Source organism: Salvelinus namaycush, chromosome 5, assembly GCF_016432855.1.
Source record: "Salvelinus namaycush isolate Seneca chromosome 5, SaNama_1.0, whole genome shotgun sequence".
In the NCBI taxonomy this organism is placed as follows: Eukaryota; Metazoa; Chordata; class Actinopteri; order Salmoniformes; family Salmonidae; genus Salvelinus; species Salvelinus namaycush.
In genome coordinates, this window is record NC_052311.1 from 58,500,636 (window position 1) to 58,561,583 (window position 60,948).

Consider the following 60,948-nt stretch of genomic DNA (forward strand, 5'->3'; position numbering starts at 1 on the left):
CACACATACAGTAACACAACACATGCGTGCACACAAACAATTATCCTTCAAAAAGCCCAAGTCCAGAGTCATTAGGGAGTTTAATGAAAAATGTGCAATTTTCTTTCATCTAATCTAAGGAGTTTAGGGACACTAAGAGTACCAGGTCCTGTATGCTGCCTTGAACCTTCATAGTAAAGAGCTATAGTGCACATGGCAAGATACCATTCAATGTTACCAGCCCGGACCTAAAGAGAGAAAGTTACCGCCTTAACATGCTTCATGGAACCAAATGATTGTTCATCAAAAAGGCACGTTGAACAAAAACCAAAAAGTATATCTCAGAAGTGGCACCGTGAGGAATACGGACACCATATTTCACATTCTTACCCCGTTACAAAACAGCTCGTCCTTCCCTTGCACTTCATTACAGTGGTATCACAGCATTACAACACAGTTGAGGAAACACCCCTGAAAAGATGTATAGTTCCCAATGTTCAATGGACAGCACTGCTAAGCTAAACTAGCCTAACACAACCTTGTCCTTTGTTTATCTCTCCTCTAATACAACTACACTGGGACATTTGTCTATCTGCGATGGAAAAGTATCCACAAAGACAGTGAGACATATCAACGACTGGGAAAGGATTGAACCAGTTTTGTAACCGACACAGTCATAGCGACATTATTGAAGTGATATACATGTGCACACACACAGTTCAATATAGTGGAAGTCTGTGCAAAAACCATTACAGTACAGGTAATGATCTACCAAGATGAAGTGTCTCCCCCTGATGTCCAATACCAGTATTGCAGTCCTAACGCCAGAATAGGGGAGAGACATGAATTAAGACATGGTGGTTTGTTAATGGAATGACAAACACATACAGTATGTGGTTTCTGCCTCTACTGAATCATCACATCACACCTTTAGTAATGTGTTGTATGTGTCAGGGATATGTTGCATAGGGGCAGGCAGTGAGTACAACTCCCAAAATGGAGGTAAGGACATACAGAAAAACAACCGAGGACCAGTGTGTGGTATTGTATTATCAGCACAGTACTTTGGATAAAAGCATCTGTTAGATTTTTTAACATGTACAAAAACATCCTTCAAGGATAAGTACATTAGATAAGACGCACAGTACAAACTTTCTGCCATCAGTCAGAGATACACACACACACACAGCATTCAGAATGACAGCGCAAACTAGTGTAGTACCACTAATCCTAAAACGACAAAGTACTGTCTGTAAAAACAGATTCCCTAAAACAGAAGGCAATGTTTTGTTTCAGTTTTTCATTTGATGAATTATGTGCTTTTTAGCTCACCATGAGAGACACTCGTCATTGGTTACATGGACACATTTAGACATGCGTACATACATTCACACACTCACATTCTGTCCAGGGATAAAAATTAAAACAATCAAATTCTACTTGGGTCGTTCCACAAAATAAGTGCCTTTTGCGTCCCTTTGATATTTTAAGTACAAAATTTAACAGCGTTATATTTGATGAAGTGCCCTTTAATATAGACCACACGGAGAATTCAATAAATATTTTTTTTATATGAATAAAGACTTACTAAAATGCCAAAATTCTGCATTTGATGTCTCTGACTTCCAAGAAGATGAACATTTCTCCATCATTGTAAAGCCCTAGTTATTTTGTTGCTTTGACAGTCATTTCTGAAGATTATTCATTTAAATGCAATTAGTCATTCAGTTAAAAAAAAAAAAAAAAACTTTCCCTAATTTTAAGCTCAACCCGGTCATGTGAACTCTTAATATATAGTTTTAATATAGTGAAACTTTTAAAATAATAAAAACACATTGAACATCGATTAGTCCAAATAATTGAGTAAGAGCAGGTGAGCTGGTTCTTCTGAAAACATTTCTGGTGTTTTGCAGTGGAAAACTGAGCATAACACGTCAACCCTGTTAACCATAGATGCCCAGGCTTGACATTTTATAAGAATTGTATTGTTTTGTGAAGCTTGCATTCAATTGTGGTCCCGTGTGGCTCAGTTGGTAGAGCATGGCGCTTGCAACGCCAGGGTTGTGGGTTCATTTCCCACGGGGGGACCAGGGTTCAATTCCCACGGGGGGACCAGGATGAATATGTATGAACTTTCCAATTTGTAAGTCGCTCTGGATAAGAGCGTCTGCTAAATGACTTAAATGTAATTGCCCCTCCCTGCTACACACAACAAGCTTACATATCCTCTGCCACGAGGGGATTTATGGCTGATTTAAGATAAAATCGTCAAGCCTGTTACTTTATTTGGCACTTACTATAGTATTTTTTTATTTATTCAACCTCGATGGGAAAACGTGTTTTTTAAATTAAGTTGAACATGTACTCTTTATGATAGAATGTCTAAAAAGTAGGTGAAATCAACAAACAATATACATATCAAAAGGTACCGAATTGGTGGAACGACAGACTTATTTCAAACAAATGATTTATATTACATGCATTCATCAAAACAAAATATAAAATAAATAAAACATGTAAAATCAAGCTTCTGAAAACCACTAAACCAAATCAGCAGCATTTGAGGTTCTTCTATTTAAAAATGAGAAAGACCGAGGTTAATTCCCCGTGGAGTCCTCTCTCAGTACTACAACCGTGTAAAAAACAAACAAGGCAAACCCAATCAAACCACTGTGCAGAACACCAAATAATCTGTTAAAAAGTACAGCAGCCAGGGTTTTTCTGCATAGAAAAGTCTTGGGTGGGCTGCCTAAGTCCTTTTCCGGGCCGCTTATGTAAAAAATAAAAAGGACTATATATTATGATATACACAGTACCAGTCAACAGTTTGGACACATCTACTCATTCAAGGGTTTTTCTTTATTTTTACTATTTTCTACATTGTAGAATAATAGTTAAGACATCCAAATGATGAAATAACACATGGAATCATGTAGTAACCAAAAAAAAACACTTTTTTGGTTACTACATGATTCCATATGTGTTATTTCATCATTTGGATGTCTTAACTATTATTCTACAATGTAGAAAATAGTAAAAATAAAGAAAATCAAAACATATTTTATATTTGAGATTCTTCGAAGTAGCCACCCTTTGCCTTGATGACAGCTTAGCACACTCTTGGCATTCTATCAACCAGCTTCATGAGGTAGTCACCTGGAATGTATTTCAATTAACAGGTGTGCCTTGTTAAAAGTTAATTTGTGGAATTTCTTTCCTTCTTAATGCGTTTGAGACAATCAGTTGTGTTGTGACAAAGTAGGGGTGGGATACAGAAGATAGCTCTATTTGGTAAAAGACCAAGTCCATATTATGGCAAGAACAGCTGAAATAAGCAAAGATAAACGACAGTCCATCATTACTTTAAGACATGAAGTTCAGTCAATACGGAACATTTCAAGAACTTTTAGTTTCTTCAAGTGCAGTCGCAAAAACCATCAAGCGCTATGATGAAACTGGCTCTCGTGAGGACCGCCACAGGAAAGGACGACCCAGAGTTACCTCTGCTGCAGAGGATAAGTTCATTAGAGTTAACTGCACCTCAGATTGCAGCCCAAATAAATGCCACACAGAGTTCAAGTAACAGACAAATCTCAACATCAACTGTTCAGAGGAGACTGCGTGAATCAGGCCTTCATGGTCGAATTGCTGCAAAGAAACCACTACTAAAGGACACCAATAAGAAAAAGAGACTTGCTTGGGCCAAGAAACACGAGCAATGGACATTAGATCAGTGGAAATCTGTCCTTTGGTCTGATGAGTCCAAATTTTAGATTTTTGGTTCCAACCGCCATGTCTTTGTGAGACGCAGAATAGGTGAACAGATGATCTCCGCATGTGTAGTCCCCACAGTGAAGCATGGAGGAGGAGGTGTGATGGTGCGTGACACTGTCAGTGATTTATTTAGAATTCAAGGCACACTTAACCAGCAGGGCTACCACAGCATTCTGCAGCGATACGCCATCCCATCTGGTTTGCGCTTAGACTATCCTTTGTTTTTCAACAGGACAATGACCCAACACACCTACAGGCTGTATAAGGGCTAATTGACCAAGAAGGAGAGTGATGGAGTGCTGCATCAGCTGACCTGGCCTCCACAATCACCCGACCTTAACCCAATTGAGATGGTTTGGGATGAGTTGGACCGCAGAGTGAAGGAAAAGCAGCCAACAAGTGCTCAGCATATGTTGGAACTCCTTCAAGACTGCTGGAAAGGCATTCCAGGTGAAGCTGGTTGACAAAATGCCAAGAGTGCACAAAGCTGTCATCAAGGCAAAGGGTGGCTACTTTGAAGAATCTAAAATATGTTTAACACTTTGATTCCTACATGATTCCATGTGTTATTAATATTTTTGATGTCTTCAATATTATTCCACAATGTAGAAAATAAATAAAAACCTTGAATGAGTAGCTGTGTCAAAACCTTTGACTGGTACTGTATGTATATATATTTCATTTTTAAATAATAAATAATTGTCGGGATAAGAAATGTTCAGTGTCAACTTAAATTACTAAAAAGAGATGTGAAGTATGTAGAAAGATAATGGACCTATATATTTTCATCTTTGAGAACTAACCATCACTAAAATAAAAGCTAGACACAGGGAGAATCTACAATTCATAAAATTATGCAGTCAGGAGTTTTTGTCATGGAATGGGGCCACCATAGAGTTTTTTTTGAATTGGAGAAAATGTGCTTTAAAACTGCTACATTTTGTCACTGCGGCCAACAGAAGGGCCTCTAAAATTGTTGCTCGGCCACCGCACCATTGGCCACGCACACCACCTAAGCCCATTTTGATCCAGAAAAGACCCTGGCAGCTATTTGCCTTTCTTTCTCAACACTCACAACAACAGTCTGCTCTGGAATGTTTTCAAATCTAAGCCACTTTTCGGTTCATCTCTTTGATCTCTTCTTCCTCATTGGTCCAGTGGTTGCAGGTGTGAAATGGTGATAGGCCCCAGGGAATGTTCAAACAGGAAACTGGACTTTATGTCTAGCTACCCCAGAATGCCTTGCCCTTGGTCCCATTTCTAAACATGACTGGTTGTCTCACGTTTCCAGGAAGGCTTTCTATCATCCTGTTCCCTTTCTCTGTGGACCATGAGAGTTTTACATGGTCTCTTCCTAGCTCTTTCTCTCTCTTTCACATTCAGTCTGATAGGGTACAGTGTGTAAAAGTCTACTTTGCGCTCCTCCTCAGCAGTAGCTGCGTGTCTGACCCTCAGTATGGATGGTCCAGTTGGGTGATGGTCCAGGTAAGCTGCCCTGCCGTGCCAGCCCTCTCTGGTTCCTCAGACCCTGCGGCCGCAGCACCGGCTCGTGGACCACATCTCTGCGGGGGGGAGGGTTGGGGTATTGGCCCAGCATCGGGCCAGGATGGAAGGGGTACTGGCTGTACTGGAGGCCTCCTGGCTGGCCGGGGTAAGGCCTGGGGGCTCCCAGCGTCAGGTTGGAGAAGGCTGCAGACGGGGAGTCGGAGGGCTCCAAGAGGGGCTGGCTGGGGTAGCTGGAGGAGCAGGGGTCCTGGGGGCTCTGGATGGGGTAGGGGGGCTCCTGGTAGTGCTGCCGAGGGGGGTAGGGGTTAGCGCCAGAGCTCTGGTGCTCTCCCTGGGGTCCAGGGGTAAAGTCTTGGGTCCGGTAGTATTTGAGCACCTGATCGCCTGAGGGCATGACGTCAAAGGCCTGCCTGTACTGGCCCCCGGGCGAGGACCTCCGGAGTGGGTCTAGGCGTTGGAAGCCCTCTGCCCCGGCCCTCTGAGGAGCCCTGATCAGTGAGGGGCCCGGGGTGTAGACATTATAGGCAGGCGGGGGCTGGTTGTGCTGCTGGCTGGGGTAGGGGTTGGCAGGGTGCTCCATGGCAGGGGAGGAGCTGGCAGAGGAGGAGGTGACTGTGGAGGGACCCTCAGCCCTCTCCTCCTCAGCCAGCTTCTCTATCAGCAGGGAGGCAATCTCCTTCCCCGACAGGCCCGGGATGGGCTCCATACTGCAGCTGGAGCTCTGGGGGTCTGAGCGGCTGCGGTAGTGGATCCCTGTCGATGTAGACGCTGTGCGAGCTGGGAGGAAGTTGCTCTCCTGGATGCTCCCTGGGGTCGTTGCGGCCGAGTCGTTGTGGGCGGCTGGGCTGTCTGGAGTGGAGGGGGTGAGGCTAACGCTGGTGGAGCCTCCCTGGTCAGGGGCCAGGAGGGGGGAGGACAGTCTCTGATCCTCTGGGTTTGGCGTGGCAAGAGGTTCAGAATCTTGTGTAGAGTCTCCATCCAGGTCTGTGCTGGTCCAGCTCTTTGTGTTTTGGGCCCCAGTAGAGGGGCTGGGGAAAGGGAAGTTGACGTAGATGGGCTCAGACAGGTCCTTGGAGGTTGGTCTGTGGGACTGGGGAGGGGAGGGCTGGGATGGCTGGCCCTGGAGAGACTTGCCCTGGGGAGGCTGGCTCAGACTCAGAGGAGCCTCCTCTGGCTTACGATAGCACACCTTCCCGTTTTCAAAATAGGGGTGTAGCTGGGAGGAGGTGAGGTCTGTGGAGGCTGATCTGTTGGAGCGGTGGAGGTTGCGTTGGTGCTGGTAGAGCGCCAGGGGAACCATGGAGGAGGAGGGGAGGGGGTGCATCTCACTACGGGCCTGCCGGACTGAGGAGGAGGTCTGGCGCCGGGGGTGGTGGTGAGAGGGGTGATGGTGGTGGGTGGAGCCGTCCTGGGAGTGGTGGTGAGAGTGGGAGTGTCCGTGGAAGAATGAGTGGGACTGGGAGTGGGCAGCTGCCCAAGCCCGCGTGGCTTCTTTGGACCAGAGCTGGGGCCCCCTCTCCCCTCTGGGTCCACCCTGGTTGTGGTGGAGAGGCTGGGGTTGGTGATGCCCCCGGGAGATGGGCCTTTTGTTGGCCTCTGGGTGGGGGGCCGGTCGGAAGTTATCCTCCAGGTCCAGCCTCATGTTCTGGTAGCTGTGGCGGGCGTAGCTGGGGGGGCCCTGCGGGTTCTCAGGCCCGGCGATCTCGTAGTAGAAGTTCTCCATCTTTCCCTGGTCCTCTGAGGTGGAGGAGAGGGGCACGGGCCGGATCTGGGCCTGCTGAGGGGGCTGCTGACCCGGGGATGGTTGGCTGGCTGCCCTGGCTGCGTGGTAGCGGGCGAGGTGGTCTGGAGCTCCACTCAGACGCTCTGAGAAGGCCCTGGCCAGAGGAGGGTTCCCCTGCTGACCAAAGATCCGCCTGATGCGCCCGGAGTCCAGGGAGCGACGCATCTCATTCTGGGCCAGTGGTGCTCTGTGGGGATGCTCCAGATCCAGGGGCTTAGGGGGTACTTTGGGGCGGGTGGGCTGGAAAGCACAGACCTGAGTCAGAGGGGACTCTGACTTGGAGTGCAGGAGCTGGGGGTAGGCCGAGGACGGCTTTGACTGGGTGGAGGTTGATTTCTGTTGGAGGTGAGGGGCAGAGAACTGGCGTGAGTAGGCTGGGGGCTTCCTCTGAGACTGGGACTCAGTGGGGCTAGGTCTCTCCCCAGACTGGACTGGTTTGGGTAGCTGTGACTGGGGCAGCTGCTTCTGGTTCTTGTAGATGGGGCTGGGGGTCTGGTCGTCTCCAGAGGCGCTCCCACCAGACAGCTCCGAGTTGGACGCCACAGAGTCAGACGTCTCAGAGGACAGGGTCTCCGTATCCTGCAATAAAAAATACAAATTATAACTTTTTTTACCGCCAAACAGCAAGTTAAAGTACTGGTTAGTCATGCATGCTGTAGCTACGTGCAGCCGGACATACTTTACTGTACTGTTCTCTAAGCCCGATTAACCAGCTGGGAAAATAGAACATGGACTTTGTCAGTCTTCTCATAACAACGACAGTTAAAAAAAGTAATCTAATTTTGCCCAGCCAACTGTAAACAAATCAAAATCAAATTTTATTTGTCACATACACATGGTTAGCAGATGTTAATGCGAGTGTAGCGAAATGCTTGTGCTTCTAGTTCCGACAATGCAGTAATAACCAACAAGTAATCTAACCTAACAATTCCACAACTACTACCTTATACACACAAGTGTAAAGGGATAAAGAATATGTACATAAAGATATATGAATGAGTGATGGTACAGAACGGCATAGGCAAGATGCAGTAGATGGTATAGAGTACAGTATATACATATGAGATGAGTAATGTAGGGTATGTAAACATAAAGTGGCATAGTTTAAAGTGGCTAGTGATACATGTATTACATAAAGATGGCAAGATGCAGTAGATGATATAGAGTACAGTATATACATATACATATGAGTAATGTAGGGTATGTAAACATTATATTAAGTGGCATTGTTTAAAGTGGCTAGTGGTACATTTTTACATAATTTCCATCAGTTCCCATTATTAAAGTGGCTGGAGTTGAGTCAGTATGTTGGCAGCGGCCACTAAATGTTAGTGGTGGCTGTTTAACAGTCTGATGGCCTTGAGATAGAAGCTGTTTTTCAGTCTCTCGGTCCCTGCTTTGATGCACCTGTACTGACCTCGCCTTCTGGATGATAGCGGGGTGAACAGGCAGTGGCTCGGGTGGTTGTTGTCCTTGATGATCTTTATGGCCTTCCTGTGACATCGGGTGGTGTAGGTGTCCTGGAGGGCAGGTAGTTTGCCCCCGGTGATGCGTTGTGCAGACCTCACTACCCTCTGGAGAGCCTTACGGTTGTGGGCAGAGCAGTTGCCGTACCAGGCGGTGATACAGCCCGACAGGATGCTCTCGATTGTGCATCTGTAGAAGTTTGTGAGTGCTTTTGGTGACAAGCCGAATTTCTTCAGCCTCCTGAGGTTGAAGAGGCGCTGCTGCGCCTTCTTCACAACGCTGTCTGTGTGGGTGGACCAATTCAGTTTGTCCGTGATGTGTACACCGAGGAACTTAAAACTTTCCACCTTCTCCACTACTGTCCCGTCGATGTGGATAGGGGGGTGCTCCCTCTGCTGTTTCCTGAAGTCCACAATCATCTCCTTTGTTTTGTTGACGTTGAGTGTGAGGTTATTTTCCTGACACCACACTCCGAGGGCCCTCACCTCCTCCCTGTAGGCCGTCTCGTCGTTGTTGGTAATCAAGCCTACCACTGTAGTGTCGTCCGCAAACTTGATGATTGAGTTGGAGGCGTGCATGGCCACGCAGTCGTGGGTGAACAGGGAGTACAGGAGAGGGCTCAGAACGCACTCTTGTGGGGCCCCGGTGTTGAGGATCAGCGGGGTGGATATGTTGTTGTTACCTACCCTCACCACCTGGGGGCGGCCCGTCAGGAAGTCCAGGACCCAGTTGCACAGGGCGGGGTCGAGACCCAGGGTCTCGAGCTTGATGACGAGTTTGGAGGGTACTATGGTGTTAAATGCTGAGCTGTAGTCGATGAACAGCATTCTCACATAGGTATTCCTCTTGTCCAGATGGGTTAGGGCAGTGTGCAGTGTGGTTGCGATTGCGTCGTCTGTGGACCTATTGGGTCGGTAAGCAAATTGGAGTGGGTCTAGGGTGGAGGTGATATGGTCCTTGACTAGTCTCTCAAAGCACTTCATGATGACGGAAGTGAGTGCTACGGGGCGGTAGTCGTTTAGCTCAGTTACCTTAGCTTTCTTGGGAACAGGAACAATGGTGGCCCTCTTGAAGCATGTGGGAACAGCAGACTGGGATAAGGATTGATTGAATATGTCCTTAAACACACCAGCCAGCTGGTCTGCGCATGCTCTGAAGACGCGGCTGGGAATGCCGTCTGGGCCTGCAGCCTTGCGAGGGTTAACACGTTTAAATGTTTTACTCACCTCGGCTGCAGTGAAGGAGAGCCCGCAGGTTTTGGTAGCGGGCCGTGTCAGTGGCACTATTGTCCTCAAAGCGAGCAAAAAAGTTATTTAGCCTGTCTGGGAGCAAGACATCCTGGTCCGCGACGGGGCTGGTTTTCTTTTTGTAATCCGTGATTGACTGTAGACCCTGCCACATACCTCGTGTCTGAGCTGTTGAATTGCGACTCTACTTTGTCTCTATACTGGAACTTAGCTTGTTTGATTGCCTTGCGGAGAGAATAGCTACACTGTTTGTATTCGGTCATGTTTCCGGTCACCTTGCCCTGGTTAAAAGCAGTGGTTCGCGCTTTCCGTTTCACGCGAATGCTGCCATCAATCCACGGTTTCTGGTTTGGGAATGTTTTAATCGTTGCTGTGGGTACGACATCGTCAATGCACTTTCTAATGAACTCGCTCACCGAATCAGCGTATTCGTCAATATTGTAGTTGGACGCAATGCGGAACATATCCCAATCCACGTGATCGAAGCAGTCTTGAAGCGTGGAATCAGATTGGTCGGACCAGCGTTGAACAGACCTGAGCGCAGGAGCTTGCTGTTTTAGTTTCTGTTTGTAGGCTGGAAGCAACAAAATGGAGTCGTGGTCAGCTTTTCCGAAAGGAGGGCGGGGGAGGGCCTTATATGCGTCGCGGAAGTTAGTATAACAATGATCCAAGGTTTTACCAGCCCTGGTAGCACAATCGATATGCTGATAGAATTTAGGGAGTTTTGTTTTCAGATTAGCCTTGTTAAAATCCCCAGCTACGATGAATGCAGCCTCAGGGTGTGTGGTTTCCAGTTTACAGAGAGTCAGATAAAGTTCGTTCAGGGCCATCGATGTGTCTGCTTGGGGGGGAATATATACGGCTGTGATTATAATCGAATAGAATTCCCTTGGAAGATAATGCGGTCGACATTTGATTGTGAGGAATTCTAGATCAGGTGAACAGAATGACTTGAGTTCCTGTATGTTGTTATGATCACACCACGTCTCGTTAATCATAAGGCATACACCCCCGCCCCTCTTCTTACCAGAAAGATGTTTGTTTATGTCGGCGCGATGCGTGAAGAAACCAGCTGGCTGCACCGACTCCGTTAGCGGCTCTTGAGTGAGCCATGTTTCCGTGAAGCAGAGAACGTTACAATCTCTGATGTCGCTCTGAAATGTTACCCTTGCTCGGATTTCATCAACCTTATTGTCAAGAGACTGGACATTGGCGAGTAGTATGCTAGGGAGTGGAGCGCGATGTGCCCGTCTCCGAAGCCTGACCAGGAGACCGCCTCGTTTGCCCCTTTTACGGCATCGCTTAGGGTCTCCGGATGGGATCAGATCCATTGTATTGGGTGGAAGGCAAAACACTGGATCCGCTTCGGGAAAGTCATGTTCCTGGTTGTAAAGATGGTGAGTTGACGTTGCTCTTATATTCAGTAGTTCCTCCCGACTGTATGTAATGAAACCTAAGATTACCTGGGGTACCAATGTAAGGATTAACACATAAAAAAACAAAATACTGCATATTTTCCTAGGAACGCGAAGCGAGGCGGCCATCTCGGTCGGCGCCGGAAGTTGATTATTAAACATCTTGCTTGTTATGGTTAGGAAATGAAGGCTCTGCTGAAAATAACCTGACAGCACTGTTATCGCTCTTCATATGGATCCCAAAACTAGAACATCTCCAGCACAGTCAAAACAACATATCAACCACTTAGAATTTACCACAGTACAAACGGACACAGTTTACACAAAGTTACACCCATACAGTGCCACTTACAGACATGTGCACACTCCCACACACCTGTCCTGGAGTCCTCTCTCCCTGGCCATGTCCTGTATCTGCTGCAGTCTCTGTCGCGTTTCCCTCTCCCTCGGTCATCCACACAGACAGGGGGTGCACTGTGGAGTAGAGCTGATTGGGGTCAGAGGACAGCAGCTCTCCTGCGTCAGCAGACAGGGACCTCTGGTAGCGGGTGTCGGCTACGTCCTGGGACCGGGACTGAGGGGGGCGGTAGGGGGGCGAGGCGCCCTGTCTCAGGGCCTTGTTGGCACTCTCAGCCAGGGCCAGGGCCATGAGGCGTGCTGGGTTTTTAGGAGGTGGAGGGGGAGGCTGGGAGAGCAGGGGGGCACCGGTGGGTTCCGTTATACCTGTAGAGGGGAGAGGAGGGTTAAATTACATGACTATGGTCTGCAGTAAAACCTTGAATCATTGAAAACAAACTCATTTTTGATGATGACTATAATCAATTAACTAATACATTCAATCAAACTTGTTGGCCGAGTCCATTCCTGTATACTCACCTTGTCCTCTGATCTTGGCCTCGGGGCCCAGTTTGCTGCGGATCTCCTGCTGGCAGCTCTCCGTCAGCTGGAAGTCACATGACCGAAGCAGCATGGAGATCATCTGAGGAGGCTGTGACTGGGAGGGGCCGCTGCTCGGGATGCCAGGCTGTAATTCACCAGCTCGCCCGCCAATCATGTCCAACACCTACGAGAGAGAAAGTCAAGTTTGGTGAGGTAAATTTATCATACAGAGTATATAGGAAAGTAAACTCCAATCCTGAGATACAGAAATACAGGGACAGCAGTGACAGAGAGGGAGGAATTACCTTAGCAGGGACGCTGATGGATACAGGGTCAGAGATGTCCAGTGTAGGGGACTTGGGGGCTTTTTGTGAGAAGGCGTTCACCATCTTCCGGGTGAAAGATCTTCTCTCTGGTGGGGGCTGAGCAGGGGGGGCAGAGGTCACAGGTGTAGTGGGCTGGCCCTGGCTGTTTGAGGTACTCAGGTAGGAGCCTTCCCCTGATTGGCCGGCAGATGGGCTGGTATTGGCCGGTCTGTGTTGACAGAACACCTGGGGTGGCGGGGCTGTGGCGGCGATGATCAGACTCCTCCTGACGGCCGCATCCGATTGGTTGAGCACCGAGTCGGGGTCCTCTGTGATTGAGCGCTGGCTGCTGGAGTGAGAGTGTCCTTGGTGGCTGAGGCAGCGGTAGGGAGGGGGCGTGGCAGTGGGCGGGGACTCCCTGCCACCCGCGGTGACTGCGCTGCTGCTCAAGCCGATTGGTCCGTCCTCCAGGAAGGTGGGGCTGAAGTCAATGACATCCTCGGCCATCCAGGAAGCAGCCGGGTCCTGGTTGGAGAAGTCAGGCAGCATGTAGATGCCTGCCTCGTCTTCATCCTCCTCATTGTCTCCATCCTCCCTGGGCCGGCGGTCCTCAGGCAGGAGGCTATCATACGAGCGGCTGGAAGGCAGGCGGGACGGGGGGCGCTGGGGCAGGTGCTGAGGGTCCATGGAGGCAGCCAAAGACAGACCGTCACTGCTGGAGCAGGGCCGCCGCAGACACTTCGACTGTCCTGAGAGAGAAGGAGAGGTAGGAAGAGTCAGGTTTTAAAATAAGCGTCTCTGTAGTGCTCGTCTCTTAGTGCTCCAACCAGCTCCCAAACAATCCATTCTACTCCGACTGTCCCAAAATCAACTATCATCACTGCTTCCAGACACATTACTTCTCTTCCACAGCCTCCCCTGACAGAGACATCTCATACTCTATACTTAACGGACGAGAAGAGAGAGGCTCTGCTATCGATCAGTCAGAGGACTTAACCAGCTGAGATGAGTATCAGTATTAGCGTCAGTGAGTTATGGCCTACTGTGGTGTACCTGCTCCACTGTGCTGGGACGATAAGGATTCCTCACTCTTAGCTGAACGCAGGGTCACACTGTCCACACGACAACCTGCAGGAGAAACCAAGGAGAGAGAGAGAAAAGAGGGAGAAAGAGACAGCCAGAGAGAGAGAAAGGGAGATCTGTCATACAAAGAGAGAAGGGGATCAAAAGGGGCGACAAACTGTGGAGTTGGTATTTATTTTCCTTTCCACCTCCATCGAGGCAGGTAAATTGACTGAACATACCCCTGGTGTGTGTGTGGTCCAAATCAGACATGATATCTACCTGCGTGTGAGGTGGCGGGCTGGAACAGGGAGCTAATCCTCATTGGTTTATGTCGCCCCGCCCCCGGAGGCTTCCCGATCGCAAAGAATGTCTTCCAGCTCCCTCCAGCTGCCTTCCGTACCTTCATCCCTCTCTTCCTCCTGTAGGGAAAGGAGAGAGAGCAAGACAGAGAAGGAGAGAGGGAGATTTAGGTGGGTGAGACTGCTAAATCAACTGCATGTGATAGTGAAACTACAGAAACTTTCATGGTCTGGAAAAAGCCTGGACTCCCACTCACCTGTCGACAGGGTGGTCTAGCACGGTGTGGAACTGGCCCTGGAACTGGACAGGCGCCCCCTGGAGGAGCAGAGGAGCCTGTGTCCTGGCCTGGGCCTCTTCTAGGGAGAGCAGCCTGGTGGACACAAAGGACTTGGGCCTGGTCAGAGAGTGCCGCCCTGCAGGCAGAGAGAGGACAGTTAGTAATAGGTAGAGGGTGGGAGAGTGAGGAGGCTTTGGTGACGGAGGCCAAAAGCTTAGTTTCAAATGAGATCCTATTCCCTGTATAGTAAGTGCACTACCCTTGGCCAAAGCCCCTAAGTGGCACACTATGTGAAAAAAAAAAAGAATAACATTTTTAAATTTAAAAATACATAAAAAAAAAAAAAAAAAAAAGAGTACTATACGGGAAATAGGGTGTCATTACAGATTTGCCCAACGAGAGCGAATAAGACATGGAGACGCTTGCAACACAAAGGGAGGGAAGGCTGAGGTATGCAGAGGAAGTTGGACCTTTTCATTTGAAACTCCAAATCAAAGAGCAACCAAAGTAACCTCAATGGCAAAGTTTGCTGAGGTGTGCTAAACAGGACACCCGTCAGGGGAGAGCAGAGCATGGGTCATCAGACAGGATTGACATCTAAACAAATATGTATTATTATAATGCAATTAACAGAGTACTGTAACAGTGTCTTATAGGGCAAGTACATGCCAGGAAAGCCCAAAAATATTTTTTCCACTTTAATTTACTGCAATACAATTTTTCACATTAAATGTATTCAACATAAAACTATTTATATTAATACTTTCAAAAATCCCCTTTTTGATTTAGCATATTTTTGGGACAAATTGTTGGAACAACATGTCAAACACTCAAATGCGTAAAATTGTGCTCTGCTACTTTTATACATAAAAATGTACATAAGTCATTAAGCAATCACATTCAGCAAATCACCAGCAGAGGGAGTTACATTTGAATCCATTTTCCCATTCACTGGTGGTGCTCACATAATTTATCATAACTTTAAAAGTAGCAGAACGTTGAAAAGTTGATGTACTTGTACAGTATATATAGTTTCAAACAATGTCTAAAAATGTACAAAATCTATATGGTACGAGATATTCACTAATATGTTTTATGTTGAATAAATGTGTTACAAAATCATCATCTAGACATAATCCATATTTTAGAGCACACTATCATGTACAGTTCACAGATCATAGGGTCTTAGAGGATTTTCTCACAAATGGTTTGTGATACAAATGTAAAAACCATATCAAACATTCATCCTGCCAATTAAGTTTCTGTGAGAATAGCCAGAACAATCTGGCACGCAAAATATTTTTGGGACTTTCCTGGCGTGGAGTCTGAGACGCAAAGCAAGCATCTAACTGAGCCCTGGCTGGGACGCTGACAGAAACGCTTCAGCTGGAGAAGCATACAGATACTGCTGATCTGTCAACAATACTGAGGTTAAACATTTTAGCTATAGGGCCTATTGATTATTTAGCTAGCTGACAAGACAAAACAGATCACGGAAGCTGGGAATAGTCAATTCAACATTGTTGTTTTACCTGGTGGTTCTGGCTCAATGTAATCCTCTTAAAAGAAACATCCACAGCATTTGTGACACATTGATCAAAACAACGTCTATTCTTTAATAGTTTGAGCATTACAGCGCAAAACAACCTAAAAGTTACTTTAATAACTATTTAAAATGACAAAAATAAATATTGGAGTACACACAAAATGTAACCGACCACATTTACATCAAGATGGGATGAATTTGAACCAGGATGGAAGTTTATTGCCTATTCAACTGTCAATACAATAGAAAAATCATGTGAAAGTTTACAGTTGACCAGTGACTCAAACCATGAAGAGACACTGGGTTTATACAAACATATATCAGCATGTGCACACAAAACTTAGCTATATTAAATGTTTGATTTTTTACCCCTTTTTCGTGGTATCCAATTGATTGGTAGTTACAGTCTTGTCTCATTGCTGCAACTGCCGTACGGACTCGGGAGAGGCGAAGGTCGAGAACCGTGCGTCCTCCAAAACACGACCCAACCAAGCCGCACTGCTTCTTGACACAATGCCCACTTAACCCGCAAGCCAGCCGCACCAATGTGTCGGAGGAAACACCGTACACCTGGCGACCGTGTCAGTGTGCACTGCGCCCGGCCCACCACAGGAGTCGCTAGTGCACGATGGGACAAGGACATCCCTGCCAGCCAAACCCTCCCCTAACCCGGACGACGCTGGGCCAATTGTGCGCCGCCTCATGGGTCTCCCGGTCGCGGCCGGCTGCGACAGAGCCTGGACACGAACCCAGAATCTCTAGTGGGTTTATACATGCCATAGACCACTGCGCCACTCGAGAGGCCAACTTGGCTATACTTACTATCTACTGGAAAACAACAGACAAAAGCCCAATAGGATGAGACACATTCATCATGAACTCTTTCTTGTGCACATCGTACAGAGATCTCAGGACAAATGGGCCACACAGAAGCCAAAAGTAGACCAAGCCTAAACTAAACCAATCAACGCTATAGAGCGCTTGTAAGCATCCAGCATTGAGAGAGGGAGAGGGAGAGAGAGAGAGAAGGCACGGACGGTCAGAACATGGAGTAGCGTCGCCTCTCTACGGTGACTTCCAGAAGAGGAGCAGATACTGTAGGGTGCCTGGGGGCCTTAGGGACCTCCTCACCCCTGGCCTCCGCCACCTCCTCCTCACCCCTGGCCTCCTGCAGACTCACCAGCCTGGTTCTCTGGTGCTGCCGAGAGACCTTACACTCCAGCTTGCCCGTTGCTACGGAGACACACAGCTCTCGCTCACTATCTGCTGCTTCCATCACACTGGGCATACACTGGTTGAATCAACGTTGTTTCCACATCATTTCAATGAAATTACATTGAATCAAGGTGGAATAGACGTTGAATTGAAGTCTGTGCCCAGTGGGATGGTTACAGTATCAGTGTGGCTGAGGGCTCACTTTATGGTAAGTTTTCAGTTTTATTCCATATTTAATACTGATGTTTATCGAGAGTAAAGAACAAAATGTTGCCAAATATTGTACTACTTTTTGGACAATCAATTATGAAGCAAATGGATGCAGTGGAAAAATCTTTCCATGCTTAAATCACTTATATTACTGCCATTTTAGACTATTCATACACATGTTACACTGTGCTGCGAGGCAAGACAAAGAGTGCAATGAAATAATATATCACAGACTCATTCAAGTAGAGTTGCTTTCATAGATTTACAGCATTTGCGGGGTAAAAAGCGGCGGACAGCGGGTGGTGGTGACAGTTGTAATGGTGGTAGAAGTGTCATCCATTATATACAGGGCTATAACCAAAGCTCTCTGTTTAACCAGACAACTAAAAGCATTAAGTAGAGGATAGAGGAAGCCTGGCTGGCTGAGTAGTAAAGCTAGTTACTGTAGGTACTAAAAAGAGGCTTTGAGGCTCTGAGGTAAATGCTCTGTGTGGCATTGATAACACAAAACCACAGAGCTGATACAGAGGGAGAGAAGACAGAGGGAGCATTCTGAAGGAGAGAAGACATTTTCAGTCGAATCCTAACTTGAAATCCACACGTCACTGACGATTGCCGACTGATGCAAATAATGCATTGATTTCAATGGGAAATGTGTGTATCCACACAAATGGAACTCCAGTTCGGAGGATTGTGTCCAGTGAGCGTTAGAGAAGCCAGCGTTTGGGTTATGGTGATGTGCATACCTGTGCCTGTGAAGCGTCCTACAGAGGTGAAGGAGTCACTGAAGAGCACGTCCACGTGACTGAGGAGAAACTCCACCACCACAGACTGGATCCGCACCTCCTTAAACGGGTCAGCACCACTCAGACCCACCGCCTCGATCTCCATAGATCTGCCACGGAGACAACAGACAGCCACACCAGGGTCAACTCCAGGAAGGTGTTGCAGACAGAAATGCCATGAATAGAGCTGACATGATTCCTCACTGTACATGTCAGAGGCACACCTGTTCTAAAAGATATATTTCTATAGGAACGATCCACAACAGGTAGGCACAGACACACACCTGAGCAGGTTGGGGGCCCAGACAATGGCCAGGTTCTTGATGTGCATGTTGGTCTCTCCGCTGCAGGTGGCCAGACCAGCCAGGTGTCTAACGAGGTACTCCAGGGTCCTGACAGAGAGACAACATCAATCCACAATCTGTCTCCATGGCTGTGTTGTGTATACCTGTAGTCTCTGTCTCCATGGCTGTGTTGTGTATACCTGTAATCTCTGTCTCCATGGCTGTGTTGTGTATACCTGTAGTCTCTGTCTCCATGGCTGTGTTGTGTATACCTGTAATCTCTGTCTCCATGGCTGTGTTGTGTATACCTGTAGTCTCTGTCTCCCTCCGTGGCTGTGTTGTGTATACCTGTAGTCTCTGTCTCCATGGCTGTGTTGTGTATACCTGTAGTCTCTGTCGCCATGGCTGTGTTGTGTATACCTGTAGTCTCTGTCGCCATGGCTGTGTTGTGTATACCTGTAGTCTCTGTCTCCATGGCTGTGTTGTGTATACCTGTAGTCTCTGTCTCCATGGCTGTGTTGTGTATACCTGTAGTCTCTGTCTCCATGGCTGTGTTGTGTATACCTGTAGTCTCTGTCTCCATGGCTGTGTTGTGTATACCTGTAGTCTCTGTCTCCATGGCTGTGTTGTGTATACCTGTAGTCTCTGTCTCCATGGCTGTGTTGTGTATACCTGTAGTGTGGTGGTGGGAGCTGCTGGATGACATCATGTACTTTCACCATGCGCTCGTCGTCTGTCATCTCTCCCATACAGTCCTACGGAGGAAGACCAGGGAAAAAACAGATGGCAAGTTTAGCCTTTGACAATGGACAGCACTTTCAGTTGGAGGGAGTTGTGTTGGGTTATGGCCATGTACTCACAGCAAACTTGTCGTAGAGCTGGTAGGTGAGCAGGGGGTTGGGCAGCTCTCTGAAGTAGAGCTTACACAGGGACCCCACACAGTGGATGTCCTGCATGTACATATCCTTGGTCAGGTCTGGAACGTTCTCACTGTCAAACTCATGTCTGGTGGACAGAGAGAGTGTCAAATAGGGTTGAATGCCAAAAAAGTATTGCATATTTGCCTATATGTATTTTCTGCATGCAGTCAATGATCTATGTAGTTCTTCTAAGTCTTTACAGGTTCAGGGCCTGACATGCAGGGTTAGCATGAGGAGTGGTACCGGAGTTTCTGAATGTTGGAGGAGACTCCAGAGTGCCTGTAGATGCCGTCCACCACACCATGCTTCTCTATGAACTCTGAGCAGGTCTTCAGAACCTGTGGAACTGGAGAAGCACACAAAGATCCTTGTCACACGTTACAGTAGTACACCAAACCAGACCAGGCTCTCAAGGACACACAGAGATGACTCCCTGAGACTCTAGAATTAGAACTGTAGAACTCTAACTAGGGGAATGGGCCCATTTCATCAACTCCGAAGCACTAATGTGATCCTAAAATGGCATGATTGACTTAAATATTGTTCCGAGTTCACTTGACACACCAAAACCGCTCACTCTCTGCAGCCAGCAACTTACTCTTACGTTACTATAAAAATCACAAGCCCAAAGATACTGACAACTACTTTACATCCCCAAAAGGTTACGTGAGGATAAGTGTGTGTTTTATGTACCGTCCAGTCCTGAGTTGAGGAGGTGCTCTCCCAGGTCACAGCCGAACACCCTCTCCTTAAGAATGCCTCTCTGTTTGAGCTTCTGCTTGGTGGGCCTGGACTTCATAAAGGTGCGCAGGAATCCCATCAGCTTGCCGTGCTTCTTAGAAACTGTCAGAGGGGGGCGACAGAGAGCTGCTGAGTAATGACACTACATTGGGAAAGAGAGACTATTGTGGTGGGTGAGGGGTCCATCTTTGTGAGGGGCGTGTCTTTGTTTGTGTGTACAGAGAAGTGCCTGCAAACATGTGTGTTCACGTGTGTATGTGTATCCATGAATGTCATCATCGTCATCAAATATAAAACGGGTGAAAAGACATGAGAAAATAGGAGAGTTTAGTGGGAGCTGGAGCATGGACACTAGTAGGAGGCTGGGTCGTGTTCTGGACCAATGAGCCACGACCACCAACATCATTAGAACAATAAGCAGCAGCAGATTACTTGAACGCATCGTGAAGATTAGGAGCAAGGAAATAATGATTGTCATTGGTCATAATAAACCTGTATCGTCTTCCTCTAAAACAATGACTTGCTTCTCATTTATACAACAAGCTCCATTGTGTTTTATGATTTATGGGTGACTAAAATACATGTACACTAATTCTACTCTAAAAACATCCTTACCACTCCTGCCATGCGAACAGCCCTAGGCTTGGCTAGTTGTATAAATGGCTATTGTACGTTTCCTGGTTGGCTTAAGGGGAAATGTGTGTTATACAGGCCCTGCATTAAGGGGAGAGATGAGGCGTTAGGAAAGATAAGGACGGTGGAAGGACTCTGATTAGATGACAAATAGATTAATGAGAGAAATTCCATTTCAGTTGTTGTTACCAGCAAGTCTTAGGTATCAAGGCTGAGGAACTGAGAGAGAGAAAAAGAGAGAAAGGCAATAGATACAACAGGAAGGCGGTTGAAACACCAGCTAAATACATTGTTGTTCTGTACTTCGCACTCCCAAAACAGAGATATACTGTGGTCGGAGATACAAATATGAAGATAGCAAAGATGTTGTGGTGACCACATTAGGCAAGCAAAATAACCTATGGGCTGAGTAATTTTGAAACTATGTGATCCGCTGTGTGTTTCTGGTTATAACACGAGGTCATGGATCCTTTAATAAAAAAATTGTCTAGAGAGAGATATAATTTTATAATGTTTACTTAGAAGACGAAGATACAAGGGAGGGAGGAAAAGTGGCTGTTATATACAGTTCAATTAAATATAAGCAATATATGCTGCATGCCAGAAAGAAAACATAGTAACCATGACAGCTAGTACTGCATGTTGTCAAACTCATTTCAAGCCATCCCCTGCAAAACCGTCGACACGCTCTGTGGAGACTGAATACTCATACAGTAGTGATTGATTGGTTGATTGCGTCTGTTTACCGGATGTAGGAGAGGGAGGTCCTGGTGCGCTGGCGTTGGCTGGATCTCCATCTGGAAACACAAACGTCACTCAATACATCTGACATTGATCTGGTGACACAGTGCATTCGGAAAGTATTCATACCCCTACGTTACAGCCTTATTCTAAAATATCTTAAGTTGTTTCTCCCCCCCCCCTCAAATTACACACAGTACCCCATAATGACAAAGCAAAAACAGTTCATAAATGTTTGCAAATTTACTTAAAAAAACAGAAATATTACATTTACATAAGTATTCAGACCGTTTACTCAGTACTTTGTTGAAGCATCTTTGGCAGCGATTACAGCCTCGAGTATTCTTGGGTATGACGCTACAAGCTTGGCACACCTATATTTGGGGAGTTTCTCCCATTTTTCTCTGCAGATCTTCAAGCTCTGTCAGGTTGGATGGGGAGCATCGCTGCACAGCTATTGTCAGGTCTCTCCAGAGATGTTCGATCGGGTTCAAGTTCAGGCTCTGGCTGGGCCACTCAGGGACATTGAGACTTGTCCCGAACCCACTCCTGCATTGTCTTGGCTGTGAGCTTAGGATCGTTGTCCTAATGGAAGGTGAACCTTCACCCCAGTCTGAGGTCCCGAGTGCTCTGGAGCAGGTTTTCATCAAGGATCTCTCTGTACTTTGCTCCATTCATCTTTCCCCTCAATCCTGACTAGTCTCCCAGTCCCCACCGCTGAAAAACATCCACACAGCAAGATGCTGCCACCACCATTCTTCACCGTAGGGATGGTGCCAGGTTTTCTCCAGACATGATCCTTGGCATTTAGGCCAAAATGCTCAGTCTTGGTTTTATCAGACCAGAGAATCTTGTTTCTCATGTTCTGAGAGTCTTTAGGCAAACTCCAAGCGGGCTGTTATGTGCCTTTTATTGAAGAGTGGCTTCCATCTGGCCACTTTACAATAAAGGCCTGATTGGTGGAGTGCTGCAGAGATGGTTGTCCTTCTGGAATGTTCTCCCATCTCCACAGAGGAACACTAGAGCCCAGTCAAAGTGACCATCGGGTTCTTGGTCACCTCCCTGACCAAGGCCCTTCTCCCCCTAATTGCTCAGTTTGGCTGGGCGGGCCAGCTCTAGGAAGAGTCTTGGTGGTGACAAACTTTTCCATTTAAGAATGGAGGGCACGGTGTTCTTTTGGTACCCTTCCCCAGATCTGTGCCTCGAAACAATCCTGTCTCAGAGCTCTACGGACAATTCCTTCGACCTCATGGTTTGGTTGGACCTTTATATAGACAGGTGTGTGCCTTTACAAATCATGTCCAATCAATTGAATTTACCACAGGTGGACTCCAATCAAGTTGTAGAAACATCTCAAGGATGATCAATTGAAACGGGATGCACCTGAGCTCAATTTTGAGTCTCATAGCAAAGGGTCTGAATACCTACGTAAATAAGGTATTTCTGTTTTTTATTTTATACCCGTTTTCGCTTTGTCATTATGGGGTATCGTCTGTAGATTTATGAGGGAAACATTTCTGAATAAGACTAACGCAACAAAATGTGGAAAAGGTCAAGGGGTTTGAGTACTTTCCGAAGGCATTGTATGTGATAATGTACAGTAAGTGGGATTCAGTATGGTGGTGTCATAACGTGTGTGTGTGTGTGTGTGTGTGTGTGTGTGTGTGTAAGCTACCTATTTTAGCGGTGGACTGAGGCTTCTCGCTGATGAGCTCCACACACTCACTGGGGAAGAAGCCCACCTAAAGTGGGGAAAGACCATCAAAGTAACTGAGGATAACAAGCACGGACACACAAAAACTTGGGCACACACACACAATAGCTTACACATGACATAGGTTAAAAAACAAGAGCAAATGAGTTAAAAGTAGAAGCTTGGTGAAAATAGAGAACAGTGAAAGAAAGAAATATAAAGAAAGAGGAAACAAAACAAGAAGGGAAAAGGAAGTACAGAAACATGGAGACGTGAGATATTGAATGTAGCCATCATCTGGAGAACTGTTGTTCTGCAGCGGGACTCTTTAGAGTGGGTGAGGGAGACAGGCGTGCGGGTGAGGGAGACAGGCGTGCGGGTGAGGGAGACAGCCAGTGGTGGAAGTCTCCAGTGATTGTGTCGTGTACCTGGAAGCCATGCTTCCCCCTCCACCAGTTGGAGTCCTCTTTGGGTGGCATATCAATTACAGACAGGATATCTCCCACCTGGAGAGACACACACATTAGACAAAGACATTAAACAACCTCCAACTTCAGACAAAGTCTACAGACAAACGAGCCAGATGACTTCATTTAACATCACCCCCCCACCACCACCAGAGCCAAAAGTACATCAACACACATAATACAGCCTCGGCAGTCAAAACACCAGCCCCAAAACTAAACATTATCCAGACACAACAAGCTGGATCAGGGCATAATGTAGTCCTGCCTGATTTGGCTGAACTACACTCACACTTATTTCAGATAACAGATAAGGAGAACAGATGAGATACAGTTGCCATTCCCCACTGTAAGGAGGACAGGACAGAGAGGAGATGAGACCGAGAGAGAGACACAAAGAAAGAAAGAGAGCTAAAATGTGCTCAGTGTTTGGCTCACCCCATTCCAGGGTGCTCTGGCCCAGAAACAGAAACAGTATGTAGAGCAGGAGGAGGAGAAGAGGACAGGAATAGACAGAACATGAAGATGGAGGAGGAAAAAGAGAAGGAAAAGGAAGGTGACAGCCAAACAGAGAGACCAAGGCCCAGACAGAGGACACAGAAATCTGAAAACTATGACTGCCACTAATGTAAATCTCATTTGGTTCTGTGTATCCCTGCAGCAGCTCCATACCTCAATGGAGATCTCGTTGCTGGCCTGCGCCGTGTAGCGCTTGATGACATGAGCAGCGGCAATGGCGGGAACGTTGAGCGAAGCTTCCTCTTTCAGGAGGAACCGATTCCCACGGTTGTCAATCTGGGGGGAACAGCAAACACAAACCTCTGTTGTTTAAGGAATAGACGGGCAAATAATTACACCACTTTCTCAATATCCCTTAATTATAGTAGTAGGGCTAATGCACAGGTGGTAAGACAAAGCCTGTCTCTCTAAGTCTGTCTTTCTCTCTCCCACTCTTCTTTGGTCTTCCCCAACAATTGTCTTCTTTCTCTGGCCAATTTCTTATGTTTCCATGTTTTTACAGCTTATTCTCACCTTCACTCTTTCTTTCAACGTCTTCAGGGGGAGGGGCAGCCCCACTCCTTTAAAAAAAAAAAAGCAGTCCCACCAAGTTTTTTTTATTTTTTTTTGCTTTATTGAAGAGATAGTACTACCGTGTGAAAGATGGGGGAGGGAGAATCAAAAGGCAGTGGGCCAGATTCGAACCCATGCTGACTCTGGCATATATGTGAGCCGGGGTCAGCGGCTGTAACCACTGGACCACACAGTCCACTCTCTTATGTTTTCTAAAGACACTTTAATAGTCTCACCTCCATCCAGGTGAGCACAGGCCCACAGTTGAGCTTGTTGTCCACGATCATGGAGAGGCGGCTCAGGTACTCCGACAGCAGCGGGGTGAAGATCTGACAAACAACAAAAACAACTGACGCAGGACTTCACACACAGCTACTGTAGGAGCCGACAACCATTTACATACATCTACTCCCAGATACCATAGATGAAGACAGGTGACCCAAATATCAACACCTGCTAGAATCAGAGAACAAAGGTGTACAGAGACAGACAGGTCACAGACAACGATGACTACATAACCTCGATGAAGGTAATTTCATGTCATTCTCAGAGGTCTTCATGCTAACCTACAGCGGTACCATCGACCTCCATACAGTACAGAAAAACATTCTACAGCTAATTCAGCCAGAATGCTACATAACCCCCTCAACAAATAAGCTCTCCCACAGTCCCCACTCACCTCTACCCTGTCCCCGATCTCGCTGAGGGGTGGCAGGGGCAGCAGCTGGGAGTAACGGCGGTCGTAGATACACTGGTGGAGGTGAGCGTCCAGAGTACGGAACTCCTCATAGGAGCGCCGAACCATCCACGTCTTAGCCTACATCACAGACAGACAGACAGACAGACACAGACAGACAGACAGACAGACGGGACAGAAATATTAATGTGAGGAGGAGAACAAGGAAGGGGGGAATAAGTCAGACAGGAGGAGAGAGGGAGGGGGAAATATATTCCCACTCTGTCTAAGTGTACGTGTTGGTGTGAATGTGTCTGGGTTAGATATAGCCCTGGCAAGGAGATGTGCGAGTGCGTGTGCACTCGTGTTTGGTGAGGGTATGTGGTCGTGCCCACTCACCTGGCAGGACACCTGCACCAGGAAAACCAGGTCTTTGGCAGAGCCCGAGTTCCAGCTGGCATCGCTCTGCTCGTTTGCAAACTGCAACTGAGGAACAGAAACCCACACACACAAGCATGGGTCAGAGGAACAGGTGGAGCAACTATACAAAACATATAGCCTACTGTACACCGAATAAGCAAACACACATACAAGGATACTGCAAAGCACCCTCCTATACCTACACACACGATCAGGATACATTATATCCAGGGAAATCTCAATCCTTGCCTGGTACCTTTACACAACCTCCCTCCTAGTCGCCCAGATTCTGCATTTTCTAATAAAGCAGCCAACTAAATCAGGAGATCTTTCAAAATGGCCGACAACATCTCAGCCAACAAACAGTAAAGGTTAATGGACTTAACAATGCAGAGAAAGCTGTGAAAAGACAAGCCTGCTAAACTAGTGACAACAGAGCCATGTGTCGCTAATAGAAAGCCTCGGGTGGAGCCGTAGGACACCCATGGGGTTCTGGTGGCCCGGATTTACAAACAAGTGGGCTTCTACAAACAAGCACAAAAGGAAGACATTTTTTGTTGTTGTCTTTTCTTTTTGGGGGGGAAGAGGAGGAAGAAGTGAGGGCGGTGTTGAGGCTCCAGGCAGATTAAAATAGAAAATACTTTCATCTGATATGAGACCGGCAGCGTTGTGGACTTCAGAGCGTTTGTCTGAAGGACCTTCACATCACATCCACTATGACTAACGCCGAGAGATATACAGAGAGAGCAGAAAGAGAGAGCAGAAAAAGAGAGAAAGAGAGAAAGAGAGAGAGAGAGAGAGAGACACTCAGTGGAGGGAGGTAGGAAGAGAGAGGGAGAGGTAAAGAGGAAGGAGCCAGAGAGACTTAAGAAAGCAAATGCAAGAAAGAGGAAGAAAAGGAGGCGCTTTGGCGTGTGTTTGTTTCTGACTCAGAGAGCAAGGACAGTGAGATGAGAATGGTCTCTTTCAGATCTCTTTTCTTCAGGGGCTTCAGACACTAATGAGCAGTGCTCCCTCTGCTCAACACACACACGCATGCTCCAGCACAGAGAACGAGAGCACTAACAGCTGTGCTGGGTGGGGAGAGACATGGAGGTGATGATGTCGCTCACTACATCAGGTGTATGGAGTTCATCATCATGAATATGTTTAAAATGGCATTAAGTTACCTAATCCTTGTAATAGGATGACGTTACATTATCTATATCTAGAGAGGTATGAGTGAGAACGTCAGAGAAAAAGAGAGAGTACTGCTGCTCTTCCACTACGATGCCCATGGACTGAAAATCGGAGTGAGTTTGTTTGCGCGTGAGTGAGTTTGTGTAGGTCAGGTACAAAGAAAGAGAGCCAGCCTCAGCCCTGGAGATGTTGCTGCTCTCATCTCTCCACTGTGCCCACCCCGCCCCCTTCCGGCCATAGCCCTGACGCATTCTGACAGGAACACACACACAGTACAGACATGCGGTAACACACACACACCCACAGTAACCCACAGTGAGACCTGTACTGTGAGGTTATTAGTAGTGTGTCAGTCCTGTTCACATGTGATCATTACAACAGCAACACTACAGGCATGAGGCTGGGGTTGTCGTCACGACAGTAACATTACAGCATGAGGCTGGGGTTGTCGTCACGACAGTAATATTACAGGCATGAGACTGGGGTTGTCGTCACGACAGTAACATTACAGCATGAGGCTGGGGTTATCGTCACGACAGTAACATTACAGGCATGAGGCTGGGGTTGTCGTCACGACAGTAACATTACAGCATGAGGCTGGGGTTGTCGTCACGACAGTAACATTACAGACATGAGGCTGGGGTTGTCGTCACGACAGTAACATTACAGGCATGAGGCTGGGGTTGTCGTCACGACAGTAACATTACAGGCATGAGGCTGGGGTTGTCGTCACGACAGTAACATTACAGGCATGAGGCTGGGGTTGTCGTCACGACAGTAACATTACAGGCATGAGGCTGGGGTTGTCGTCACGACAGTAACATTACAGACATGAGGCTGGGGTTATCGTCACGACAGTAACATTACAGGCATGAGGCTGGGGTTGTCGTCACGACAGTAACATTACAGCATGAGGCTGGGGTTGTCGTCACGACAGTAACATTACAGCATGAGGCTGGGGTTGTCGTCACGACAGTAACATTACAGCATGAGGCTGGGGTTATCGTCACGACAGTAACATTACAGCATGAGGCTGGGGTTATCGTCACGACAGTAACATTACAGGCATGAGGCTGGGGTTGTCGTCACGACAGTAACATTACAGACATGAGGCTGGGGTTGTCGTCACGACAGTAACATTACAGCATGAGGTTGGGGTTGTCGTCACGACAGTAACATTACAGGCATGAGGTTGGGGTTGTCGTCACGACAGTAACATTACAGGCATGAGGTTGGGGTTCTCATCACGACAGTAACATTACAGCATGAGGCTGGGGTTGTCGTCACGACAGTAACATTACAGCATGAGGCTGGGGTTATCGTCACGACAGTAACATTACAGGCATGAGGCTGGGGTTGTCGTCACGACAGTAACATTACAGGCATGAGGCTGGGGTTGTCGTCACGACAGTAACATTACAGCATGATGCTGGGGTTGTCGTCACGACAGTAACATTACAGGCATGAGGCTGGGGTTCTCATCACGACAGTAACATTACAGCATGAGGCTGGGGTTGTCGTCACGACAGTAACATTACAGGCATGAGGCTGGGGTTGTCGTCACGACAGTAACATTACAGCATGAGGCTGGGGTTCTAATGCAGGCCACTGGAACATCCATAAGGACCTACGACCTTAGTAATAGACATGGCTAAAACACTTCATTTACAGTCAGCCAAGCAGGACATCTTTGTAGTTTACATTTCTAAAATGGGCATTTTATCCCGCACGCAGTCTTGTGTCAAAACCTACCTCGATGGAGCAAAACTCCACATTGTCATAGTGGAAGTGGGCACAGTCAACAAGCTTAGGGAAGTGACCTTTCACAACAGACAGCCTGAGATAGAAACACACACAGCAGTCAGATTAGATTAAATAGCAGCATTATACAGTCACAGAGTGTGTGAGTCACAATACAGAGAATCTATTTGTCTTTTACAGCAGCAGACCAACACTGTTCTAACGTTAGTGCAGTAGTAGAAGCCCTGTATACAGTGTCTATGTTTGGGTAAATTAGTAGGCCTACACTTAGGTTAGGAGTGAAGCTCCGGGACAAACAAAGCTGTAGCTATGGGAGCTTGACAGTGACCGTGGTTCTAGTTTGAACAGAAACCACCCTGAGCAGACTGCTTTGCATGTCCCTACTCCCAAATGCACACACTGACTGCGGCAGTTCCATGGCATGGTGATTTTTGCAGCTCCACGTTTATTGTCATGAATCTTGACCTGCAGGCAGATATGAGCGATTTCTGCTAGATGGGCCAGCTGCAAAGTCAAATTTGGCTAGATTGTAAAAATGTATGAAAACAAAAATGTGTTTTTGGTCTTAAATTTAAGGTTAGACATTAGGTTTAGTGGTGTGGTTAAGGTTAGGTTTTATGCCAACCTGCGGTTATTTAGTGGCAATACGGTGACCAGGGCCAAACTTGATCAGTGACATCACTCACTCCTCTAAGCTTCACATCACATCAACCTCCCACTGTCAACTACCACATAACCTCACAGCAGCCAGGGGGAAATGAAACTGGGGACCTTCCTGTTTCACAGCACTGCGAGGGCCGTAAGGGGAGTTCTGAGGTTCCCTGTATGTGTTTGTGCTTTAACTTCTCTCCGTCCCGTGTCTCTACAGAAGTGGTTTAAGACCTGACAGGGATGTCCATACAAGGGCATTCATCACAGAGCACAGCTACAAAGTATAGCGGACCTGAAATACTACAGTATATAAAATATACACCCTTCCTCTCAGTCTATGCTTGGCATCCCTTGTCTGGCACCAAAGTTCCATCGATGCCTAATGGTTCACATTTCACACCACTTCTGCGTCCTGTAACTACACTGCAGCCACATTTCCCTCGTGCAGGTCAGCAGTGTACTTGTTCCACCCTCTTTAAATTGTCTTTAACTGTTGCAATCCACCCTCAGTGAAATGATTAAGACCCAGAGGGCAGTGTGCCAGTCTTAGTGGCAGTCTCACCTCTTGCTCATCTTCCCCTTCAAGTTGGCAGTGGTGCCCACGGAGCGGGTAGTGGGCTCCCCGGAAGTGTCCAGATTATCGGTGCTCCAAGCCTTAGGGAGGGAGATGAGCAAAGAGGAAAAAGACACAGTTAGTAAAACACAACAGTCAACGTTACATGGTGTCTGTCTGTCTCCAGGGGTGGTGGTCAAGACTGTACCTCAAAGGGAGATAGGGAGGACACGAATCTCAAGAAGACATCAGATATATCTAGATTGACTGTAGTAAAAGTATGGTTTATAGGCTACACCATCTACAAAATCTTTATACAGCATGGCTCTTCCTTCTTGACGGTGATTTGACTCTGTCAAAGCAACTTCCTCAGCCCCATGATGTCACTCCTGACTACAGTACATAACATGCAGAAGATACTTACACAAACACAGCACAACTAACACCACTGCAGAGGACAGAGCAAACTGTAGTAGTGGTAGCTGTGTCTGATTCTACTTCACATTGTGTAGCATATATAAACTGTTAGTTAGTAAATCCCTGTCCCCCTGCGCGTATCCAGTCCTTCCTGTCAGGATCTGCATGACGATGCAGCAGCCGTCACACAGCGGAGCTGAATGCGCACTGACTCAATAGCAGGTGGAAACACAGCTCTAACCATCACACGGCTCACACCTTCACAGGCCCTACGGCAAGCCAGACACACATCACTCCTCTCCCTCTGGCGTTAGGTCCACCTTCACTCATCTCTAAACCAGCATATAGCCATGTAATCGACGAAAGACAAATATGTCCCTCTTTTCATTCTTACCTCTCTCTCCCGCTCTCAATGTCAATATTCACCTCCTTTCCATATTATTTCAGCTGATGAATGCAAACCAACACACCCACTCCTACACAAACAGGTAGCAGCACGGATGAGCTGTCAACCACCAGAGGGAAAGAACATCAATCACTCACTGTGTGCACACACACACACACACACACACACACACACACACACACACACACACACACACACACACACACACACACACACACACACACACACACACACACACACACACACACACACACACACACACACACACAGTGTATATTACACCCATAAGGCTTTGGTAGAGGCTAACAGAGGTCATTTGTCTGTTGTCAGGAAAATATGTCCCAAATAGACTAAGGGTTGTAATATACACAGGGTTGTCACTAGAGGTCGACCGATTAATCGGAATGGCCGAGTAAATCGGGGCCGATTTCAAGTTTTCATAACAATCGGAAATCGGTATTTTTGGGTGCCGATTTGCCATTTTTTTTTATTTATTTTTTTACACCTTTATTTAATCTTTATTTAACTAGGCAAGTCAGTTAAGAACACATTCTTATTTTCAATCACGGCCTAGGAACGTTCTGCCTCGTTCAGGGGCAGAACGACAGATTTTAAACCTTGTCAGCTCGGGGGATCCAATCTTGCAACTTTACATTTAACTAGTCCAATGCTCTAACACTGATTACATTGCACTCCACGAGGAGCCTGCCTGTGCCGCGAATGCAGTAAGCTAAGGTAAATTGCTAGCTAGCATTAAACTTATCTTATAAAAAACAATCAATCAATGACTGTCATTGCTCCAATATGTACTTAACCATAAACATCAATGCCTTTCTTAAAATCAATACACAAGTATATATTTTTAAATCTGCATATTTAGCTAAAATAAATCCAGGTTAGCAGGCAATATTAACCAGTTGAAATTGTGTCATTTCTCTTGCGTTCATTGCACGCAGTCAGGGTATATGCAACAGTTTGGGCCGCCTGGCTCTTTGCGAACCTATTTGCCAGAATTTTACGTAATTATGACAACATTGAAGGTTGTGCAATGTAACAGGAATATTTAGACTCATGGATACCACCTGTTAGATAAAATACGGAACGGAATAAACCTTTTGTTTTCGAGGTGATAGTTTCCGGATTAGTCAAAGGTATATGGTTTAGAGAGAAATAGTCAACGCGTTATAATTCCTGTAATAACTTGCGGCTGAACTTGAAAGGGGTTCCTTCGTTATTTTCCCTTTCATGTCTTCCATAGAGAATGTCTTGATCTACTTCAAATAAGGTCTGTGTTTCGTGCAGGCTTAACCTGTCTGGCTCTGGCGTTCCGCTAGCGGAACTCCTCCCACATTCCACTGAAAAGGCAGAGCGCGAAATTCAAAAGATCTTTTTTAGAAATATTTAACTTTCCCACATTAACAAGTCCAATACAGCAAATGAAAGATACACATCTTGTGAATCCAGTCAACATGTCCGATTTTTAAAATGTTTTACAGCGAAAACACCACATATATTTATGTTAGCTCACCACCAAATACAAAAAAGGACAGACATTTTTCACAGCACAGGTAGCATGCACAAAGCCAACCTAACTAACCAAGAACCAACCAAACTAACCAAGAAACAACTTCATCAGATGACAGTCTTATAACATGTTATACAATAAATCTATGTTTTGTTCGAAAAATGTGCATATTTGAGGTATAAATCAGTTTTACATTGCAGCTACCATCACAGCTACCGTCACAAATAGGACCGAAGCAGCCAGAGTAATTACAGACACCAACGTCAAATACCTAAATACTCATCATAAAACATTTCTGAAAAATCGATGGTGTACAGCAAATTAAAGACAAACATCTTGTGAATCCAGCCAATATTTCCGATTTTTTAAGTGTTTTACAGCGAAAACACAATATAGCATTATATTAGCTTACTACAATAGCCTACCACACTACCGCATTCATTCATCAAGCCACGTTAGCGATAGCAATAGGCACGTTAGCGATAGCGAATAAACCAGCAAAAGATATATAATTTTTGACTAACCTTGATAAGCTTCATCAGATGACAGTCCTATAACATCAGGTTATACATACACTTATGTTTTGTTCGAAAATGTGCATATTTAGAGCTGAAATCAGTGGTTATACATTGTGCTAACGTAGCATCTTTTTCCCACAACGTCCGGATATTTTTCTGACACTTTTTCTGACACACATATTCTGACCAAATAACTATTCATAAACATAACTAAAAAATACATGTTGTATAGGAAATGATAGATACACTAGTTCTTAATGCAATCGCCGTGTTAGAATTCTAAAAATAACTTCATTACGATATGCAGTTTACGTTATGGCGAGAGCGTGCCCAAAACCTGGCCGCAAACTACTAGTTCACATGTACGACAGATATATGAAATAACATCATATAATGGTTCCTACTTTTGCTGATCTTCCATCAGAATGTTGTACAAGGGGTCCTTTGTCCAGAACAATCGTTGTTTGGTTTTAGAACGGCCTTTTTCCCTCTCGATTTAGCAAGCACACTTGCCAAGTGGCGCGAATCTCTCCATCGTCAACAAACTCAGAGAATGGAACACGGCAAAACTCCCGAAAAAATTTCAATAATCTGATTAAACTATATTGAAAAAACATACTTTACGATGATATTGTCACATGTATCAAATAAAATCAAAGCCGGAGATATTAGTCGTCCATAACGACAGCTTATCAGAAGGCAAATCCAGGTCCCTTCTCACGCTCTCCAGAAAACAGGAAACTGGTGACACGTCATGCCAAGAGCTATTATGCGACCCCAGATCAAGTTACACACTCAATTTCTTCTCTCACTGCTTGTCGACATCTAGTGGAAGACGTATGAAGTGCATCTAAACTAATAAATATCAAGAACTTTAATAGGCAGGCCCTAGAACAGTGCATCGATTTCAGATTTTCCACTTCCTGTCAGGAAGTTTGCTGCAAAAGGAGTTCTGTTTTACTCACAGATATAATTCAAACGGTTTTAGAAACTAGAGAGTAGTTTCTATCCAATAGTAATAATAATATGCATATTGTACGAGGAAGAATTGAGTACGAGGCCGTTTAAATTGGGCACGATTTTCCCCCAAAGTGAAAACAGCGCCCTCTGTCCTCAACAGGTTAAACCACCTCGACGTTTTGATACCCGTGTAAATCTCACTAGGATAAGGTAACATTTGTCGACATATTTTCATAAATCCACTCTACAAAAAAAATGATCTTCGCTTATATTTAGCCAATATTGATCAGAGTTACCTTGTCCTATGGATATCTACACAGTTATAAAATTGGCAAGGTGGTGTAAGCCTACACGAAACACAGACCTTATTTTAAGTGAATGTAAAAAATATCCTATGGAATAAATGAAGGAACCGCTTTTCAGATTTTGCTAGAAGGTGTCATGGTAATTATGATTCGCACTTTGGTCATCAATTCTTACCATGCCCATTATTAAAATAGGATTTCCTGCATATAGAAATGACAGTTTTTATTTTCAACATTCATCACAGGTAACTCTATTTTTATTCAAACAGTTGAGAGTATTTGTCTCCTAAGCAGACTCTTCAGTATCATTGTCACTTCAGAGCTGTGTGTGTGTGTGTATTTATGTATTATATTAAGTTAAAATAAAAGTGTTCATTGTTCATTCAGTATTGTTGCAATTGTCATTATTACAAAAATGTGTGTGTGTGTGTGTATGATATATATATATATAAAACTTTTTATTTCAATAAATCAGCCGATTAATCGGTATCAGCTTTTTTTGTCCTCCAATAATCAGTATCGGCGTTGAAAAATCATAATCGGTCGACCTCTAGTTGTCACCCCCATGAGATGAATTGGTGACAACCATCTCCATTCACAACAAAGACAGTGAGAAATGGTTTTGCCCAGATGGGGAGAGGATGGAAATTTGGCTAAAAGTATGTGGATGAGTGATTCCCGATTCTCCTTAAAATACTCAATGGGATCAAATATCAAAACCTCATGTTCAGAAGCTAAAGGCCTCTACCTGAACAAGTGTAGGAGAATCTACCGCTTTCTCAGAGAGTTGGCCTATCTTCTATCTTACAATGTCTCACTCTCACATGCCAACAGAAACTGTGACAATAACAGACTGGATACAGTTTGGAAGGGTACAAGCCAGGTTCAAGACCAGATTCTCCACTACTCGGCCTGTCATGGGCTCCTGCAACACCTTTAAAGGATACAGAAATGAAAAATGAGTATTGGCCTAGGATCAGTACCACTCCTCCCGGGACTGACCTTACCCACACAAAACCAAACTGGTCCTGGTCAATCGCTTAGGGACAACTGACACCCTCACCGTTCCTGGATGAGTGAGGGGGAGAGTGGACGAGCGAGCACCTGGCATAGGCTTGCTGTGGTAAATTGACTGTTAACAGTACGCCTGGACAGCCCTGCCTCCACCTGGTATGTGTGTGTGTGTGTGTGTACACACGCACAGCGGGGCCCTTAGGGGCTGAAAGCACTGGAGCTAAACTGGGCACAGCTAGGCTTCATCAGAATACATCAGAGCTGCATTACTCCAGCATTGAGCGTATCACACACCAAGATGTGTCTGTTCAGCCCTCAGTACAGCCCGGCCCCTTAGAGGGACTGAGTCGAGGCTGACAACGTGGCAACAGCAGAGAAAATCAACGAGCTGAGAGTCCATCATTACAAAGCAGGGGATAAGGTATTTATAGACAAGAACCCTGGCCTGTATCCAGTCTGCACTGACTGTCTGCAACATGCATTCATTCCATCTCCAACATTCTAAAACCTTAGTTCACCACCCGACTGGTACATTAATGGATGCTAAAGGTCATCCAATTGTTGCACCAGGCCAGACAAGGCATTGGCATGACAGTCAGTGCCAGTAGAGACAGAGTGTAGAGGACCACGCCATGTCAGTGCTCTTCCAGTAACTCCACACCCCTCTTCACTCTACACCAGGCTAGAGTTTCACGGGCAGCCGGTATGGAACAACAGGCACCTGGAACTGGATCTGCCATGGAAGCCACCGCTCCCAAACAACAGTTAGCTAGGCAGTCAGAGACACAGGCAGGCGGTCAGAGCAGGGCAGTATCCACACACAACCTTCCGGGACAATACCAGCCGTTAATCCTAAGAGACTAGGCTCCAGTAGGTATTGTTGTACAGCAACAACACAGAGAGGTCTTCTTTAGACCAAAACCAAAGACATGAGAAACCTAATGGCATTCAGGCAGGGTAATAACCCCTGCAGTCATACACTCTCACACCCCCTCATTGATTCAACAGCAGCCCTCTCTCTCCACTTCTTCTGTCCTCTACTTTCTGCATCCTCCTCTTCTTGAACATAGAGGGACCCTTCCCAAACCTTTCAAGGGGGGCGGGGCTTCTTTTTAGATGTTGGTGTAGTCCATCTCCAGTGCTACGCATCTCCTCTGTCCATCCATCTGTCTGTCACCATCGGTCTCCCATGGTTACCTCCGCCCAGCCATCACCGACAATCCTGTCCCCTCTCAGTGCATTCTGCTCAGAGGGACAGGTAAGTGGACCTGGCGGTTACGTCTGTGTGCGTGTGCACAGACACATACTTGACTGTTGAATATTTCACGGTGTGAACACACACACACAGCGATCTGAACCCTGGGCAATTGCCAGAGCTCAGGCTTCTCAGCTGTTCTATGAGAGGGGCAGGAGACAGACTGACGGGCAGTCAGGTCGCTTTATATAAACGCTTGGTTTCCTTCCTAATCTATCCAGCGACAACTGGCAGTTATACAGGGCAACACAACCTCCACATCATAGCAAAACCACATAAGGGGGCTATAAAAAGGTGTCACGTTTAATGTTTCGACAAGGCCAAGAGGAGGGAGTCTTGGTGGTACAGAGAAGAACTGTATAGTAGGCTGACCTTGAAAGCGTGTTCTGTTGAGTCTAGAGGATCCAGCATGCTATATAAACCCCCTCTCAGTTTAGACATCTTTAAATGATAAGCCCTGGTTCTCTCAGTAAGGCCACTGTCATCAGATCTCACCTCATAGTTTGAATGTTTGTGCCCTGATCCAACAGCAACAGTCCATATAATGCATGCCTGGTATTCCAGCCTCTCTTTAGGGACCGGGAAAAACGGAATTCTGATCTGGTTTGGGAAGAACGGCTGCAGTGGTTCAGCACCAGCTCTACCCAGTGTCTACCCAGTGTCTACCCAGTGTCTACCCAGCGTCTACCCAGCGCCTACCCAGCGTCTACCCAGTGTCTACCCAGCGCCTACCCAGCGTCTACCCAGTGTCTACCCAGCGCCTACCCAGCGTCTACCCAGCGCCTACCCAGCGTCTACCCAGCGTCTACCCAGCGCCTACCCAGCGTCTACCCAGCGTCTACCCAGCGTCTACCCAGCGTCTACCCAGCTTTACCCAGTTTCTACCCAGTGTCTACCCAGTGTCTACCCAGCTCTACCCAGCGTCTACCCAGCTCTACCCAGCGTCTACCCAGTGTCTACCCAGTGTCTACCCAGCTCTACCCAGTGTCTACCCAGCGCCTACCCAGCGTCTACCCAGCGTCTACCCAGCGCCTACCCGTGTCTACCAGCGTCTACCCAGCGTCTACCCAGCGTCTACCGAGCTCTACCCAGTGTCTACCCAGCGTTACCCAGTGTCTACCCAGCTCTACCCAGTGCCTACCCAGTGCCTACCCAGCGTCTACCCAGCGCCTACCCAGCGTCTACCCAGTGTCTACCCAGCGTCTACCCAGCGTCTACCCAGCGTCTACCCAGCGTCTACCCAGCGTCTACCCAGTGTCTACCCAGCGTTACCCAGTGTCTACCCAGTGTCTACCCAGTGTCTACCCAGCGCCTACCCAGCGCCTACCCAGCTCTACCCAGCGTCTACCCAGCGTCTACCCAGCGTCTACCCAGCTCCTACCCAGCTCCTACCCAGCTCTACCCAGCGTCTACCCAGTGTCTACCCAGCTCTACCCAGTGTCTACCCAGCGTCTACCCAGTGTCTACCCAGCTCTACCCAGCTCCTACCCAGCGTCTACCCAGCGTCTACCCAGCGTCTACCCAGCGTCTACCCAGCTCCTACCCAGCTCCTACCCAGCTCCTACCCAGCGCCTACCCAGCTCTACCCAGCGTCTACCCAGCGTCTACCCAGTGTCTACCCAGCTCTACCCAGTGTCTACCCAGCTCTACCCAGCGTCTACCCAGCTCTACCCAGTGTCTACCCAGTGTCTACCCAGCTCTACCCAGCGTCTACCCAGCGTCTACCCAGCGCCTACCCAGCTCTACCCAGTGTCTACCCAGCTCTACCCAGTGTCTACCCAGTGTCTACCCAGTGCCAAGCAGTGTTGGGGAGTAGTGAACTACATGTAGTTCAACAAGTAACTTAACTACATTTCAAAGTTGGTGATAGTTGAACTAAATTCCAATCTTGGTAGTGTTTAGTACTTAGTTAATTACTTTTTTTGCCATGTAGCGGTGTAGCTAACTACTGGAACTCCACACTACTGTTCTTGCAAATAGAAAAGATGATATGGCTGAAGTAAACAAGAATTTCCTTTCTTTTTTAGCATCAGCGCTTCCCCGAATTGAAACACCGTTTTTGTGTTTAATATGCACATTCTGTAATCGTACTGCAGAGTGATCTGTTTGAACAATTTGTAGTATATGACATTTCAGATTTATATAGAATTTATCAAGAAGTAGTTTGGATGTAGTGAACTAGTTTTTCAAATTAACTTAGTGTAGTTTAACTTCCTCCAGTGTGAAGTAATTGCTAGCTTGGTAATCAATATTTTCAGAGGAGCTTCCCCAACACTGGTACAAAGTCATCCATTGCTGGGTAGTGTTTGGTCCATAACAATGTGCCATAATGAACATTGCCACAGAACAGTGGGAAAACGGTGCCAGAGAGACATGTCCACCATGGAGACATTCAGGGAAATAAGACAAAACAATCATGCATAGAATATCTACCAGAATATCAGATCACTCACACCACACTGGGTAAAGCCACACACAGACATTATTGTGCTGATGACATACAGAGGTTAACAATACTTGTAATAATTGTTGACCGCATGCACAAGTTGTACATTTACACACACGTGCAGACAGACCACCACACCACATATAGACAGGCACAATACGTACCCACAGACATAAAGAGGTGCATACAGACAGTTTGGGTAGATGGAGACTTACCAGACATGACTGTCCGGCTCATAGCGCGTATAAACATGGTGCATTTCCCAACCCACTGGGGTCACGACACTTCACACAGAAAAAGAAAATGAAGGAAGCACATTTAATTTCCGTCCCTTCATACAAGAGGCTTATTGTGTGTAGACAAGAGACAATCCACTCTAGACTGCTTCCTGAGGGATTTGAGTAAGTTGAGTTCACAGTTGATTCTGGAGAGAAAGTCAGACTTTTGTTTAGCCTAATTGTTGGAGGGTACATTTTTTATATATATTTTTTTAACATTGAGGATTTAATCCACAATGTTATTAAGCTTTGCTGTAACACCAAGTGGCCTGTGTTGAGAGCTAGAGGACTTGGCTGACTGTTCACGCTCCATCATAAAGAGCCAAACCCTAACCAACCAGCCTTTAATCTAACGTAACAAGGCCATGCATCAACACCACTGCTCTGAAAGCCTTCTCCACTCTGACACAATTAAAAGATCACTTGATTCCCATACAGAACCATCCCTATAATAGTGCCATCTAACCCATAACCCACAGTGAGAATCGTATCTCAAATGCCTATACTGGTTTTGAATACTCCTCTTTGTTGACAACAACCCTTGGAATTTTGATAAGTCAGTCGCATACCATTTTAACAGTCTAACCTGTGAGGTTGTCAGCACGGACAGCATCATTGTGCTTGGGCTTCCCAGTATTACAGCAGAGTGAAGTGTTGTCACACTGTCTGTCTGTCTGTCTCAGGGGAGTTGACTCATCTGGTTAGTTGGAGGTGGGAGAGGAGCAGACAGACATGGGTCACACACAGGGGTCAACACACTAAGGAAATGGGTTAAATGTGACCGTTTTGTTCCTTCTTTAGTAGGCCTAAGTCGTGTGTGTATATAAGATTTGGCGTGGCTATGCTGTGTGTCTGTGTGGGGAGGTTAGGCTGAGTGAATGTAGGGAGTTCAGCTAGGCTTACTGTACCCTATGAATCACACATGAGTGAGGCTGTTCCATGAACCTTACTAAGTCTCAGGCATTAAATGCGTTTAAAATGCTGACTAGAGTCAGTGGGCAGCCTGTTGGTCTGTGCAGAGCAGACGTTGGTGTTTGTGATGTGGGAGTGAGGCTCCATGCTTTGTAGTCAGCCAGAGCCTTACCAACAGTTGCCGAGATCTTCCGTCATGTGGGCAGCATCGCTATGGTAACACAGCGTGTTTTTGCATGTCAGGCCGTGAGAGGGAGATTGTGTGCTTGCTCGTACTTATAAAAGGACTGCATGGATAAGATTTGGGTGGACAGGATGTCAGAGTAGGATAAGAGAGTGTGTGGATGTGCATGCTAGAGTGTGTGTGTGTGTGTGTCTCTCTCACAGGGAAAGAAAAATAATGGTGAGAGCCCGATTCAACTACTTATATCTTTGTTCGATTGAGAGGATTTAAGCAGGATCAAATGTGCTTGACTCTGTTTGGGGTGATCTGGACGGCGTGTGTGCAGGGGTGAGTGAGCAACATGAGTGTGTGTTCCTCTCATTCCTCTACCAACTCTGGACTTGACACAGAAGTTGGTGTAGCAACAGTGGCCAGCAACTCTCTCATGCCTGTAGGTGTATTGAGTGAAGTGGGTCTCACACACACACACAGATTTAACACACATATGCACCATATACTTATGACGACTAAAAAACAAGCTCAAAACCACTCTGCGTAAATGAATCCTGACAAATCTGTCATAACTAAATCCCTGGCTGGCTATTATTACGATGATTGTTTTGTCTCTGCCTCTCTGCTCTCTGAGGCTCAGCAGGTGTCCTGGATCTTGACCCCAAAAGAAGACAATAGGATAGAGGGTCAGTCAAGCAGAAGAAGAGCCATTTGTTATTGTCCCCTTTCTCCCACAGTCAGTAAACCCCCCCACTCCAAGCGTCACTGTCTTCACAGTCAAGGAGACTTTGGTCTGTCCTCTTCAGGTCACAGCACAACGCTGGCTTGGGTTGGTTGGCTGGGTCTGGCTTGGGTCCGGCTTGGGTTGGTTGGGTGGGTCTGGCTTGGGTTGAATGGGATGATGATCATGGGAAAACCCAGAAGAGGAAGCCTGGCTGCATGTGCCATCAAACATAGATAAGAGGAAGACTTTACTTCTTCTGTCTTCTGAGTGGCAACCTTGCCAACAGAGAATACTACAGCCCAAAGGGTGAATGTCTGTTTGCGTAACCCAGCTGCTCCAACAGTTTTGCTTGTTGTCTAGAACTCCCCCTGCTACTCCTCCATGCCCCATCCCCTGCTTCTCTCACTCCTCCATTTCACTCACTTTCTGTATGAAAGAGGACAATGAGTATGCCCCACACTTTTCCACCCTTCTTTCCTTCCTTCTTTCTCCAGGGGGAAGAATAGATTCAAAGAGTGTCCTTTCATGCTCACTCTCCCTCCTCCTCCTCCTCTCTTTCGTAGCAACCCAGTGTAATAGAAGTGTCAGCCCCTCTTTCTCTGAGGACTGAATAAGTGGGAAATGTTGGGAGACGGGTCTTGGGAGAATTCGGGGGAGGCGGGGTGAGGAGGATCGGCATCACAAATCTGCTCTTTTCGTTACTGTCATCATCTGCAAGTGGTCGCGGCTGGGCTAATGTGATGTGAATGGGCCAGTGTGGGCCAAGTACAGTGGCGGCTACAAGTGGTGATCTGTCACGCCGGACACACTGCACACGTGGGGGGAGGGGGTGACGGAGACAGACATGGACTGTTGTTCAAATCCAGGGGCTACTACGGTGACAGGAGCTTGGGGACTGGACATGGGGGAGAAGCATCAGCCTGGATCCAGACACGAGAGGCTATGGGTCAAGTCATTCAGCAGGTTGACAGCCCAATGGCACATGTAAACACACTCAGTGAGGTATAGCTAGATAGTCACAACACAACGCTAGACTGCACATGATTACTTTTCATGTTTCACGCAACATTAGGCCCCATGGTTATTGATGTAGTATGCCATCACTAACACTGTAGAGGTGTACCAGAGGGGTGCTTCCTCTGTCTCTCAGCCTCAATACAACTTTACTGTGAGTGTGTTTCTAATGCATGAGCTCCGTTAGCCCCTCCCCCACCACTGCCCTCTGACCTTTCATAGAACAAAACAGGCCTTGGCCTTCCCATTCAGCCATGCCACGCCATCCCCTCACCTCCTATTGATCTCGCCCAACCCCCAACACACCAAAAAAGGAAACACATTCACCCATCTACCACGCCGGTCCCTCCCTCCCTTTACTCCTTCAGTCTAATGCAGAAAACAACACCCCCCCCCCCCCCCCCCCCCCCCCCCCGAGTTGGCATGTGAAGCCATAGGGAAGGCTAGCTGAGATGGAAGGCTGGGGAGGGTCAGGGTTGTGCAAGAATGGAGCAAGGTGGGCTCTATCAATGACATTCCAGAAGAGGGTCCCTGGGAAACAGACAGTCCTCTTACAGTCCCCGTCACCCACGTTACCCAAAAAGCGGCTCTCTGGAAGCCCCGTCCTCTTTCTTCCACGCGACAGGAAAGACAGAGCCACTGGCAGCATACTAAACACCAAACACTGCCCTCATTCCAGCTGCAGCCATGTGAGATACAGAGACACAAGAGGGAGAGAAGAGACTTAAAAAGTAGAAAAAAAGAGAGATGTGGGTGAAGAAAGAAGGAAAGAAAGAAAAGATAGAGGGTGAATTCGTCAGAAGACTGACTGTTGTGAACAAGTGTGTGGCTGTGTGTAGCGAGACATGAGGGACAGTGGACGAGGGGGCCGTTTGTGTTGGTACGGAACAATGTGGGCATGGCTTCAGAACAGATGTTTCTATAGGGGCAGGCAGCTGTCACCCAGAGCATCTGACTGCAGCGGAGAGAGAGAAAAACCATAAGAGGGAAAGAGAGAATGGCTGAATGAAAACACTAACAGAAAACAAATGATCCATATGTGGAGGTCTGGTGGGGGAAAACAAGGTCCCCAGCCATGGTAAAGGGGAGGGAAGGGGTTCTGAAGACATGCTTCAGCAGTGTGTGGAGGATGTCCAGGCAACATGAAAGATTTTAAACTATAGAGCTAGCATGTATAGTGGCTGAGTATATGGACGGACAGAGGACTACACTCCAGGATAGTGACTTTGTGTCTGTACTGCATAGGCAGGCATGCTGTCTGTTTAGTCAGTGTCTCTTCAAGCTGCTGTATATGGGCTTGGACAACCAGGATATGAATCATAATGCAAAACCAGTTTATAGGCACTGACTGTACTGTAAGTCATGGATAGAAGGGTGATCCATGAGGCAAACAGATATTGACATAGCACACATTCCAGCCTCCAGGCTAAAACAGACAGAGAGAAGAGTAGTGAGAGGGGGAAGGGAGGAAAGTCGTAGGTTTGTATACAGGTTAATGTACTGTAAATAAACCATATATGACCGTACACAGTATTAGCACAGACATCTAATGTTAAGCACCCATTAAAGAGTATTTTTCAATTTCCAGGGTGAGTAGTGTGTGTGTGCGCACGCGTTGGGTGTGGCTGGCCCTTCCTCTGAGGGCGTAGAGCAGATGATGGGTGACAGGGCGTGAGGCAGTGCCCTCGCCCAGATCAGACCAGCTCTTCTCCGGCCTGAGGCGGGACTCTGTGACACCCCTTGGCCCCAAGCTGTCAGCAGCAGCCCTGTGAGCCCAGCTACAGGTGCAGAACGACAGATTTTTACCTTGTCAGCTTGGGGATTCGATCTAGCAACCTTTTGGTTACTGGCCCAACGCTCTAACCACTAGACTACATGCAGCACCACATTTTGGCGAGCTGCTTGAATAATATGCCACAGAATAAGCACACAGGACAAACAATAGGCGTAGTAGTGCTCCGAAGTTGTCATACTAGATCTTTCTAAACATCTGTCCTCACGGTGAGTCCACATGCAGGGGGAAGTAGAGACGAGCAGAGAGCAGCACTGAGCACACAGGAGGACTGTCTGACCGTCACCCCTGACAACAAGATGTGCGCTGCCTAAACCAGTCCCCCCCCTGCCTCTCTCCACATCCTCATTTTAGCTCAAACATAAACCGCTTGCTTTGTGACTGAATGTTGTTGTTAATGCAGCTATGTTTGTTTCCTTTCTTAGTATACGGTATGTGATAAAATAATTATCTGTCAGTGAGGAACCAAACCAGTGGCCAATGACAGAGGTGTGGCCAGAACGGCTAGTGATACAGAGACCGTAAGCAGCCATTGATTTGTGTGTGTGTATTCTGTGTTTGTGCTCCATTACAGGCAGATCCACACAGGTGTTTATCTCTAGGGGGGAGAGAGAGAGAGAGCAAGAATTCAGGGTAGAGAGAGGAAGGGAGTAGGAGGGCCTCACAGTAAACAGGAAGCTGGGAGAGATGGAGAGGATTATTGGTGGGCGTGCCCGTGCTGTGACATGTCTCTATTTTCTACCTTTCTCTCCATCTTCCTGTCTAGGTTCTCTTTCTACCTTATTTGTACATTGAGGACATCTTTATGTAATTTGTGCAGCCCAAGTGGCAGAGAGGGAAGGGAAAAGTGGAATAGAATGTGAGGTTACGTAACATCAGTGCTGATTCTGACAAACATCAAAATCCACCATTCCTCTCATGTTTACTTGTTATAATAACGCTGGTGTGCCGAGGACAGGGAGGGAGTGTGTGTGTGTGTGTGTGTGTACTGAGGCACTTCCCTGACCACTCCAACTCCTCAGGTCATCAATGGTAGCAAGAAGGGACCACAGCTGGGAACAAGCTTCAATAGTATTAAATTAACCAGAGCACATCAGAGCAACACAACTAACATGGGACCGGATGCATAAATAAAAAGGATGTATTATTAGTGAGTTCCTTTCTGTACAGTAAGAGCCCCCTATCATTCAGCTGTTGGCAGCCACAGGCCAAGCATTTCATTCTCCTGTTGACAAGTGAGCATCCCTGGGGAGCATTTACATTAAAACAAGCATGTTGAAAACAACTAGCATTTGAGTTCAGTTGGGGCTGGGATAGGCTAATTTGTGCTGCAACGGAAGCCTAATCTTTATAATAGTCTTACTACAAATACGTACATAAAAACTACACACACATTGAACTGCAGCCGACTACACACTGAGCCAACAATGTGAAGGAAGCAGAATAACTTTTGCTCAGCAAATGTAATGGCCAAGCGTAAAAGGCTCTTAAAACAACATTACCATCAGTCTGCATTGATTTTCCTCTTACCGAACATTGCAAGTGACCGTACATGAGATAATTAAATGGAAATCAATTAGGTATGTAGCCAGTGAGTCCATCCAACAGCTGTAAATAAACCGTCGGTCCGAAACAAAGACACACACAGTATTTTTCTGTCTCTGTTGCTCAGTCTCTGTATGGTATACACACACAGACACACACACTGTCTCCGTCGTTCTGTCTCAGGCCCTCAGTCTTAGTCTCATTCAATCTCTGAAACACACAGCTCCTGCCAGACAGTGTTATGAAGATGCTGGGTTTGCAATTAAACACCTTGATCGCCCACTGCTGCTCACACTGGAGGCAGAATCCTCAAACTGACTATTGGGGAGAGCAGGTAAGCTACACCAGCTGGACATGGAATCAGAATGACAACATTCTTGGACACTGGAAAGGGTTCAGACTAGGGAGGTCAACGTAACCAATGGGTCTTGAGATTGTGAGATGGAGGCTAAACTATAGCCTTGAGCGAAGCATTAAACTCAGGACTGACAACATAGTAATGCTTCTCTAGAACATGGAACCAACTATCTATCTGAAGCCAGTGAGTCTATCCAACAGAGCCACAATAATGACCATAAGATTTAGTTCCATAAAGGAAAAAGCAGTAATGACACACATGCCTTGTTTTGCCAGGCATTAGAGAATACAGAAACATAAAATAGGCCTGGCTATTCCTAGTTTTCCAAGGGAAATGTAATGTACAGTCTGAGAATAAACATAGGTGACATAAGCTGAAGCTAAGCACCAGTTCAGCCTGTTTCAGCTGTAACATACTGGGTCCACTGCGGTTGGGTAGATTAATGACAGACTGATCCTTAATGACAGAAATACCCTGTGCTGTGGCTAAGAGCCAGTCTTGGGACCTAACCCAAATTACTAATTGTCAGTCTTGAGAGCAGTATGGATGGAGGGGGATTTGTGTCCTCTGATCATAAACCACCATATTCTATGGTAGAACGACCTCAAGGTCTATTGAAAACACTGCTGTATGTAAGAATAATGCCACGTTCACGTGCTAGTCAAATATAGGAAGTCAGAAATTTCAGAGTTTCCTAGTTCTGACTGGCACGTCAACGCGGCATAACTCGAGGGGAGTAGACAAGATATCAACATAGAGTTGGCATGCAAATCGCTCCATTCAATCAAAGACAATATTTCAAGTTGCACAGCACATTTATGACTAACCATAAGGTCTAATGCGCCTGTACCTTAGGAAAACACGAAGTCAGTGAAGTGATGTTAAAGTGCAAGACGACGGCACAGCGTTGAAACGGTCTGAAGTGATACTTCATCACGCTGATGCACAGTTATCTGGAATCAATTGTTTTCCCATTGGACTAATTGTATCCACAAGCGAAGGATAGGGACATTAACAATCTTCTATCTGAAAACGTTGCAGCCCGACAATGGGAAACAGATTCATTGTATTGTGCTGCGCATAACATTCGTTTCTTTAGTACTAACTTAACATCATATTAACTACATTAGTGTCTCTTTGTTGTGAGACTAACGTTAAGTTGGCAAAGAGCTGCACGCTGTTGTTCATCATTGTGGCTTGCGTGAAATTAATGAAATGGAAGCCCCGGCCAGAGTAGACAAAAGATGGTCAGTTTTCAAAACTGTTTGAGCTGGCAAACAGTAACAAGGCAATCATAATAATATTAGTTAGCCTTGCTAGATTGTGTTAAACTGTGACACGTTGTAGACCGCACATAAATACTCATATTAAGCCAAGTGATGAATGCCCAGTAAAACCGAATCACCCTGTCTGGCTGACAGACAACACCGCCATTCATGCTTGTATTTCAAGGGAGGGGCGCGCGATGTGGCTAACTGGAGCTAGCTAGCACACTAGATGAAATAAATAAGTTAGCTAGCTCAAATGAGCTAAAAAAGCGGGATCTGGCTGAATTACATTAGCTATATGGTTTAGTTGGTTATTGTCTTTATCTGATCAACTATGTCAAATGACTTAAGCGAAGCAGTGACAGGCCAGGGTTCAGCAGTGCCCCTGTAACTAATGGCAACAACGGACTAGACAGCATCTTCAGTTTGCCAGACTAGTTATCTGTGACAGACGTACGAAAACTAGCTAGCACATGTTTTGTGGCCAAAATAAAAAAACATTTTCACTAGCCTCGTGTCTACGGACACATATGCAGCCTGAAATAAAACAAAATTACTTACCACCATTCCGATATCCAGGTTCGGGGGAAAGGGTCGGAGGGTCTCCGTCTTCAAATTCCAATCTCACTGGTTTAAATTAATGTTTGATTGATGCATTCGTTAAAGTGGCCCTCTTTTCCTTACATTGATACGTAACGTTAGCAAACTATGCCAACAGTTTACCTCACATTTAGAAAATGTCGAAGCATCATTGCTAGTTGATGTGAATCTAACACGAAAAAGGACCAAACCACTCGTCACTAGCCCCTCCAAGACAGGACTGGGAGGAGGGACGGGGACCACGAGGGGGTGGCGAAATCTAGTTCTTTGCTTTGGCAAAAACACTTATTTTCAGCGAGATCCTTATGAAAATGTAGACAAATGTCCCCGTATTATCGACGACATAATTTGCTAGTTAGAAATATGAATATAAGTTCTCGGTTCATGTAAAGTCGGCCTTTCTACATTGTCAGTGTATTGCATTCATTGCCTCAATTCAGGCAATGATGGGACGTTTCAACACACGTGTGGTTGAAATGTGGATAAGCAGTGTCTATCCGCCGATACCAAAAACTCAAAGGGATATGCGTATTTTATGGTAACGCAAAGATAGCGTGAAATGCTCTAGCTAACCGTAAATAAGATAACATTATTTTAACGACGCCAACAATGATACATCAACCATTTTTTGTATCTTCATTGATCAGCCAATAATACTCGTTTAGATTGAGGTGATATTGCTCCCCTTATTTGTGTGAATGCTGAGGTCCAGTTGATGCCCCCCGTCAGACAAAGCCGCAAGAAGCAGACTGGCTATCTATCCTTTCTTTATGCTTTCAAGTTACAACAAAATCAATTCAGCTAGCTCGCTGTCTTTTTCCTCGAATTATATTTAGATTGTATCAAATCTCACCAATCATTTATCATCCAATTACTTTCCTAGACAGACATCCTAATCTGTTTTAACACATTGCTATTTCCTAGAAATTGTGCACTGTGAGGGCAAAAGGTTTAAGTTCCACTATAACTTTCCTAGTCTCAAATCAAATCCGCAACAGTATTATCCTATATTCCCCCATTGTTTAGCACACTTGAGAATGCCTTAACCCTCTGGCTATGGTAACATTGAATACTCCAAATCGTAGTTGGCCAAAATATTCAACATGAGTTATCTTAAAAGCTGGCATTATCTTCTATTTTGTATACCATTACAATTTAAAGCAAGGTATGTATATTAACGTTACCTTCCAATGGTCGGTTGATTAAATAATCAATAGATGGTATTGGAGTCCCATCTTGTGACCAATTTACGAACTATCCCACCTCACCTCACCAAATGCTATCATTGCCTGGGCTGCAGGAGACAGGAAAGGTGAGTGCCAGGCAAATATGTCAAGCCTGTTAAGACATTTGGTTTTATTTAAAAAACGTTGCATTATTTTGCAAGTCACTGCTTTTTCAAAATAATCCACTTTAATGTACAAACATTTAGATTTTATTTGTAAAAAAAATTCCCTGTATGAATAACTCCGGAAATACATAATTGCCATTGGAAGTAGTTTCCACAATAGCATATACATAAATGAGATCACCAAACTCTCATTTCAGACAAAAATCATGAGATGCATGGGAGCCATACCAACTAAGAAAATCTGAGTGATGTTGAGAATTTTTTTACAAACTAAAATGTAAAAAAAAAACAAAAAAAAAACAGGAGATCAGTACATTCTAAACTTCAGAAGGGCATGGTTTATTAGGAAAAGTTCATGTCTAACCATTACAACCAGGACCATGTACAGTGTTTTGTAGCCTAGTTTAACCATGTTCCATGAGTAAAATGACATCCCTACTCTGGTAATTGAAAACATGTCAGATAGCTCGATGAGTGGCCTTCCAACTGGGCAATGGCAACAGTGTTCTGCCATCAGTGTGATTCTCACACACTCCCAGTCAAAAAACAACACTCGCACATACATACACAAGGGAAACACCATCTATCTCAGTCCCAGTTTCTTTTTCTCCTTCTGTTTCTTGCGTACAACTTCCATGTTCCTGTCCTTCCACATGCTCTTTCTCAGTTTGATGGGTCTGCTGCCGACATACCTCCCTGTGGACAAAAAAAGTCTAAGATCAGTTGAGAATTGGACTGGCACCACCACACAGGTAGGTGTTAGGAAAGGAGAAGAGTAAGTCATTCTCCTCACACAAACAATTGCTCACCGTTCATCTCTCTCATGGTGCGGATATAATCGTTAGGGTCCTTGAAGCAGACAAAGCTGTAGCCCTTGGCCGTGCATTTGTCACCTTCATTAGCTTTATAACTATGCTTTCTTGCTAATTATGCAGAAAATCCTGTTTTTGCATGAAAAAAGAAAAGTCCATGTTCCCGTGAGATATTACTCACTACTACAGAGCCTCAGAATGAAAAGATCCAGATCAGGAGTTACTCCCCATTTTAAAATGACATCTTGGGGTTGGATACAAAACTTGTTGGGCCATATTACACACACTATTGCTCACCGTTCATCTCCCTCATGGCTCGGACATAGTCATTGGGGTCCTTGAAGCTGACAAAGCCGTAGCCCTTGGTCTTGCCTGTGCGTTTGTCCCGCACCACCTTGGCTTTCAGGTAGGAGGGGTAGCGGCTGAATGCCCTTGCCAGGATGTCGTCATTCACCTCATTGCCAAGGTCTCCACAGAAGATTCTGAAATCATCTGGATGGAGGAGGGGAAGTTAGAAGATGAGGTGTGAGGCTGAGCAAAGAGGGACAAAAAGGGAATGGGACAGTGGCCTATTGTAGTGAAAACAAAAATTATACTATTCTCAATACAGGCAAGTAGGTAGCTGCTTTAAGCAACGCTAGTATTTAAATACTAGTGTTGCTGGGAATTAGCTTGCAAAATAATTAGATTCAACTTACTCTGTTAATTGTCCTTATGCAGGGGGGAATAAAAATTAATTTAAAAAAAAGTCCTGCACGTGTGCCATAACTAACAAAAAAAAAAAAATCTGGGCTTTTGACATGATAAGCAGAGGAACTGATTTCTCTCAGGAACTGCATGTCTACAACAGACCCACCTGAAATTCTGTTTAACTATACATTCCTTTTAGATGTTCCTCTGCTAACCTCATATCAAAATAGGTCCCCCACAATATCGTGCTTTTTCTTTTTCGCATGTATAGCGCACGTGCAGGACTTTTATTTTGACATGAGGTAAGCGGAGGAAGGCCCACTTTTGGAAAGTCTAATTTATGTTCTATTAGATGTTTTTTCTCAATTTCCCCCTTGCATAAGGACCAACTCTATGAACAATTGGCAGAGTAAGTGGAAATGTAATTTGATTGAACGTCTGGCATCCGGCGGGCTATATAATCGTGTCAGTGTAATCTGAAGTCATTAGCTAGTTTACCTGAGTCCCACTCCAGTAGACTCTGGTCCTCCCAGCTGGTGCCTGCGGCTGTACGGATACACTTCTTCGCCTTCTCTTGCTTACCCTTCTTCTTCTCCTCTGCTGTGCTATCCGCTGGCTGCAGAGAAACAAGATCCTAGAGTCAGAAATATTTTTGAGATTGCTGCAATACTGATCCTTTGTAGGGTTTGGGTCAAGTCTATTTCAATCCACCAATTGAATTGTACAAGTATTTTGATTGCAGAAAAGTTTAAACCCTTAAATTAGGGCCAGGGCTGATAAATAAGGCGGCGTGTTCTGTACCTCAGTGTGGACGGGCTCGGGCTCTGGCATGCTGGGTCCGATAACGTTGTCATCTGAGGCGGCTAGGCTGGCCTCCTTCTTAGCCTCCAGCAGTCCGGCGGCCATCACCGCTGCCTGCTGCTCTGCTACAGACGCTGCCAGCTCCTCCTGATGAAGTCAGAGGGAGAACCGAGAGAGAAAAAACCCAAATCAGAGATATGATAGATGAGATTCAGTGTGAATTTGCAACAAACAGCAGCAAACTTGGCAAGTATGTAGAATGCAAATTTTAAGTAGTCGCCATTTTTTCCGAATGCAAAGGCATTGAAAACTAAAGAGTAGAAGTGAGTGTACTTACCATGCGAGCCTTTCTCTGGGCATGGATGTCTGGTATCTTGGGTCCGGAGGGAGCCGTGTAGACAGTGGGGGCTGCAGAGATGATCGAGGGGGTGAGCTTGGGAGGGGCCTGGGTCACAGACCTGGAGGGTGCAGACACCATGGAGTGTCCCATGGGTGTACCATGGGTCGATCCCACCTGTAGATGGTAAGATATGGTAAGAGCATATAGAGAAATGGAGATAATGACTCACAACAGAACAGGGCAAGATTGACCAAGCCTGTTCACATTCCTAATTGAAGACACAGTTAACACTGAATTTCCTTAAAGGCCTTCCAACACTGTACGTCAATCAGTCTTTTACGATTATTACATGTCACACTGTGCGATCTTACCTAATTTAAATCTATCAACCTGGCCAGATCGTACGATTTGCTTCAGTACGGTCGACACATTCTGGGATTGGCTTGCGAGGGTACGTCAGCCGATGTATGCTACGTCAACTGCAGCGGTGTATTTGATCTGCACCTGAGCTAGCACTAGCCAGTGAAGTGAGTTCGGGAAAAACTGAACGTATGCATCTCAGAAATAGTTTTACATACAAACTCGATATGTCTGAACTCATAATCAAACTCGCTTCCCAAAAATAACATGAACGCTGTGGTACAATGTTTATTTTGATTTAGTGTATTTATCAAAATTCCATCAGGAAGCCTGATTTCAGATGTAAAAAATTTCAGATGTGGCCTAAACAAGATTAGGGAAACTGTTCTTCTTGCAAAGCATTTAAATGTTTAAATCAAACTATTACAGGGACAGTGAAGCATGTTTTCTTCTTTTGGTTCCATACTCCAAAAGTTTGGATTTGAAATTGAGCAATGACTATGGAGGTTAAAGCGCAGACTGACAGCTTTAATTTGAGGGTGTTGGGTGAAACATTTAGAAATTACACCACATTTTGTACATAGTCCTCCCATTTTAGGGGAGCAAAAGTATTGGGACATTCACTTGTGTATTAAAGTAGTAAAAAGATAAGTATTTTTTCCCATATTCATAGCACAAAATGACTACATCAAGCTTCTGGCTAAAATTTGTTGTATGCATTTGGTCTTTGTTTTGGTTGTTTCAGATTAGGTTGTGCCCAATAGAAATGAATGGTAAATAATGTATTATGTGATTTTAGAGTCACGTTTATTATAAATAAGAATAGAATGTTTCTAAATACTTCTACATTAATGTGGATGCTACCATGATTACGAATCATCCTGAATTAATCGTAAATAATGAGTGAGAAAGTTAGACGCACAAATACCATACCTCCAAGACTAATCTCTTACCTTTACAATAACGGGAGGTTATCATTTTTATTTCTCACTTATTATTCACAATTCAGGACTTTCTGTAATCATGGTAGCATCCACATTCATGGAAACTCACTGTATATTAATCTGACTATTCACAATAATCCTACTGTTGTGTGCATACTCAGTGCCGGCCGTGTTCCTATTGGTAAGTCACCGGGATCGGCTCGTGACACCAGCCACACTACACAATAAATGCTCAACATTGACACTGCCAGAACTTTGTCTGAGCCTATGACTGCATGTAGTGGTACTCAAAATCGGCAGACCTAGACCATATCACACTGAACAAGCCAAGAAAATCGTTTATGACCTAAGAATTTTCCAACAATGTAGAAATGTTGTCCGGGAGGGCCAAATCGTGGCATAAGATGGCTAAAATCGTAGAGTCTGCATGGGCCTTTAGGGAGAGCATTGATATCAGTTGTCCAAGGAGCCTCGGAGGGAGAAAAAAGGCACTGTAGCAACTAACCGGAAGTCCTACTGAGCTCATATGCCCCATTGGGTCCATGGGATGCTGAGGGGGTCCTTGCATGGGGGGTGCCATCATCATGGGCGGGGGAGGAGGGGGGCGTGGCAGTGGGGGAGCCATCATACCCTGTGGAGGGAGACCACGCATCACAGGCATCCTCGGACCTGCTGACAGAGATTTCAAATTAGCCTCCCAACACATTGTTTTTCATTTGAAGACTGAATCGCTGTAGAGATTTGATGCTCTTTCTTATTTCATTTAGCTAGCGCTGAGGTGAAGTCAGCAACAGTAGAGATAAATGACCTGGTCTCTGCAGGATGTGCGGCATAAACGCTGGTCTCATCATTGGCGGTGGTCTGACACCTGGGGTTATAGCTGAAGAGCAGAAAAGAAAAGAAAAAAGAACAGTATAAACTGAAGAGACCTGTAGACATGGTGGTGTAAATTATCAACACTGTTTTGGAGTAAAATATGCATTTTAAGTATGTCATGTAATGTAATAATAAGTAGTCCTCTGTAGCTCAGTTGGTAGAGCATGGTGCTTGCAATGCCAGGATAGTGGTTTTGATTCCTGGGACCACCCATAATAAAAAAAATCTATTCATGCATGACTAAGTCGCTTTGGATAAATGCGTCTGCTAAATGGCATATACAGCGCATTCGGAAAGTATTCAGACCCCTTCACCGTTTCCACATTTTGTTACATTACAGTCTTATTCTAAAATGGATTTAAAAAGAAATCCTCAATCTACACACAATAACCCATAATGACAAAGGAAAAACAGGTTATACATTTTTTGCTATAATATCACATTTACATAAGTATTAAGGCCATTTACTCAGTACTTTGTTGAAGTACCTTTGGCAGCGATTACAGCCACAAGTCTTCTTGGGTATGACACTACAAGCCTGGCACACCTGTATTTGGGGAGTTTCTCCCATTTTTCTCTGCAGATCCTCTCAAACTCTGTCAGGTTGGATGGGGAGCATCGCTGCACAGCTATTTTCAGGTCTCTCCAGAGATGTTAGATCGGGTTCAAGTTCGGGCTCTGGCTGGGCCACTCAAGGACATTCAGAGACTTGTCCCGAAGCCACTCCTGCATAGTTTTGGCTGTGTGCTTAGGGTTGTTGTCCTGTTGGAAGGTGAACCTTCTCCCAAGTCTGAGGTCTTGAGCACTCTGGAGCAGGTTTTCATCAAGGATCTCTACTTTGCTCCGTTCATCTTTCCTCGATCCTGACTAGTCTCCCAGGCCCTGCTGCTGAAAAACATCACAGCAAAATGCTGCCACCACTGTGCTTCACCGTAGGGATGGTGCCAGGTTTCCTCCAGATGTGACACTTGGCATTCAGGCCAAAGAGTTCAATGTTGGTTTCATCAGATCAGAGAATCCTGTTTCTCATGGTCTGAGAGTCCTTTAGGTGCCTTTTGGCAAACTCCAAGCGGGCGGTCATGTGCCTTTTACTGAGGATTGGCTTCCGTCTGGCCACTCTACCATAAAGGCCTGATTTGTGGAGTGTTGCAGAGATGGTTGTCCTTCTGGAAGGTTCTCCCATCTACACAGCGGAACTCTGGAGCTCTGTCAGAGTGGCCATCGGGTTCTTGGTCACCTCCCTGACTAAGGCCCTTCTCCCCCGATTTAAGAATGATGGAGGCCACGGTGTTCTTGGGGCCCTTCAATGCTGCAGAAATTTTTTCGCACCCTTCCCCAGATCTGTGCCTCGACACAATCAAGTCTCGGAGCTCTACGTACAATTCCGTCAACCTCATGGCTTGGTTTTTTCTCTGACATGTACTGTCAACTGTGGGACCTTATATAGACAAGTGTGTGCCTTTCCAAATCATTTCCAATCAATTGAATTTACCACAGGTGAACTCCAATCAAGTTGTAGAAACATCTCAAGGACGATCAATGGAAACAGAATGCACCTGAGCTCAATTTCGATTCTCATAGCAAAGAGTCTAAATGCTTATGCAAACAAGGTACCAGTTTTTCTTCTTAAATTTGCACAACTTACAAAAACCTGATATTAGTTTTGTTATTAGGGGGTATTGTGTGTATATTGATGAGGGCGGAAAAGTATTAAATCTATTTTAGAATAAGGCTGTAACAAAATGTGGAAAAAGGGAAGGGGTCTGAATACATTCCGAATGCAAAGTATTATGTTAATAAACGTGAATCAAACCATGTCACCTGGGCCTACAAATGCAGGGGGTGGAGGTCCCACGAAAGTGGCAGCCCTTGCATCCAAAGTTTGCTGGACCTGAGAGAGAAAGAGGATTTGAAGGAGTTGGATGCATCCGGCTAACACCGCATTCTGTTTGCTTTTAGCAGAAGATAGGTTTGAGTTTGTTCATTCTATTATTTATCTTTCCATATAATGTTCAATCATTCTTCCTTCAAGAGCTCAGTACCCGTCGGTAGGTGTTGGTGCCGATGATGGGCCGGATCATAGGAACAGCCATAGGAACACCCATAGGGAGCACCTCCATCCCTACAGGGTCTCCTGTAGTCATTGCCACTTGACCCCCCAGGACCTCCTGCTCAAACCTGGTTCAGAACCAACACAAGAGTTTCCAACAGATGACGATTGTCATGAGATGTTGTTTTCTTGTCATGATAGAGAAGTAAGACCATTTAGTAGGGGTTGTTTTGGCATAGTCACCACACACGGCATTGCAATCTTATTGAAGGTAACCGAAGTGTCACCCCTCAACTCTTGTACTCACAGAGCCATTTCAGCCTCCATCTCCTTCAACCGCTCCTCTCCGGATTTCATCGCCATACTTACTGCAAAGACAAACGTTTTGTTGGAAGTCCATTCTTTGGTGGTAAACACATCTAGGTAGCTACTAGATGCTAAATGTGTACAGTTAACGTTTGGCTAACACCAAAGGCATTGATTCTTGGCTTGTTTACGTTATAGCTACTGTATTGGCTAGTAACTTTAACTGCTTGCTAACAGTTATCGCTAGTTGGCTGGCTAACGTTAACAAGGATGCCATAATAAAAAAACAGCAAGTTAGTACAGCACGTATACGTACAAAACGTTATTACCCTAAATCGCGACGTTCCAAAACTGTTCAATCTTAACTAGCTATTTAAATAAAGCATGAATTGTGTATTTATCCGTCCCTACAAACCGAGGCCAACGTTGTCCAAAATGGCCAGTCGCATTATTATGACGTAGGAGTCTTGGTTGCGTTCCATCACGACTGTGTGGTTTGGGTCTGTTCCAGGGGGTCTGATCTTCTTCTTCGCTTGGTTTTCCGGCAGACAATACACTTTGTTGAATATTGTTGCCTTTCACAGTTCGGAGAGTGCAATGCACATTTGTTCACATAAAAAGGGAATAGGGAAATTGCACCACCATCTAACCCTATTTATAGACTGGGTTGTTCGAGCCCTGAATGCTGATTGGCTGACAACCGTGGTATATCAGACCATATACCACGGTTATGACAAAACATTTATTTTTACTGCTCCAATTACATTACTAAACAGTTTACAATAGCAATAAGGCACCTCAGGGGTTTGTGGTTTATGGCCATATCCAAGAACATCCCTTAGCTGTGGTATATTGGCCAAATACCACAGCCCCTCGTGCCTTATTGCTTAAATATATACCACTATCCCCAACACACCCCACCACCCCTTCCCACTACTTTGGCCCTCACAGATCCTACACCAGGCCATTGGCCAGGGAGCCTGTGTTCCCTTCTCTCAAAACCCACTGTAGTTCTTCTGCAGTAAAATATCTGAACCCAAAAACGTCTCTGCTGGTGTATAGAACTGTTCAAGTCACTCTGTACTGGCCTACTACTCACAGTGATCCTCTCCCTCACACTTTGTCCACCATCCTCTACTTTACTCACTTCCTCAGCATATGACGCTTTCTGCACTGCTCTTATCCTGGAAACTTCAAGCTGTCTCACTCGCATAGAACATTTCTGATTCCCAGCAACATGGCCACCCCCACAATTGAAACACTCCACTTTTCCCACCGAAAGGACACACTCCTTTGTACCATGTCCTCTTGCACACTTCTCACACCTCGGAATCTCCCTCCTACATACTCCTGCAACATGACCATAAACTTGGTACCTGAAACACTAATGGGTTCTGAATAAAAGCTCTCACGGGATAACTTAAATACCCCAGCATGACTTTATCCGACAAACACTGCATCTAAACTCAGAAGGACAGAGAGAGTGTCCTCAGTCTAAGGGCATGCATTACAGACATCGGGGATCCTCAACTTAATTCGATCCACCTCAACACTACTCCAGTTATCACGCCTTTCAGCAGTGTTTTGTTCCGGAAAGCAAAGCAGGACACAGCTCTCATTCCGAGTCGCGAAACGCGCAGCGCCCTCTCCCCCTGGGCAGCAGACACACACAAAAATCTACATAAGTCCACTTCTGAATATTTTGACTTCTTCACCCAGCAAACTGATCAGTCAAAGGTATAAATCCCCTTTCTTCATGAATCATACTCCCTCTGGGCCAGTCATCTTAGGCATTTTCCTGATCATTGGGATGTCGCTCAAAAGCCTTCACCTAACTGTGCAGGTTCTTCCTCTTCACTTCTGTCAGGTTCAATTTCAAGTTCACTATCCGTCGACTGCTCAGTGTTTCAGGAGTGTAACATGTAATTATCTCTCCTGTACTTGAGTCAAAGGAGAAAGTACTCGACTTGTATTTAGCAAATGTCGTCTTGGGTTTGAACCTCGCCCCCTTCTTTCTGCCTCACATCATTTCGCTCTTTTTTCTGCCTCGTGTAATCTCGCCATCCTCCATCTCTAGCTTGCTCCAACTCCACCTTAAGCTGTCCACATCTAGGCAAATCTTTTTCCAGGTGGTCTGATAATCACACAGAAAGCGGTCAAGTTCAAGATTTATTGATATCCACATGGCAATCAATGCAACATAAAACTGAAATACATGTTGCGGGTGTATACATACACTAGCGTTGCTCCCTATTGTATTGGGTTGCACAAAAACAGTCAGAGGAAAGCCAGAAGTTAAATACATTCCTACACAGACTCCGGGGCCTGTGAGGACAGAGCATTCATCGCCACAATTCCTTCTGTAAAATCCCAGAGTCCCACAAAACGTTCAGCCGCACTCACAACAATGCCTATTTCTTCAGATTTACTCTCTGTTTGCGCTGTGCAGTTGATGATAATCAATGAAATCAACGTTACTAAGTCCGTCTTCTTAACATGCAACATGTCAGGATCCCTCTGTTGAAAAGAAATATTCTCTGGTGTCTCTGCTCCTACTACCATTATTTCTTCAACTTCACTCCTTTCTTCTACTTTTCTCACCACCTCCGGATAGGAGACATGCTGGACAGCCCTTATTCTTGCCACCTCCTTCTCCTTCACCCTAACAGGGAACTTCAGGAATCCGGGCGCATGATCATCACCACAATTGCAGCATTTAGGCTCAGCTGGCATACGATAGTCCTCCTGTCTACATACACTTGACACATGGGCAAATATTTTGCATTCATCACACTGTATGGGTTTGGGTACAAAAGCTCTCACAGAGTATCTCATAAAACCCAAATACATGTGAGAAGGGAGAGAATGAATGGAGTGGGCTTCCTCTCTCCTTCAACCATGCGGGTCAGTCAGTGTGCACCAACCACTTGACCCAATTTTTCACATATATCCTTTGCATTCACTTCTAGCGTCACCCCAGAGATAACACCATTGATAGGCGCCCTGCTTCGAAAATAAACATGACACACTCCAATCCGATATCTTCTTGAGGTGCAGAGCACGCTACTTCTGTTCCATAGATACACAGAAAACCAAAATAAGCTCGCTTCTCATTACTCTCACCGACACCACCTTATCCAACATATCTACAATTGTTTTAGAGACATCAGACAGGTCTCCCAGGTAACATCTATCCAAAACCCTTACTCTTTTTTTTCCAGAACTAGGAACTTGGATTTACTAGATTCCACAACCACTTCTCTTATTTCCTTTTGTTTTTCACACTGCAATCCAATTGTTCTCCTTCTCATCTCCAGTCGACACGCCATCTGATTCAAACAGAACATCCACTTACGCCATATTTTAACCCCCTTCAAAAAGCCGAGTGGAACTGAGACAAAATATATAAAGGAAGGTATTATTATTATTATTATTATTATTATTATTGTTGTTGTAGACCCACTTCCTCATGTCAAAATAAAGGTCCTGCACGTGTGCCATATGTGGACAAAAAAGTAATAACTTGTGGGGGACTTTTATATTGACATAAGGTAAGCAGAGAAGAAGTCTGATTAATAATAAGTTCCTTTAGATATTTTGTCTAATTCGCCCCCATCTTAATGATGAACTGTCCTGCCAACCAGCACAGTGTGTTGAAATTGAATTTTATTTAACTTCCTGGTAACTGTTTTTTAGTGCAACCCAATACAAAAGGGAACAATTCTAGTGTATGTAAATACACCACCGTTACTAAAAGCATCTATCGAGGGAGGAGCATCTGTTACTGCATTACTTGGTACAATATTATATATCTCTTTCAGCATCCCTTTCAGTCAAAATACAAGCTATTTGTGATGCAAGATGATTTGTAGTCAATCAGTTATTCTGCTATTCACAGATGGAGAAAAAGTACCCAATTGTCATAGAGTAAAAGTAAAGATACCATAATAGAAAATAACTCAAGTAAAAGTCACCCAGTAAAATACTTATTGAGTGAAAATTTAAAAGTATTTGGTTTTAAATATACTTAAGTATTAAAAGTAAAATGGAATTGATAAAATATACTTAAGTATCAAAAGTAAAAGTATAAATAAGTTCAAATTCCTTATATTAAGCAAAGCAGACAGACACATTTTCTAGTTATTTTTTGATTTAGAGATAGCCAGGGGCACACACTTTTTATTTTATTTTGTTATTTTAGTCTATATATAAATATTTGTTTTAATATTGCGGATAGATTGTTGCTTCCATCAATGTAATTGTCTGCATCATTTCCAATCCCCCATATATTTTTGGGGTAAATATATACACTACCGTTCAAAAGTTTGCGGTCACTTAGAAATGTCCTTGTTTTTGAAAGAAAAGCAATTTTTTTGTCCATTAAAATAACATGAAATTGATCAGAAATACAGTGTAGACATTGTTAATGTTGTAAATGACTATTGTATCTGGAAACGGCTGATTTTTTATGGAATATCTACATAGAATATCTACATTATTAGTCCCACCATATATTTGTAACTATGCTCTTTCACAAAAGTTCTAACCGTATATACATTTTACAGACCCCACATGTTTTACATTTGTTATCTTGCTGTTATTAGTCCCACCCTTCAGCATATGGACAGTACCAAAATAAATGATCTAATGACTCTGCCTCCTCGCAGAAAAATCTGCAGAGCTGGGAAGATTGTATCCCCCACATATATAGCATTGTACTGGTTGCAAGAATCTCAAACTAGACACTTACTTTTTTCTTTTCCATGGTAGCAAGACCTTATCTATTTTGCTAACTTTCTATTAAAATATATTGGAAAGAAAATTATTTATTTATTTCGGGATATGTATACCGAGTATTTCCACATTCCCGTCAGACCATTTTATTGGTAAACTACATGGTAATGTAAAAGTTGTATTTTTTACTGATCCAATACGTAATATTGTACACTTATCATATTTTGGTTTTAATCCAGAGAGGTTAGAAAAAGTATCTAGATCCTCTGTCACGCTCTGACCTTAGAGATCCTTTTAATGCTTCTATTTTGGTTTGGTCAGGGCGTGAGTTGGGGTGGGTATTCTATGTTCTATGTTGTGTAGTTCTATGTTTTGGCCGGGTAGGGTTCTCAATCAGGGACAGCTGTCTATCGTTGTCTCTGATTGAGAACCATACTTAGGCTGCCCTTTTTCCCACCTGTGTTTGTGGGAAGTTGACTTTGTTTAGGGCAAATAGCCTTTGAGCTTCACGGTTTGTTTTTGTAGTGTTTATTGTTTTGTTCGGCGTCATTTTGATTAAATAAAGAAAATGTACGCCCACCACGCTGCACCTTGGTCCTCTTCTTTTAGCGGCCGTGACACACTATGAGGCT

General features: G+C 45.3%; 2 protein-coding genes across 4 annotated transcripts; both read right to left on the reverse strand.

Annotated features, from left to right (window-relative positions):
• Positions 1–16,263: 16,263 nt before the first annotated feature.
• Positions 16,264–47,215, reverse strand: arhgap33 (Rho GTPase activating protein 33). The gene is made up of 17 exons (XM_038994604.1): positions 47,014–47,215; positions 29,550–29,641; positions 28,328–28,412; positions 25,376–25,462; positions 24,980–25,117; positions 24,537–24,629; positions 23,902–24,024; positions 23,194–23,271; positions 22,748–22,814; positions 21,078–21,128; positions 19,651–19,800; positions 19,201–19,303; positions 18,898–19,042; positions 18,710–18,792; positions 18,038–18,145; positions 17,715–17,863; positions 16,264–16,776 (listed from the first exon to the last, which is right to left on the reverse strand). The coding sequence occupies exons 1-17, from the start codon at positions 47,017–47,019 to the stop codon at positions 16,583–16,585; spliced, it is 1,752 nt and encodes a 583-aa protein (XP_038850532.1). The 5' UTR covers positions 47,020–47,215; the 3' UTR covers positions 16,264–16,582.
• A 1,508-nt stretch (positions 47,216–48,723) lies between these two features.
• LOC120047689 (RNA-binding protein 42-like) lies at positions 48,724–56,024 on the reverse strand. 3 transcript variants are annotated; one of them, XM_038993242.1, is made up of 11 exons: positions 55,912–56,024; positions 55,584–55,644; positions 55,269–55,404; positions 55,048–55,117; positions 53,159–53,230; positions 52,856–53,019; positions 51,044–51,220; positions 50,707–50,853; positions 50,404–50,521; positions 49,513–49,707; positions 48,724–49,099 (listed from the first exon to the last, which is right to left on the reverse strand). In XM_038993242.1, the coding sequence occupies exons 2-11, from the start codon at positions 55,637–55,639 to the stop codon at positions 48,987–48,989; spliced, it is 1,248 nt and encodes a 415-aa protein (XP_038849170.1). In that variant the 5' UTR covers positions 55,640–55,644; positions 55,912–56,024; the 3' UTR covers positions 48,724–48,986. The 3 variants fall into 3 exon arrangements, with proteins under 3 accessions (XP_038849170.1, XP_038849168.1, XP_038849169.1); XM_038993240.1 differs by having other exon boundaries at positions 50,404–50,539; XM_038993241.1 differs by having other exon boundaries at positions 50,404–50,539; positions 55,899–56,024.
• Positions 56,025–60,948: the final 4,924 nt, after the last annotated feature.

Bases quoted from the DNA above. Each gene is read 5' to 3' on its own strand.
- arhgap33 (XM_038994604.1), bottom strand. The intron at 28,413-29,549 runs GTGAGACTGCCA...TTTCTATCTCAG, and splicing joins AAGGGGAAGATGAGCAAGAG to GCTGTCTGTTGTGAAAGGTC. The intron at 25,118-25,375 runs GTGAGTGGGCAC...TCTGTGATGTAG, and splicing joins TGGTGCAGGTGTCCTGCCAG to GCTAAGACGTGGATGGTTCG.
- LOC120047689 (XM_038993240.1), bottom strand. From the start codon at position 55,639: ATGGCGATGAAATCCGGAGAGGAGCGGTTGAAGGAGATGGAGGCTGAA. The intron at 55,118-55,268 runs GTACTGAGCTCT...TTTCTCTCTCAG, and splicing joins GCACCAACACCTACCGACGG to GTCCAGCAAACTTTGGATGC. The intron at 50,854-51,043 runs GTAAGTACACTC...TGACTTCATCAG, and splicing joins CCCAGAGAAAGGCTCGCATG to GAGGAGCTGGCAGCGTCTGT.